The sequence below is a fragment of the Zingiber officinale genome, chromosome 5B (assembly GCF_018446385.1).
Source record: "Zingiber officinale cultivar Zhangliang chromosome 5B, Zo_v1.1, whole genome shotgun sequence".
In the NCBI taxonomy this organism is placed as follows: Eukaryota; Viridiplantae; Streptophyta; class Magnoliopsida; order Zingiberales; family Zingiberaceae; genus Zingiber; species Zingiber officinale.
In genome coordinates, this window is record NC_055995.1 from 125,408,592 (window position 1) to 125,480,036 (window position 71,445).

At 38.7% G+C, this 71,445-nt stretch overlaps 6 protein-coding genes across 14 annotated transcripts in view; 2 read left to right on the forward strand and 4 right to left on the reverse strand.

The window, feature by feature from the left end:
- Window positions 1–25,754: 25,754 nt before the first annotated feature.
- Window positions 25,755–32,643, reverse strand: LOC121985815. Its single transcript, XM_042539475.1, has 5 exons — window positions 32,474–32,643; window positions 27,559–27,774; window positions 27,390–27,482; window positions 27,247–27,320; window positions 25,755–26,295 (listed from the first exon to the last, which is right to left on the reverse strand). The coding sequence occupies exons 2-5, from the start codon at window positions 27,715–27,717 to the stop codon at window positions 26,283–26,285; spliced, it is 339 nt and encodes a 112-aa protein (XP_042395409.1). The 5' UTR covers window positions 27,718–27,774; window positions 32,474–32,643; the 3' UTR covers window positions 25,755–26,282.
- LOC121985814 lies at window positions 29,188–30,953 on the reverse strand. Its single transcript, XM_042539474.1, has 2 exons — window positions 29,361–30,953; window positions 29,188–29,276 (listed from the first exon to the last, which is right to left on the reverse strand). Exon 1 carries the CDS (start codon window positions 30,905–30,907, stop codon window positions 29,690–29,692), a length of 1,218 nt encoding a protein of 405 aa, XP_042395408.1. The 5' UTR covers window positions 30,908–30,953; the 3' UTR covers window positions 29,188–29,276; window positions 29,361–29,689.
- Window positions 32,644–35,762: 3,119 nt separating the features above from the next.
- Window positions 35,763–36,372, reverse strand: LOC121985817 (putative glutaredoxin-C14). Its single transcript, XM_042539484.1, has one exon. It carries the CDS (start codon window positions 36,298–36,300, stop codon window positions 35,989–35,991), a length of 312 nt encoding a protein of 103 aa, XP_042395418.1. The 5' UTR covers window positions 36,301–36,372; the 3' UTR covers window positions 35,763–35,988.
- A 4,989-nt stretch (window positions 36,373–41,361) lies between these two features.
- LOC121985816 (probable serine/threonine-protein kinase At1g01540) lies at window positions 41,362–46,929 on the forward strand. Of its 7 annotated transcripts, none has more exons than XM_042539476.1 (8): window positions 41,362–42,130; window positions 42,688–42,837; window positions 42,949–43,181; window positions 45,555–45,681; window positions 45,771–45,842; window positions 45,970–46,147; window positions 46,249–46,381; window positions 46,460–46,929. In XM_042539476.1, the coding sequence occupies exons 1-8, from the start codon at window positions 41,377–41,379 to the stop codon at window positions 46,703–46,705; spliced, it is 1,893 nt and encodes a 630-aa protein (XP_042395410.1). In that variant the 5' UTR covers window positions 41,362–41,376; the 3' UTR covers window positions 46,706–46,929. The 7 variants fall into 7 exon arrangements, with proteins under 7 accessions (XP_042395410.1, XP_042395411.1, XP_042395412.1 ...); XM_042539477.1 differs by having other exon boundaries at window positions 41,362–41,790; window positions 42,681–42,837; XM_042539479.1 differs by having other exon boundaries at window positions 41,557–41,777.
- A 1,387-nt stretch (window positions 46,930–48,316) lies between these two features.
- Window positions 48,317–51,601, forward strand: LOC121985819. 3 transcript variants are annotated; one of them, XM_042539487.1, is made up of 3 exons: window positions 48,317–48,633; window positions 50,663–50,755; window positions 51,139–51,601. In XM_042539487.1, exons 2-3 carry the CDS (start codon window positions 50,700–50,702, stop codon window positions 51,344–51,346), a joined length of 264 nt encoding a protein of 87 aa, XP_042395421.1. In that variant the 5' UTR covers window positions 48,317–48,633; window positions 50,663–50,699; the 3' UTR covers window positions 51,347–51,601. The 3 variants fall into 3 exon arrangements, with proteins under 3 accessions (XP_042395421.1, XP_042395420.1, XP_042395422.1); XM_042539486.1 differs by having other exon boundaries at window positions 48,317–48,536; XM_042539488.1 differs by having other exon boundaries at window positions 48,317–48,466.
- Window positions 51,602–52,582: 981 nt separating this feature from the next.
- The window catches only part of LOC121985818 (sucrose nonfermenting 4-like protein), a 24,440-nt gene continuing 5,577 nt past the window's right edge, over window positions 52,583–71,445 (reverse strand). The window contains exons 7-14 of the mRNA XM_042539485.1: window positions 70,778–70,867; window positions 67,753–67,884; window positions 64,145–64,289; window positions 63,880–64,053; window positions 56,844–56,907; window positions 56,633–56,702; window positions 53,099–53,216; window positions 52,583–53,021 (exon numbers count right to left, since the gene is read on the reverse strand). Of these exons, the coding sequence (XP_042395419.1) occupies window positions 52,894–53,021; window positions 53,099–53,216; window positions 56,633–56,702; window positions 56,844–56,907; window positions 63,880–64,053; window positions 64,145–64,289; window positions 67,753–67,884; window positions 70,778–70,867 (921 nt within the window). The 3' untranslated portion in view covers window positions 52,583–52,893. The remainder of the gene's footprint in view (window positions 53,022–53,098; window positions 53,217–56,632; window positions 56,703–56,843; window positions 56,908–63,879; window positions 64,054–64,144; window positions 64,290–67,752; window positions 67,885–70,777; window positions 70,868–71,445) is intronic.

Below are 71,445 nucleotides of genomic sequence, written 5' to 3' on the forward strand. Positions count from 1 at the left end.
CAGGCATCCAATATACTCGTCGGTCTGAAGCTCGACATCAACAAGCTTCTTCCTGAAGGCGTGATGTATATGTTTGGCCTAAGTCCGAGCCGGACCCCCCTCCCGAGTAGCTTTGGTAAGAAATTTACTTATGCATTTGCCTTGAGTTCTAACTGATTTTCTTCTCCTTTCCTTGCAGCAAACATCGTAATGGAGTCTGTGCTGTTAGGAATCTTGAAGAGAAAAGCGGTCGCGCTCGAGGCGGCAACGACCAAGGAAATGGAGCAGTTGGGCATTGCTCCGGTCGGCTCTCACGAGGGTGAGAGTGAGACAAATGCAGGGGAGTCGGCCGCTCGAGCATCACCTGCGGAAGCGACTGGTGGTGCAACTTCCAACAATGGCCCTTCCGTTCTGGAGGATGACTCTGAGCCGAACGACGAGCTCCCACTCAACTAGAAGAGACGGCGTGTTGAGATGTCACTCCGTTCGGCCACCTCCGCAGTGCAAGCGTCCGAGCGGACGGGCACCGCATCTCCCCGTGGCAAAGCGCCATCGGTCGAGGCGCTCTCCTCCGACCGGACCCCCCCCCCCGAACTGGATCCACCTGCGGACCCCATCAAAGCGGTGCCGGTCAGCTCTCTTCCTCCTGTACCCCGCCGAGTCCGCCGCTCGGGCATTCTGTCCTCGATGTCCAGCCCGACCTCCGATCCCTCGGCGTCCGCTCACATGACTCCGGGCCGGCGCCGCACTATTAAGGCCACCCTGCACCTCCCCACTAAGGTGTTTATGGCCGAGTCAGATCAGCCGACGGCTCCTGAACACATGATCACTATCAAGGGGCCCCTTGCTGTGATGTGGGCGGACGCCCGGGCCCGTGTTGCCATGATACAGCTCGACAAACTGGCTGACAGCCACATGCAGCAGTCCACAGGGGTAAGCCTCATTTCTGCTCTTTTATGTAGTCTTCCCGGTCGGCATTTTAACACTCCTGCGTGCATCAGAGATGGGTGGAAGAAATCGTTGTCGCCAACCGCTTGGCCATGGTGGAGGAGGAGCTGAAGAGACTGAAGAGTCCGGGCGACCCGTCTTCTTCTCAAAGCCCGTCATATGCCGAGTTGCAGAAGGAGCTTAAGAAGACCAAGGACCTGCTGGAGACTGAGCGGAAGAAGACGACTGACCAGGCATACATGCTGACCCAGCTCGAACAGCAGGTCAAAACTTATGACCGCAAGATTGAACTCGCAACCACTCAGAAAAATACTGCTATCGTCGATCTGAAGAGTTGGCGAATCTGCTGGACCGCGAGAAGAAGGGTCGTTCGGTCAAGGCAGCGGCTCTCAAGGACGATTTGAAGGCCGTGCAAGAGGCTCTCGACGCTTCTCGTGCTGCCTTTACGGAGTATCAGGGGGCCGAGCCAAGCCGCTTTGCTGTGATGAGGTAGTCCTACATCTGCTCGGTCGACTTCGTCCAAAAGATGTGCGATCGGCTCGTACTTGCATTCGAGTTGGCTATCACGGCTACTGCGGACCACCTGAAGGCCCAAAGTCACTTGCCGGAGTCTTTCGTCATTCCCATTCGGGAACATGCAGCTCTTCTTTCCACCATACTGAAGAGCGTTTTTGACTATCTTGAATGAAGTATCCTTGGCATTTTTGTATTTCTGCCGCTCAGTCGGCCAACTTTTGTTTTAACTACTACTTTTGAATACAACTTTTGTTCTGTTAGCTTGTTTTCCCCTGTTTGTCATTGGTAACCTTATGGCCCGAGCGGAATCTATGCCAAAAATACTTCTATTCGTTGGTCCCTTCTGGGATTTAGGATAGTCGTTCGCCTGCCCTTAAGTGTCGGGCTTTGATGCGGCCGTACGACGGCCTTCCGAGTGGAGTGTTCATGGTCGCCACTTCGACCCTAGAGTTTAACGTCGCCGCTCGACGGTCTTCAAGCCGGGGGGTTTATAATCACCGGTCCGACTCTAGAGTTTAACGCCACCGCTCGACGGTCTTCGAGCCGGGGGGTTTATAGTCGTCGGTCCGACTCTAGAGTTTAACGTCGCCGCTCGACGGTTTTTCGACCGGGGGGTCTATAGTCGCCGGTCCAACTCTAGAGTTTAACGTCGCCGCTCAACGGTCTTCTGACCGGGGGGTTTATAGTCGCCGGTCCGACTCTAGAGTTTAACGTCGCCACTCGACGATCTTCGAGCCGGGAACGGTCTTCGAGCCGGGAGGTTTATAGTCGCCGGTCCGACTCTAGAGTTTAACGTCGCCGCTCGATGGTCTTCCTACCGGGGGGTTTATAGTAGCCGGTCCGACTCTAGAGTTTAACGTCGCCGCTCGACGGTCTTCCGACCGGGGGTTTTAAGTCGCTGGCCCGAATCTAGAGTTTAATGTCGCCGCTCGACGGTCTTCATGTAGTTTGTCGTTCGGCGAATAACGCTCAGACCCTTCGCAATTTTTCTTATCTTCACTCCTGCAGCCAAAGGATATAGACGAACGGAACATACATGAAATGAATTACACTAGCGCACCTTTCATCCAGCACGGTATGGCTGGAGATGGTTTGTGCTCCATGGTCGATCTAACCACCGTCCGTCCTCATCTTCCAGGTAGTATGCACCCGATCGGAGCTTCTCGACGACTCTGAAGGGCCTCGCCCAGGAAGCTGTCATCTTACTCACATCGCCGATCGGCTTCACCTTCTTCCATGCTAGGTCGCCGACCTGGAATGCTCTAGGAATTTCACGCCTATTGTAATTCTGCTTCATTCTTTACCGGTACGCCATCAGCCGGACGATTGCTTTAGCTCGTGCTTCGTCAACTAGGTCAAACTCCAGCTGTCTCTGTTCGGCGTTGTCCCCATCGTAGTTCTGGATTCGATCAGGCTCGACTCTGATCTCGACTGGGACGACCGCTTCGCCCCCATATACCAAGTGGAACGGTGTCACCCCAGTTCCTTTCTTTGGGGTTGTTCGAATGACCCATAGCACGCCGGGCAGCTCGTCCACCAAGCTTCCTCCCATGTGATCTAGCCGAACCCGAAGCATTCACAGGATCTCCCGATTGGCTACTTCGGCTTGACCATTGCTCTGAGGGTACAACACGGAAGTGAAGTGTTGTTCGATGCCGTATCCCTTGCACCATTCTCAGAGCTGCTGACCGACGACCTGCCGCCCATTATCCTAAATGAGCCGACGGGGAATGCCAAACCGACAGATTATATGCTGTTAGATGAATTTCTTGACCATCTGATCGGTTATCTTGGCCAGTGGTTCGGCTTCGACCCACTTGGAGAAATAGTCGACCGCCACCAGTAAAAACCTCCGCTGCCCGGTCGCCATAGGGAAAGTCCCACTATATCCATACCCCACTGGTCGAACGGGCAGGACACAGTAGACACTTTCATCTTCTCCATTGGCCTATGGGAGAAGCTGTGGAACTTCTGACAGGAAAGGCAGGCAGCGACGGTCCGAGAGGCATCTTCCTGTAGGGTTGGCCCTTGATGTACTTCCTGGAGAATATATTCTGCGTCTTCCGAGCTGACACACTTCAGCAGCGGGCGGGAGAACGCCTTCTTGTAAAGCTGGTCCCCAATGAGCGTGAACCGGCCGGCTCTCCTTCTCAGTAGCTGGGCTTCCTCCCGATCGGACGGCGTGGCCTCCGAACGTAATGTTGGAACTCCAAGGTTGTTTTGGTGTGATCAACAAGTTAAGTTAGGTCATATGTTGTATTTAACCTTGTGTCTAAGTGTGCAGGAGCTTAGGAGCACATGTACTCGAGCGGAAGACGCGGCTAGCGAGAAGGACGGCACGCGGTGCGTCCGAGGGACGAGGTGCTGCGGAAGAGTACCCCGGCGGACGAAAAGGAAGCGCGCGGTGGTTCCGAGGGACGAAAGTCGGAGCGGAAGATTGCTCGGGGAGCAAGAGACGCAGCTAGCGAGAAGGTCGACGACCGAGGGACGAAGACTGCGGATGAGTACGCTGGCGGACGAGAGAAGCATCCGAGGGACGAGAAGCCGAGAGGAAGGCCGAGGAGAAGACAGAGTTGGGTTCGGTGAGCCCTATTCCGAATGATCGGAGCATCACCCAAGTAAGCGGATCGAAGAATGGTCAACTCATGATGTTGATCATTCAAGGCACCCGAGGCGTTCTGAAGACTCGAGGTGCCTTGGATGACCAGAGGCAGAGTCGTCGTTACGGATGACTGCTGTTGGACTTGAGGCACATTTATTCACTCGAGGCCCTCTGTGAAGAACCCTTCCAGGCGTCCCGACCAAGGCTATAAATATAGCCTTGGTCCAGAAGCTTTTCAATGAACTCAGTATTGTAATTCCAAACACTTGTGCGCTTCTGTTCTAGTTTAGCTTCTATTTTCTGCGCTACATTGCTGTACGAGGCTTCTCCGCCTGAAGGAGATTGATAGTGCACTTTATCTTCCTTGGATTAACAACCACATCGGTTGTGACCAAGTAAACCTTTTGTGCCTCGCTTTTTCTTTATGCTTTTAATTTATCAGCTTACTTTATATATGCAAGTGTTAGTTTAAAGAGTTTGAGGAGGGTTTGTCTTTTTGTGTTTGCAGGATATCCAATCCCCTCCTAGCCGGCCGCAACGGTCCAACAAGTGGTATTAGAGCCGAGACACCTCAGAAGGACTAACCGCCGTCTGAAGCAACAAAACGATGGTCGGAGCTAGCGAATATCCACCAGCATTCGAGGGAGAGTTTTCTTCATGGAAGAAACAAATGGAGGTATACCTTAACTCAGACCTTGGTATTTCTTTAATTTGAAAATCTGGTTATGAAGAACCGAAAGAACACGAACGGAGAAAAACTCGATCTACATCTCTGGAACAAAAAGCAACGTAACAAATCGATTGCAAACGGACGGGCAGAATTTCATCTCCTAACCGTGATACCAAATGAAGATCTCAAAAGAATCGGCGAATACAACAGCTCAAAAGAACTTTGGAAAAAGTTCTTAAAACTCTACGAAGAACCGATTGAAGCCGTCCCCTCAATAGACATCGAGCCGTCATCAGAATCTGAGACGGAAGAAATTATCGAGACAACCCCAACATCCGAAGTACATCCCGAGATCAATGAAGGGGGAGAATCTTCGGAAGAAAGTAATTCAACAGGGGGAGAACCAACGACCGACGAGGTAAGTAAGGTATGGACTCAAACCTCTGAACAACTGGTTCAATTAATCAAATTACCTGAAGATGTTTGCGAATCAAAAATTGAATCATCGAAAGAATTTTTCGAATCGCAAAATGATTTGACAAAAGAATCTTACAAATTATGAAATATTTTTTCGAACAAAGTTTGCAAATTAGAGATATTATCGAAAGAGTTTTTCGGAGTAGTAAATCTATTATCCACAGATTGTTGCAAATTTATGTTGTCAAAATACTTTTGTAAATTACAAAATATTTTGTCGATCGAAGTTTGCAAATCAGAAGTATTGTCGAAAAACTTTATCAAGTTTATATTATCGAAATATCTTTGCGAATTAGGAATTCAAAATACAATAGAAAATGACATGTTACAATTTGCACAAATTTCTACATGCTCAAAGTTTTTTACTTCAAAGTTAAGAAATTATGATAAATTAAAATGGAAATTTAAAATTTTCTGATAAAAGCATTAGAATATATAAATAAATAAATGCATAGAAAATTTCTTTTAATGTTATCAATTCTTTTAAATTTTCTTGCATAAATTTTTTCGGCTTAGAAAGTTTTAAATTATTGATGACCAATACTTAGAAGTTTTTTTTCAAAAGTTATTTCTTGACTTAGAAATTTTCCTTGACTTGGAAATATTTTCCTTGAAAATCATTGATATATATTTTCATTATATTAACCTTTAGATCTTGCTTTGAACCCCATTTTTTTGTGATCAAGGGGGAGAAGGAAAGTATAAGTCTAGGGGGAGGTAGAAAATTGAAATTTAAAATTTGGAATGTTTGAAATTTAATTTTTTCTATCATGTTGCATGTTATTGCAATAAATTGTGTAATTTCATATCTATTTTTGACCCTAGCTTAACTTAGGTTGATCACACCAAAAAGGGGGAGATTGTTGGAACCCCATGGTTGTTTTGGTGTGATCAATAAGTTAAGTTAGGTCCTGTGTTGTATTTAACCTTGTGTCTAAGTGTGCAGGAGCTTAGGAGCACAGGTACTCGAGCGGAAGACGCAGCTAGCGAGAAGGACGACACGCGGTGCGTCCGAGGGACGAGGTGCTGCGGAAGAGTACCCCGGCGGACGAGAAGGAAGCGCACGGTGGTTCCGAGGGACGAAAGCTGGAGCGGAAGATTGCTCAGGGAGCAAGAGACGCAGCTAGCGAGGGCGGACGAGAAGGAAACACGCGGTAATTCCGAGGGACGAGAAGCCGGAGGGAAGCACGCTCGAGAAGACCGGAAGTTGGGTTCGGGTGAGCCCTATTCCGGATGGCAGAGATCACCCAAGTAAGCGGATTCGGAGCGGAAGACCCGGACCGAGACGGGACTGAAACGGAGCAGAGGTCCCGGACGAAAAAGTCAACTTTGTTGACTTTCGGGTCCGGGGCGCCCGGAACCCTTCCGGGCGCCCGGACCAGTAAAGTTGACCAGATCGAGATTTATCTCGATCTGAACGTTAGGGGATAAGTTTTATCCCCCCCCCCCCAGGGCGCCTGAAACCCTTCCAGGCGCCCCGACCAATGCTATAAATATAGTCTTGGTCCAGAAGCTTTTCAATGAACTCAGTATTGTAATTCCAAATACTTGTGCGCTTCTGTTCTAGTTTAGCTTCTATTTTCTGTGCTACATTGCTGTACGAGGCTTCTCCGCCTGAAGGAGATTGATAGTGGACTTTATCTTCCTTGGATTAACAACCACATCGGTTGTAACCAAGTAAACCTTTTGTGCCTCGCTTTTTCTTTATGCTTTTAATTTATCAGCTTACTTTATATATGCAAGTGTTAGTTTAAAGAGTTCGAGGAGGGTTTATCTTTTTGTGCTTGCAGGATATCCAACCCCCTCCTAGCCGGCCGCAACGGTCCAACACATAAAAATTCTATTATGGTTGTTCTCCAATCGCTCGGGAATGTGAGGCCTTCCATCCGGTCGATGTGCGCCACCAAAGACACCTGCTCAATTGGCTGTTGGATGACAATCGGCGATATTGAGCTAGCGAGCTTGGCTAATTCATCTGCTGACTGGTTCTCGGCTCAGGGGATCTTCTGTATGACAACCTCGATAAAGTTATTTCTGAGCTTTTCAAAGGCCTACACGTAGAGCCGGAGCCTTGCGCTGTTTATCTTGAAGGATTCCGAGAGTTGTTGAGCGGCCAATTGGGAGTCAGAGTACAGTATCACCCGGTGGGCTCACACATGCCGAGCGGCCTGTAGGTCGGCTATAAGGACCTCATATTCCGCCTCGTTATTTGTTGCCCGGTAATCCAGCCGGACGAACAGAAACATCCATTCTTCTTTAGGAGAGAGCAGCAAGATGCCGATCCCACTCCCGAGTCGAGTGGACGACCCATCCACAAATACCTTCCACAAAGCTTCGGGTTCAGGATTTTGTACCTCTGTTATGAAATTCGCCAAGAATTGCGCCTTGATCGCCGAGCGGGGTTGATACTGGATGTCGAATTCACTGAGCTCCGTTGTCCACTTAATGAGCCGCCCGGACGCCTCAGGGTTTAGGAGTACTCTTCCCAGCGGGTTGTTTGTCATAACGATGATAGTATGCGCCAAGAAATAGGGACGGAGCCTCCGTGCGAGTAGGACTAGGGCGAACGCAAGCTTCTCGAGACCAGTATAGCGGGACTCAACATCTTTTAAGATGTGGCTCAAGAAATACACAAGCTGCTCTTCTCCGCCTCCTCTCATTAGCACCGAGCCAACAGCATGCTCGGTTGATGACAGGTATATACGGAGCGGCTCGCCTACATTCGGTTTAGCCAGTACGAATAATGAATTCAGGTAGGCTTTCAGCTCCTCGAACGCCGGTCACACTCCTGATCCCATTGGAATTTGGTTGCTCGGCGTAAGATCTTGAAAAATGGCAAGCTCCGGTCGGCTGTCTTAGAGATGAATCTCGACAATGACGTTATCCGGCCGGTGAGGTGTTGCACTTCCCTCAGATTCCTGGGAGGCGGCATGTCTTGCAGTGCTTTCACCTTGCTAGGGTTCGCCTCTATGCCCTGCTCGGTCACGATATATCCCAAGAAGCACCCACCTTTTGCTCCGAACAGACATTTTTGGGGGTTCAGCTTGACTCCATACCTCCTTAGTGTTCGGAAGGTTTCCTCTATGTCTGTACAAAGATCCGCCGCTCGGAGTGACTTGATTAGTATATCATCCACGTAGACTTCCAGGTTGCGCTCGATCTGCTCCTGCCTCCTGGAACACTTTGTTTATTAGCGGCTAGTATGTGGCTTCGGCGTTTTTTAGTCCGAACAACATCACGTTGTAACAGTAAGTGTCGTCCGCAGTAACGAAGCTCACTTTATCTTGATCTTCCCGGGCGAGTGGCACTTGGTGGTAGCCCTGATATGCATCCAGCATGCATATCAGCTCGCATCCAGCAGTAGAGTCTACCAATTGGTCGATCCGAGGTAGAGGCTAAAAATCCTTCGGGCATGCCTTATTTAGATCCCGGAAATCGATGCAGACTCTCCATTTGTTGCCTGGCTTGGAGACCAGCACTATATTGGCGAGCCAGCTTGGGAATTGTACCTCCCGTATGTGGTCGGCCTCCAGAAGTTTCTCAACTTCAGCTCGGATGATGACATTCTGTTCGGTGCTGAAGTCCCTCTTCCTCTGCTTCACCGGCCGAGCGTCCGGCCGGACGTGGAGTTCTTGTTGTGCTACGCTCGGCGAGACCCCTGGCAGCTCGTGGGTCGACCAGGCGAAGACGTCGCAGTTTTGCTAGAGACATCTGATCAGCTTCTCCTTCCGGCTTGGCTCCAGGTCGGATGTGATGAACGTAGTGGCATCCGGTCATACAGGGTGGATCTTTACTTCCTCCTTTTCTTCGTAAACTAAAGAAGGTGATTTTTCGATTATAGCATTTACCTCGACGCGTGGTGCCTTCCTGGCGGCCTTGGCTTCGGATCGGACCATCTCTACATAACAACGTCGAGCTGCTAGCTGATCACCTCGGACTTCTCCCACCTGATCTTCCATGGAGAATTTTACCTTTTGTCAAAAGGTGGAGACGACCGCTCGGAACTCGTTGAGAGCCGGTCGCCCTAAGATCACATTGTACGTGGAGGGAGCGTCGACTACAATGAAGTTAGCAGTCCGCGTTCTTCTGAGCGACTCCTTTCCCAGCGAGATAGCCAGTCGGACCTGTCCGACCGGCAAAACTTCATTACCGGTGAATGTTAGGATCTTCGGATGGCTAGAGAGGGGGGGGTGTGAATAGCCTCCTCTAAAAGCTTAAAAAATTTCTTCCTACAAGTCGTTAGCGCAGCGGAAATATGCAAACGAAAATATAATACAAGAAAAAGAGACAAACACCACTAACACCAGTATGTACGAGGTTCGGGGATAACTTGCCCCTACTCCTCGGCGTGTTTGTAAGGTGGACGATCCCTTGATCTTTCGGTAGATCACACCCCGGATAGATTCCGGCTAAAGATTTCCTCCTTCTCGGTGGAGTAACCTCTCCACAACGTCTCAGAAGATATGTAAATAAAGCACAAGACTTACAATGATCAGTGGCTAAATAGAATGAAGAATATGCTCACAGCCACGCGAAGACGACAGTGAAAGCAGAGCGCAAGAAGGAAGCAGCTTCTCAGCCAAGAGCTCAAAGCTTAGCACACTCGGTTGATCGACAGAGAGTTTTTCTTTTTCTTTTTTTCTTGAACATCTCTTCATCCTTCTTCTTATGCCTCTGCTTTTCCACTGCGTTCAGCCTGTACCGAATCGCTGTCAACCTGCACCGAATCGTTGCTGCAAGCTAAGGCGTCGCCAATCACTCTTCCTCCTCATCTGGTTCTCTGAACTCACACCAATAGAACCCATGGTCTTCACAGGTGTCTCTGAGCTCGAACCAATAAGCAGGAGTCAAGCTGATTGCCAGCTGATCGCAGTCAGATCGCAGCCAGTCAACATTGATGCTCCAATTGCACCATTTGCAGCGAAACACAGTAGAAAGAACACTTTGTCTTATTCTTCTGATGGAGCTTGATTTGAATTTAAGCATTGGCATGATATCTACAACCTGCTGATTTAAAAAGCTCACAGCAGATGGTTAAATCAGACGAATCAGAAGTTGCAGAAAAACAGCAGAAACTACAGACATTATTGTGGATCGGTCAGCAGACCGATCCACAACCTTTTTGACCGATCAGGAGGGCTCTGATCGGTATGTGGACCGATCAGGCTATAGGTGGATTGGTCCACAGACCGATCCCCCTATCCTTTCTCCCGAACTCCGTTGCCTCCTGATCGATCTACAGACCGATCAGTAATTCTCGGTGAGTTCACAGAGAGTTACTGATTGGTTACTGATCGGTGGTGACCGATCGGATAAACATAACTTTGGATCGGTCAGCAGACCGATCCAATACCTATGTAGGTTTAGAGCTTCGGCCCTAAACCTAAAGCCTTCTGGTCTGAAGAGCGAGCTACAAGCCCTCTCGACCTAGTGGGAAACGAGCTACAGGCCCTCTCGGGCTTCGTCGGTCGAGCGAGCTACCAAGCCCTCTCGACCTAGTCCGGAGAACGAGCTCCGAGCCCTCTCCGATTTCGTCCGGTCCGAGCAGCTACCAAGCCCTCTCGACCTAGTCCGGAGAGCGAGCTACCGAGCCCTCTCTGACCTAGTCCGGAGAACGAGCTACCGAGCCCTCTTCGACTTCGCGTACCAAGTTTCCATACTTGGACTTTTCCCTTCCACCTGATCAACATTGATCAGTAATCAATCTGAGTTTAATTAATATCTGATACAAACTTAAATCAGTGTCAACATCAAAACAACAGCCAGGTCAGACCGTATCAACAATCTCCCCCTTTTTGTTGTTTGACAACACGATTTAAGTTTAGATCAGAAATGCTCATATTTCCCTAATTTTAGGGGAATCAAAATCCTCCCCCTAGGACGAATACAACACTAAGGAAGTCAATAATCCTCAAGGTTATCCTCTCCCCTAAAATCAAAACTTCATTCATCTCTAAACTTAGTCATCTTCTCCCCCTTTGTCAAACACCGAAAAGGTGCGAATTAGGTAATAAGACTCAAAAGACTCCCCCTTAACCCATACTGTCTCTTTCTTAATCCACACAGAATCCCCTCTAAGTGTAATATCGGACAGTAAATAAGAGACAATCAAGATATGACATATGAAAATCATATAAATAGTCAATAAGAACTGAAAAATAAGGAGAAGCAAGTAATAGAAAAACGAGTAGTATAAATATATGAAAACAGCTAATATCCAGGTTAGACACATGCATCTATCAAACAGTATCCGAAACATAGGCAATCAAAATGACCAACATAAAACAAGGTGTATCAATCAACATCCTCAATATGAGGAGCATCATCATCATCAGCTGGAGGAATGAGTCCCCGAGGGCATCTTCGCTGAGGTGGATAGCACGAGTATCTGCGGAGGTGGGTAGCGGCCATCCATCCCGAAGCACATTGCGTGGCCAAATCTTGTTGCGTAGATCATCATGTTGGTCAATCCGAGCAGCGACCCATGAAGCTCGTGACCGGCTCATCCTGGCGATCGATCGGCTCTCGGCTCGGCGATGCCGGTAGATCAGGATCTGCCTCTCCATACTCAGCAGGAGGAGGAGCAGCAACAGGAGCAGCATCAACCTGTCGTGGAGGTGCCCGTGGTAACTCACCCAGTGCTCTCCCGTCCTTCCAACAAACCGCCTCATACTGTCCTATGATGTCAGACTTGGAAAATGCACATTTTCCAAATCTGCAGTCCTGCCTCACCATCTTTACTATCCTTCCCTTGGAGACATCAATCTGTAGGGTCTCGAGCCAATCCGTAATTATATGCCCATAAGGCATATAAACGGTGAAGCTGTTAGGCTCACTATAGGAGATGATAGACGAATAAATGCTCGACATGATGCCAAAATCAAGACGCCGACGCAATCAATAAAGCATCAGGCAGTGATATGGTCGGATCTCTGACAAGGGTTTAGATGTGATTGGCAGAAGGTAATTTGTGACAATCTTAAAGAGAATGTAATCTGGGGCAGATAGTCTCAGGGCTGCAAAGGTAGGAAAATCAACATCTAACTCATCTTGTCCACCCGGTCTAGGATGTCCGAAGAAATACTCATAAATGGAGTTAGATGAGACATCAAAGGGAGAAGGTAAGGGGTCTGGTAAATCAGGATATATGGAAAAGATATTTCCTGAACACCTCCGGCAAGCTAGATAATCAAAGAAGGCCGAGAAAGGGAAATCAATAGTTTGCTTAGCAACTCTAGTTCTATAATTAACATCATTAGTTTGACGAAGATTATTATAAAACTCAGATACTAAATCGTAATTGATGTCCCGTTCTAAATAGACTAGAGAATCAAGTTTGTAATAGGCAAGTATTTCTGACACAGATGGACAAAATTCATCCATGAATTTTTGATCCACAGACCTACAAGGAAGCAGTTTGAAGGTTCTTTATTGAAAAGCTTGTTCAAAGTGATGATTTGGAAATCTTCCAGAAACGGATGGTTGAGGTCGGGAGAGAGCCTTAGATTTAGATTTCTCGGTTGACGACTTAGAGGTTCCCTCACTAACTTGTTTCTTCCTAAAGGTTAAAAATGTGACACGAACGGGGCAAATAGGTGAGCACGGAAGCCACCAACAACCGAGAACCAAGCCAAATTACAAAGATACGGTGAGAAATGAAAATGAAGTGCCAAAATGAGTAGAGCTCGGGGAGAATGAAGTTACCTTGGTGCCATTTATGTATCTTTCGGATAAAGGAGAGAAGAGTTGAGGCGTAGGAGGGTGTCAGCTAGGGCTTCGGCGTGCAATGGGGAAGAGAAAGGATCGAGAAGAGTTAAGAGGGATGGGTGATCGATCCAGGTGTTGATATGATCGGACGGCTGTCCGATCAGGAGAGATCCTGACCGATCAGGGAACCTCCTGATCGGTCAGGGAATACCCTGATCGGTCGGTGGACCGATCAGGGAACCTCCTGATCGGTCCCTGGACCGATCAGTAAACAAACAGAGAGTTCTGGATCAGTCGACAGACCGATCCAGCCTCTCCTGATCGGGCCATAGACCGCTCAGTGTCTGACAAATTGAAGATTCTCCATTCAGTAAATGAAATTCGTAGAAGTTTTCTATCGAAAATTCTGAAGATTCAGAACTCAAGAAGTTCAAAAACTTCCAAATTCAGAACCTAGAACCTGAAGAATCTACAAACATAAATATTTCCGAAAGATGAGCTCTTACGGTCTGAAATTGTTCAGAACCGGAAGGTTCCAAACATTAAAAAAACTCAGACCAACTCCAAACGCATAGAGCTCAGACGTTTTGAACTTTAAGGTTTCAAAACCAGAAAAACTTCTGAAATTACGATCTATAGTGAACCAAGGTATTAATCAAGACTCAGGCTATTTATTACCTGGTTCAAAACACATCCTTGCTATGATCAGTTTCGAGTTTGTTAAAATATATCCAAATTGCTATCATTACTTCAACAACTTGTCCTATTTTCAATCAAAATCATGAAAGGTATCGATCAAAGGTATCAATCAACACATCAACCAAAGTTAGATAATTTCTAGGTAAAGGTCCAACCAAGTTTCCTTAGTTGGAATATATGAGTAAGATCTAGAAACCAAATACACATGAATTATGTAATGGTCTTCCCCATACTCGATTTATGTCTCTTCAACCTAATTATTCAAGGGATGCATGTTACATTTTGAATAATTTGGCTGATCCTAGCATCTCACCCCATTTCTAGCAAACAAAAATAATTTGTTAAACCTTATAGTTTGTGTGAGATGTCCCCAAGTTGTCCAAATTAATTTCTCAATTTCTCTTGTCGTTTTAATTGTCCTTATTGATCATGATGAAGTCCTAATGGCCTATTGAGCCAAACACATTCCCAATTCTTTCCTTAAATGACTAAATTCATTTTTCGGAAGGGGTTTGGTGAAAATATCGGTTAGGTTTGATTTTGACTCAATATATGTGAGCGCAATGTCTCCCCTAGCTACGTGATCTCTAATGAAGTGATGACGCACTTCAATGTGTTTGGTCCTTGAATGATGGACTGGATTTTTCGTTAGGTTTATTGTGCTGATGTTGTCACACAACACTTGCACTGCCTTATACGAAAGCCCATAATCTTCTAGGGTGTGGATCATCCACAACAATTGTGATACACTCTCTCCCATGACAATGTATTCAGCCTCGGTCGTGGAGAGAGCAACGCAATGTTGCTTCCGACTTGACCAACTAACCAATGATGAACCTAAAAATTGGCAACCCCCACTAGTGCTTTTCCGATCCAATTTGCACCCAGCATAATCGGAGTCGGTATAACCTATCAAATCAAAAGACTCAGTACGAGGGTACCAGAGACCTACTCTAATTGTGCCCTTAAGGTATCTCAGGATTCTCTTAACTGCAATTAAATGAGATTCCTTGGCACATACTTGATATCTAGCGCACATGCCCACAGCGAAAAGTATGTCCGGTCGACTAGCTGTGAGATATAGAAGACTACCGATCATGCTTCTATATTGCGTTAGATCAACTGGTTTTCCATTCTCATCATTGTCAAGGCGAGTGTTTGTCGTCATTGGAGTTGATACTTCCTTAGAGTCACTCATTTTGAATTTCTTGAGCATCTCTTGAATATATTTTGTCTGATGGACATAAATGTCATCTCGAGTTTGTTTGATTTCAAGTCCAAGGAAGAATGTCAATTCTCCCACCAGACTCATCTCAAACTCACTTTCCATGTGAGTGATAAATTCATTCAAATAGCCCTTGTTATTTGAGCCACAAATTATGTCATCGACATACACCTGGGCTACAAATATGTTTTCACCATCTCTACGCAAAAATAGTGTTGGATCTATTTGACCTCTTACAAAACCCTTTTCTAGTAAGTAAGTTGACAACCTTTCGTACCAAGCTCGAGGTGCTTGTTTAAGCCCATAAAGAGCTTTCTTGAGCTTGTACACGTGGTTTGGAGCTTCGGTATTCACAAACCCCGGTGGTTGTTCAACAAAGACCTCTTCTTTAATGAAACCATTTAAGAAGACCGATTTAACGTCCATTTGATAGAGCTTGAAGCCTCTATGTGCAGCAAAAGCTAGCATTAAACGAATGGACTCTAATCGGGCCACGAGAGCATAAGTCTCATCATAATCGAGGCCTTCGACTTGACTATAGCCCTTGGCTACAAGTCTTGCCTTGTTTCTTACGACTTCTCCCTTTTGGTTTAACTTATTTTTGAAGACTCATTTGGTTCCAATAATGGTGGTCTTCTTAGGTCTAGGAACTAAGTCTCACACTTGGCTCCTTTCAAATTGACCTAACTCATCTTGCATAGCTATGATCCAGTCAGGATCGTGCAATGCCTCACCAACTAATTTTGGTTCGATTTCTGAGATCAAGGCGACCTCATTAGACTCATTTCTAAAGAATGATCTAGTCCTAACCCCTTATTGGATGTCTCCAACAATCTGGTCTTGGGGATGACTAGAGGCTATCCTAGATTGCCTTGGTGTTGGCGGTGTCTCATGAGTAGTGGTCTCACTAGGCACATGCAAGGACTCAGTATCAGGCAAAGGATCATCCTGAGCCCTTTGTTGCCTTTGCTCATCATCATCGGAGTCAACTTCGACTCTTTCTATGTTTTGATCATTCAAACTTAGACTTCTAAGTTCAAATTGAATTTCTCCTACTTCCCTCGATTGATCATTTGATTTAGGGATTTCTTCAAATGCTATATCCGAGGACTCTTCAATCAATTTAGTCCTATTGTTGTAGACTCGATAGACTTTGCTGATGAGAGAGTACCCGACCAGTATCCCTTTATCAGCCTTAGCCGTGAACTTTCCAAGATGATCCTTGGTGTTCAAGATAAACACCTTACAACCAAACACCCTAAGATGTTTAATTGTAGGGGGTTTCCCAAACCAAAGTTCATGGGGAGTCTTTCCTAAAAACCTATGTATCAAGACTCGGTTTTGCACATAGCAAGCTGTATTTACAGCTTCAGCCCATAGGTAGCTCGGTAGTGAGTACTCATTGAGCATGCTTCGTGCAGCCTCTTGCAAGACTCGGTTCTTTATCTCCACAACCCCATTTTGTTGTGGGGTCCTTGGAGTAGAGAATTCATGCCTATATCCTTTTTTTGACAAAATTCTAAAAATCTATGGTTTTGAAATTCTCCACCATGATCACTTCTAATTGTTTTAATTGTTGTTGATTTTTCATTTTCAGTTCTTCTACAAAAAGAAACAAAAATATCTATGGTTTGATCCTTATTTTTTAAAAAGAAAGTCCATGTATATCTAGTAAAATCATCAATGATCACTAAGCAGTATCTACTTCCATTCAATGAAATGACATTACTGCAATCAAATAAATCCATATGCAATAAATCTAAAGCAGTAGATGTACTTACAGCGCTTTTACCTTTATGAGACGCTTTTGTTTGCTTACCCTTTTGACATGCATCACATAATTTTGTCTTTTGGTACTTGATACTTAGTAGGCCTCGCACTAATCCTTTGTTGGCCAGCTTTCGAATATTCTTCATGTTCACATGGGCCAACCTCCTATGCCAAAGCCATGATTCTTCTTCTTTTGACATGAAACACTTAGCAGAGGCATTAGTAGTACTTTTAAAAGATACTTGATAAATGTTATCTACCCTTGTGCCTACTAGTACCGTGTCAAGTGTGTCAATGTGTTTGACCAGACATTGACTTGAATGAAACTCAATTGTGTAACCCGTATCACACAATTGGCTAACGCTTAGGAGATTAAAGGTCATCCCCTTGACTAGAAGGGCATTCTTGATTTGGAGACATTCGGATATATGAATGTCTCCAACTCCTATAACCTTAAGGCTATCATTATTACCAAACGACACATTACCTCTATTTTTGTTTTGAAGGGTAGTAAAGAGTGACTTATCCCCGGTCATGTGCTTGGAGCATCCACTATCAACAAACCAAGTTGATAGATGCTCCCCCTTGACCAATGCCTACAAGACACGAAAGATAGACGTTTTAGGTACCCAAATCTTGGGACCTAATGCATCTACAATGAACGACCTAGGAACCCATGCCTTGGTCACAACCTTCCTAGTCTCATGAACCCTAGAGGCATGTGATCTATGAAATTGGGTTCTAGACACTAGCGAAATGAAACTAGACTCCTTAGGTTGATATCCTAACCCAGCCTTGTTGTAGACCGCCCTTTGGGCATTTAGAATCATATCTAAGGTCTTAGAGCTAGTTGAGAATTTTTCAAGCATTTTCTTGAGTTTCTCAACTTCCCCCTTTAAGGCTTTGTTTTCATCCTCAAGGGTCTCTTGATGTAGGTCATCAACCTCATCTTCCCTAAGGGCCCTCAAGTGCTCTACTTCATCTTTTAATGATTTAATTTGAGTTTTTGATTTCTTAAGCAAAGTAGATAAATGTGTAATGGTTTTATAACATTTTTCTAAATGAGGAGAAGTTACCTCTTCATCATCCGAAGATGATGAACTCGCGGCTGAGGTATCACTCGTGTCACCATCACTCCCGGAATCCGATTCCTCCCTTGCCATGAATGCTAATTGACGTGTGCTTTTCTCCTTCTTCTCTTCCTCCGATGAGCTTGAGGAGGATTCATCCCAAGTAGCTTTGAGAGCTTTCTTCTTCTTGGCCCTTTCCTCTTTCTTTTTGAGTTTTGGACACTCGCTCCGATAGTGTCCTTTCTTGCTACACTCAAAATAAGTGACATTAGTTTTATCAACATTTTGATCGATAGATTTACCTTTCCCTTTGTATCTCCGGCTCCTTCTCATGTTTCTCCTTACAAAGTTGGCCATCTCGCTTGATGATGATCCACCTTCATCATCGGACTCGGAGGAGGATGAGGATGAAGGAATCTCTTTTTCCTTCTTCTTTTCTTTCTTCCTTCTTCCATCTTTGCTCTTTTCTCCTGCAACTAAGGCAATACCTTTCTCTTTTTGACACTTGTTAGCAAATTCATGGAGCTCCATTTCACAAAAAAATTCATCTAATTTAACAATTGAAAGGTCCTTGGAGACCTTGTAGGCATCTACCATAGATGACCACAAGGCATTCCTCGGAAAGGCTTTGAGAACATACCTTACAAGATCGCGATTCTCTACGCGTTCATCTACGGAATGAAGACCATTGATAATTTCTTTGAACCTTCCATGTAGTTCACTTACCGTCTCGTTCTCCTTCATGGTGAGGTTTTGTAATTGATTTAAGAATAAATCTCTCTTGGCGATCCGAGAGTCTCGAGTTCCTTCTTGGAGCTCGATGAGCTTGTTCCACAAGTCTTTTGCGCTCATGAATGGACCTACCTTGACGAGTTGGTCCTTGGCTATCCCACATTGTAGAGTGACCACTGCCTTGGCATCGGCTTGTCCTTTGCGAGTTTGCTCGGCGGACCACCTTGATGAGTCTAGTTCCTTACCTTCTTCGTCCTTCGGAGGTGTAAACCCTTCCTTGACGGAGAACCACATTGAGATGTCGATCTTGAGATAATATTCCATGCGGCTCTTCCAATATTGAAAGTCCACTCCGTCAAAGAAGGGTGGACGATTGGTGCTAAACCCTTCCTTCATAGCCATCTTCTTGCTCTTTAGGGTGTTAATCCGGATGAAGAGAACCTTGCTCTGATACCACTTGTTAGGATCTTCGGATGGCTAGAGAGGGGGGTGTGAATAGCCTCCTCTAAAAGCTTAAAGAATTTCTTCCTACAAGTCGTTAGCGCAGCGGAAATATTCAAACGAAAATATAATACAAGAAAAAGAGACAAACACCACTAACACCAGTATGTACGAGGTTCGGGGATAACTTGCCCCTACTCCTCGGCGTGTCCGTAAGGTGGACGATCCCTTGATCTTTCGGTAGATCACACCCCGGATAGATTCCGACTAAAGATTTCCTCCTTCTCGGTGGAGTAACCTCTCCACAACGTCTCAGAAGATATGTAAATAAAGCACAAGACTTACAATGATCAGTGGCTAAATAGAATGAAGAATATGCTCACAGCCACGCGAAGACGACAGTGAAAGCAGAGCGCAAGAAGGAAGCAGCTTCTCAGCCAAGAGCTCAAAGCTTAGCACACTCGGTTGATCGACAGAGAGTTTTTCTTTTTCTTTTTTTTTTTTGAACATCTCTTCATCCTTCTTCTTATGCCTCTGCTTTTCCACTGCATTCAGCCTGTACCGAATTGTTGTCAACCTGCACCGAATCGTTGCTACAAGCTAAGGCGTCGCCAATCACTCTTCCTCCTCATCTGGTTCTCTGAACTCACACCAATAGAACCCATGGTCTTCACAGGTGTCTCTGAGCTCGAACCAATAAGCAGGAGTTAAGCTGATTGCCAGCTGATCGTAGCTAGATCGCAGCCAGTCAACGTTGATGCTCCAAATGCACCATTTGCAACGAAACACAGTAGAAAGAACACTTTGTCTTATTCTTCTGATGGAGCTTGATTTGAATTTAAGCATTGGCATGATACCTGCAACCTGCTGATTTAAAAAGCTCACAGCAGATGGTTAAATCAGACGAATCAGAAGTTGCAGAGAAACAGCAGAAACTACAGACATTATTGTGGATCGGTCAGCAGACCGATCCACAGCCTTTTTGACCTATCAGGATACAGCCTGATCGGTCCAGGAGGGCTCTGATCGGTCTGTGGACCGATCAGGCTATAGGTGGATCGGTCCACAGACCGATCTGTAGGTCCCTTTGGAGGCCAGCAAGGGGGGAGGGGTGAATTGCCCTACAAAATAAAACCAAAAACCCTTCTCGGATATTCAACTAACTTAAAAGAACTTGTAATTAAAAAGGCAGAGACTAATTAAAACAGAAAATAGACACAGAGGAATTACTTGGTTTGCAATCAGAGGATTGCTAATCCAAGGCAAAGACGGCGCACTAATTGATTCTCCTCTGGGCGGAGTAGCCTCTTATAGCGTTGAAAGCACAGAAATAAATAACACAAATGAAAGCACTGGATTACAAGTAGTTTTTTTTGATTGATTATTGCTTCTGGACCAAGGCTATATTTATAGTCTTGGTCCGGGCGCTGGAAGGGTTCCGGGATAAACTTTATCCCCCAACGGTTGGAATCGCGATCTGGTCAAAATCATGCTCCGGGCGCCATGCTCCGGGCGCCGGAATGGTTCCGGGCGCCGAGCAAAAAGTCAACTGCGGTTGACTTTTGTCCGGGATCACTTTTCCGTCAAGTCCAGTCTCGGTCCGGGTCTGTTCTCCGGCTCCGCTAGCTTGGGTGATCTCGGCCTTGGAATAGGGCTCACCCGAACCCATGTTCCGCCCCTTCCCGGTTTCTCGTCCCTCGAGCGCCGCGCACGCTCTTTTCGTCCACCGGTGTACTCTTCCGCGGACACCTCGTCCCTCAGACGCACCGAGCCCGTCGGCTCTCTCCCGTGTCGTCCTTCTCGCTAGCCGCGTCTTCCGCTCGACTTCCTGTGTTCCTAAGCTCCTGCACACTTAGACACAAGGGTTAAATAAACGCAGAACCTAACTTAGCTTGTTTGATCACATCAAAACACCTTGGGGTTCCAACAATCTCCCCCTTTTTGATGTGAGCAACCCAAGTTAAGTTAGGGTAACCATATGCAATAAAAACAATTTATATTAAAATAAGTCCAAATATTTTTCAATTGAAAAATTATATAGTACCTCCCCCTAGACTTAACATACTTCTCCCCCTTTGATCACATAAAAATTGGGGTTATAAAAAAGTCTAAGGTAAATTCAAACAAGAACTTTTAAGTGTAAAATATTTAGTAAAGACACTCTTCAGAATTTTTCGTTTGAAAATTTTTTTTTTAGATAAGAACAGTCATAAGTGTTAAAAATTTAAGTTTAAAACTTATCTCAGCATTCCCAAAAAAAATTTCTAATTTTTTTTTTAAAAAAATTCTAAGTGAATATTCATAAGAAACAATTCTAAGTTAATTTTTTTTTAAAAAAAATGATAAGGCAAATTTTAAAAAAATAAGTTAACTTTTAAAAAAAATTCTAAGTCAATATTCATGAAAATTTCTAAGATAATAAAAAATTTCTAAGTTAAGTTAGAAAGTTTTTAACTATTTTCTAACACAAATTGAATAACTCTTTTAAAGCATTAAGTAATTTAAATTAATGCTTTTTCAGTTAGTCAATTAAACTTTTCATTTCGATAGTTGGTTTCCAGGTCGTGGCGAGGCACTAGGCCTTCTTGGTTATTGGAGTAACAACCACTTCCTTAGACAAAGCCTCATAAAGAAATTAGTTGTTTAATTTCCTTGCTGAAAATGCTAAGTCTGACTTTAATTTTAAGTTAAACAGGTTTTTGGAATCCGGTAAAGGTTCCTACCTACAGGATTAACCAAGTATTTCCTAGGTATATAGATTTTTGATATATTTCTAATTTGACTTTGATGAAATCTATAATACCAATTTAAATTTCTAAAAGTAGGAATATTTGAACCATTAGATTTTTTCAATCTTTCTATTTCTTCTTTTAGTTTTTCATTTTCAATTTTCAATTTTTCAAAATCCTCTATAAGACATAATTTTGCCAAAATTCTATTTGTTTCTAAAATTTTATTTTCTAATTTGGCATTTTTATTTTCTAATTTATACATGGATTTAGTCATAGCTTTGATACCAGAGTAAAGCTGATCAGGGGGTAAGAGGCATACTTCACTTACCATGTCGGATTTGAAGCCTGAATCTCCCCCTGCTTCACTGCTTTCATCCGAGGTCGCTCCCCCTTCATCGATGCTAGGTTCTGATATACTTTGTCTATCGTAGCTTGCCATTAGTGCTATTCCGGCATATTCTTGAGCTTCTGATTCGGATGAAGAAGTGTCGTCCCAAGTTGCTTTTAGGTTGTGTTTCTTGGGAGACTTCCTTTTGGCCTTTTTGAGTTCTGGGCAGTCTTCTCTTAGGTGCCCCTCCTTTCTTCCACCTTTTGATGCCTTTTATTCTGCATTTTAAATTTATTAGATCTAAAAAACTTTTTAAAATTTCTTACCATGTATGCTTCTTGATCGTCTTCGGAGTCTGACTCGAGTTCATCCTTCTGGGTTACGTTCAGCGCCATAGTCTGGGTTGTATCCTTTGTCGTTCCTGCATACCTGGTTTCATGTAATTCAAGAGTAGAAAACAACTCTTCTAAAGTGCTTACCTCCAGGTCTTTTGAGATGTAGTAGGCGTCGACGATTGATGTCCATTCCGGAGTTCTTGGAAACGCGTTGAGCGCGTAGCGTATAGTGTCCCGGTTTGTTATCGTTTCACCGAGGTTCTCGAGACCAGGAACTAGTTCTTTTACCTTTGCGTGTAAACCGGCTACTTTCTCACCTTTCTCCAGACGGATGTTCATCAGTTTGTTGCGGAGGATGTCCCTTCTAGCGAGCTTTGCTTCGGACGTGCCTTCGTGGAGTTCCAAGAACTTCTCCCAAAGTTCTTTAGCAGATAAATAGTTTCCGATGCGGTTGACCTCTTGAGGCGGTAACATGTTCCGCACGGCTGTTTGCTACCGACTCATTCTGCTCCTTCTTTGTCCAATCGCTCTCTTCTTTTTCTTTTCCATCTTTATCTATTGGAGCTACAAAACCATATTTCATAATAAATCGAATTTCAAAATCTGTTTTTAGGAATACCTCCATACGACGCTTCCAGTCTGCGAAGTTCCCCTCGAATTTTGGTGGGACGATGCTTGGTCCGGCCATCTTATTGCTTCGATCGGCGGTTAGTCCTCCTGAAGCGTCCTCGCTTTGATACCACTTGTAGGTCCCTTTGGAGGCCGGCAAGAGGGGAGGGGTGAATTGCCCTACAAAATAAAACCAAAAACCCTTCTCGGATATTCAACTAACTTAAAAGAACTTGTAATTAAAAAGGCAGAGACTAATTAAAACAGAAAATAGACACAGAGGAATTACTTGGTTTGCAATCAGAGGATTGCTAATCCAAGGCAAAGACGACGCACTAATTGATTCTCCTCTGGGCGGAGTAGCCTCTTACAGCGTTGAAAGCACAGAAATAAATAACACAAATGAAAGCACTGGATTACAAGTAGTTTTTCTTGATTGATTATTGCTTCTGGACCAAGGCTATATTTATAGTCTTGGTCCGGGCGCCTGGAAGGGTTCCGGGCGCCCCCGGGGGGATAAACTTTATCCCCCAACGGTCAGATTGCGAAAATCGCGATCCTGGTCAAAATCATGCTCCGGACGCCCGGAAGCATTCCGGGCGCCCCGGAGCAAAAAGTCAACTGCGGTTGACTTTTTGTCCGGGATCACTTCTCCGTCAAGTCCCAGTCTCGGTCCGGGTCTGTTCGCTCCGGCTCCGCTAGCTTGGGTGATCTCGGCCTTCCGGAATAGGGCTCACCCAAACCAATGTTCCGGCCTTCTCCTCGAGCAGCCTTCCTTCCCGGTTTCTCGTCCCTCGAGCGCCACGCACGCTCTTCTCGTCCACCGGTGTACTCTTCCGCGGACACCTTGTCCCTCAGATGCACCGAGCCCGTCGGCTCTCTCCCGTGCCATCCTTCTCGCTAGCCGCGTCTTCCGCTCGACTTCCTATGTTCCTAAGCTCCTGCACACTTAGACACAAGGGTTAAACAAACGCAGGACCTAACTTAGCTTGTTTGATCACATCAAAACACCTTGGGGTTCCAACACGATCCCCCTATCCTTTCTCCCGAACTCCGTTGCCTCCTGATCGATCTACAGACCGATCAGTAATTCTCGGTGAGTTCACAGAGAGTTACTGATTGGTTACTGATCGGTCTGGTGACCGATCAGATAACCATAGTATCACTGGATCGGTCAACAGACTGATCCAATGCCTATGTAGGTTTAGAGCTTCCCAGCCCTAAACCCTAAAGCCTTCCTGGTCTAGAGAACGAGCTACCGAGCCCTCTCCGACTTCGTCCGGTCCAGAGAACGAGCTATCGAGCCCTCTCTGACCTAGTCCGAAGAATGAGCTACCGAGCCCTCTCCGACTTCGTCCGGTCTAGAGAACGAGCTACCGAGCCCTCTCCGACTTCGCGTGCCAAGTTTCCATACTTGGACTTTTCCCTTCCACCTGATCAACCTTGATCAGTAATCAATCTGAGTTTAATTAATATCTGATACAAACTTAAATCAGTGTCAACATCAAAACAACAGCCAGGTCAGACTGTATCAATAGTGAACCCGTAGAGGGGGGTTGTCATCGGCAGCAACTCGGCTCTGTCGATTTACAATTGGTCGAATGCCTTCCGGAAGATTATATTGACCGAGCTGCCTGTATCAATAAAGATACGGTGAATAGTGTAGTTAGCTATTACCGCTCGGATGATGAGGGCGTCATCATGCGGGACTTCGACTCCCTCGAGGTCTCTAGGCCCAAAGTTGATCTCGGGCCCGTTCGCCCGCTCCTGACTGCAGCCCACCGTATGGATCGTAAGCTGCCTTGCATGCACCTTCCTTGCCCTGTTGGAGTCGCCTCCGGTCGGCCCTCCGACGATGATGTTGATTTCACCTCTCGACGCATTGCCTTTATTCTCCTCCTCCCGAGCGGATGGTCGGGGTCGTTCATGCGATGCCCGAGGAATGACCCTGTGATACTGGTTATGTTGCCGCTCAGGAGATCTCCTTTTTGTACACCGGCCAGGACTTTAGTGTTGATGTCGTCGATTCGGCGAAGGTGATCGACGGCGATAGCTCCTTGGCGTAGGATGAGTGATTGGGGGGAGGCTCCGACAGTCGCGGGTGTTGTGAGTTGCTGACTGATGGAGCGAACAAAACATGGGAGTCCATAACTTCCCTTTCGGTTTAAGCTGATCGGCTGCTACTTGTTGGACGGCGTGCAACCTCTGATGAGGACGGGCTACCTCTGCGCGGGGTCCTCTCGGTGGTTGATAATTGGAAGGCGGCTTTCGCTCGACATGAGCTGGTGGCTTGGATGGTGCTTTCTTTTTCCTCGCCATCTGAGCTTCCTCCACATTGATGTACTCGTTGGCCTTGTTCAACATATGGTCGTAGCTGCGAGGCGGCTTTCTGATGAGCGAACGGAAGAAATCACCGTCCACAAGCCCCTGTGTGAACGCATTCATCATAGTTTCTGAAGTGACCGTCGGGATATAACTACAAGAATTCGGACTTTTAACTACGCATTTTAGCGTCGCCATATGTACGTAAAATGCGTCGCAGAACATTTTACGACGCAAACATGCGTCGCCAGCATGCGTCGCAATTGGTTCGTATGCAAATGTCAATATGATCTTTGGCGACGCATTAAGGCACACGTCGCCAAAGGTTACAACATTTCGCGACGCAAGTATTGGCGACACCTTCTTTTATTACGTCGCCAAATGACGTCGCCAAAGGTGATGTCATTTCGCAACGCTAATATTGGCGACACCTTCTTTTATGTGTCGCGAATAGGTTCTAACATGTCACGACACATGAAATGCGTCGCGAAATATATTTTTGCTATATTTTTTTCTTTTATTATTTGTGACGCAATCTATGCATTACAAAATATATTGCTCATTCAGTCACAACATTATAATCTGTCTAAAATACATTATAAAAGTGCAATTTACTATTAATTAGTCAAATATTTTTAAAACATAAACACTGCAACTTGCTGTCAAATATTATCCAAAAGAACATATAAGTAGTGAAATGTGCATTACATAATGTTGCAAAATAAAAAACTACATAGTCGATGATGGAGGCGGGGGAGGTGGTGGAGGAGGTCGAATTGAAGAGCATGTTGGTGGAAGCTGGAATGAGAAGCCAGGAATGACCTGCTGAAGTTGGTGCAATAATGCTTCAAATTTTTGATGTTGTTCACGTATAGTCAGATTCTGTTCATCAATTGTTTTCTGCATAGTTGTAAATTTTCCATTTTGAACTGATGTTTTGAACTGATGTTTGTAGCTCTAGAACCACCCACTACAGATAGTTTAGGTAATGGACCTAAACCCTTCACGTAACGAGACCGTGAGCCTAAGACTTGCGTCATGATATTGACATCCTTTGGCTGGTGTACATTATCAACCGTAGAGGTGAACTCTTCACTTTCTGATTGAGTCAATCGAAGATCTACCATTTCAGCCTAAAAAAAAAAATATTAGTATGAAAAATAATGGATTAATGAATTTAAATTTTATGAACAAATACATCAACAATATGTAAAAAAATTATAAACAAATTAATCATCGAATATACAGATAAATAACCAAATGCTATTTCATTTTACATTAATTCAATGAAGCAGAAGGAATTATGTGAAGTACGTATCAACTATATATGCAGACAACACAATCAAAATACAATTGGATCAAGTAGCAAATATTATATATAAATATTCATTAAACAGAATTCTTAAAACAAAATATTAAGAAACATGCAAGCACTGTTAACGTAATTAATTAGTTAACAGTCAAATAAACCTATTTTCTATGAGTGACTTTAAAATGGGTGAGTATATGATATTGAAAATTTGTGCTTTACAGTGAGTATATGAGATACTGGATTTCTCTTTTTTTTTTCTTTCTATCCTTTCTTTCAAATGAAACACAATGAAAGTGATATTCCATCTTTGATTCTTGTATCAATGATGCTTGAGCTATGTAAGTTTATATGTCCAAGATACGATAATTACATTAAAAATTACCAAAATTACTTGCAGGTGAAGCATGCACATTACCTGTAATTTTTGTAAAATACTTCAGTGAACAAATTAGTTAATCAAGCTCGAAGGAAGATAAAACAAAGCCAACATTTGATGGAAAATGTCTTTTGAACGTTCATCTTCATACATATCTACAGCTAGTTAAAGTTAGGCAAGTTTCCAAAACTATTCCATAGCCATTAAATTAGAGAATTCAACAACAGGCATTATATATAGTACAGTAGCTTAGTGGAGTATACATTTTTCAGTAAATCATGTTATGGCCTTTTCTGATTGAAATTATGTCTCATTTACTTGAGTTGCACAAAGTAATAATAATAATCAGAGAGGATATCTAAATATAGCTTCAACTTGAATGTATTAAATACTTACATGTTTTTGTGCAGCCCAATCATTCTTCCATTGTCCTCCTTTGTATTAAATTTCTCTCCCGTCACAGGATCAGCCTTAAAAAATGAAACAATTTATTATCATATAAATTATGATAAGAAATTTTATTTTCAAATAGAACTTACAGCTGTGTGATAATGTTGAACCAAAGTTTTCGATCCATGTGCACCTTCAAGTGGCCTATTAAACCGATTATTAGTATTCTTTTCAGATATTTCCTATAAAAAAAAAAGATAATATTAGTGCAAGTAACAATAAAAAAATATTTATCAACTAAATTTAACTATTACTAACCATTTGTTTTTTTGTGCCAAAATAATTACAAAGAAAATCCCAATCATCTTGGCTTACTCCCTTGTACGGCTTCCTTTTTGGTGAATCTTTATTTCCAAGTCCCCCGAGTTGTTTCCAATGCCTCCTCATCTTACACCTTCCTTCTCGAATAGCTCTCATGGCAAGCCGCTCTACCTCCGCAATCACCAAGTTTGTCTTTTCATATTCAAATTTGTTCTGCCAAAAAAAATTCATAAATGCATAAATTATTATAATAATAAGAACATAATACATTAAAGAACATAATGTAATTTCCCAATCTTACATCAAGACGGTCAAATATGAGTTGTTTTTCGGCCAAAGAGACATCCTCCCAACTCGTAATACGAGGAGATATTGTGTCTCGAACTATTTGAGCTATCAAGTTATTAAACCATTTTCCATTTTCTCCAAGACTACCTCCGGTATGCTCTTCAAATTCAACCTTCATTTTATCTTTTTTTTTGCTTTTTTAATGCCTTCTCGAGAACTCTACTACAAGATTGTTGTCTCCATGTCGTTTGTTTACCTCTTCCATCACCTCCTGATCCACCCTCATTAGCACCTGAACTACTACCATCCAAACTAGACATCCTGTAAAAAAATAATAATAACATGAATAAATGAATGCATTGATAAATCATGAATAAATGGACTATATATACAACATGAATAGAATAAACAAATATTAATTCATATAAATATATTTCTTACTTCTTCTTCTGAAGTTGTGCCATTAGTTTCAATGTCAATATTATCATCATCGTCAATTTCAACAGTACTGTCATCTTCTTCATCATATTCTTCTAATGTGTCATCTTCAAAATCATCGTCATCAACTACAAAATCACCTATATTTTGCTGCAACTGATCGATATTGATAACCTCGGTTGGTTCGATATCATCACGATAGAAGCTGACGTTCTCTAACTCTGGTAATTCTACCACTAGTTGCAATGGTTGTGAATTAAGTTCTTGCACTATGTGAGCATCAGTAGTAGTTTTGTCAACATCATTTTCAACTTCAATATTTGGATAGTCCCACACATTATGTGGGGCATAAGCTTGCACCAATTTCCACATTGGACCATTCTTGATATCATTCAAGTAATACACTGATTTTGCTTGCTATGCAAGTATAAATGGATCATTCTTGTACCATTCTGCCCCAGTATAGATGCTCGTGAATCTATTGTCTTCTTGAATTCTTCTTCTCCTAGGATCAGTGTCAAACCATTTGCACTTGAATATCAATACTTTACAATCTTTTAAATAACACAACTCTATCACGTCTTGAAGAACACCATAATAGTTCTGCCCTCCTATGCCAGGTACAAGAATACCACTATTTTGTGTGGTTCGTCTAACATCTCGTTGTTCCACAAGAAACTTAACACCATTGATAATAGCACCAGAGTATGAATACACAGTAAAATTAGATCTATTAGCTAATGCATATAATTCATCTGTGGCCTCAGATGATCCAACTGCTCGCATTTCATTAACCTACAGAATTTTTGGAGAAGTATTACATATAAATTTAATTTGATTTCTAAGATTATTTAGAATTGAACCATTTATCCTACTAATGTAAATAGGTCTTTTTACTTGCCTTATCTTTAAACCACAACGGAAATTCAACTTCTTGTTGTTGCTCCAAATTACGCACTCCCCTTGCCAGTAGACCATTTCGATGCTCTCTACATGATATTTAAAATAATATTATCAGCTAAAAATATGCATTTAGGTAAAGGCAATAATTGAAAGAGTTACATATGACTTACTCAAGGTATTTTTCAACTTCTTGGCAATTATTTAGCACATACCACTCTGCCTTAATCCGTAACGAAGGTTCAAGAACCATGACGTCTTTCTTGCCCAAAGGTCGACCAACATGCTTGAATACAGAAATAATTCGAGACGAACAAGTGTTCACCCTATCATCATTTCTTTCAGGGCGATTATATCGGGTTTCGATATCTCGAAAATACATTGAGCAAAAGGTTAGAGCCTCATTAACAATGTAAGCTTCGGCAATTGACCCCTCTGGACGTGCTCGATTGTTAACATATTGTTTGTAGATACCCATAGATCGTTCAATGGAATACATCCATCAAAAATACACAGGACCACCCATCATTGCCTCTTGTGGTAAATGAAGAATCAAGTGAACCATAATATCAAAAAATGCCGGAGGGAATATTCTTTCCAACTTGCACAAAATAAGAACAACATTTGTCTCCAACAATTTAAGATCACTCACGTTCAATGTCTTGGCACATATTTGTTGAAAGAAATTACACAACTCAATAATAGTTTCACGAACTTCTTTGTTCAAGTATGACCTAATTCCTGCTGGCAATAAACGCTGGAGCAAAACATGATAGTCATGAGACTTAAGTCCCAAAATTTTACCAGTGACCTCATTGACATTTTTTGCTAAGTTGGCGGCAAAACCATCTGGAAACTTCACTGATTTGATAAATTGACAAAATAATCTTCTCTCTTGAGAACTTAATGTATATGTTGCTGGTGGCTTCTTCCATTTATTTCCATCTTTGTAGAGATGCAACTCTTTCCGAATCCCCATGTCTTGAAGATCTAGTCTTGCCTTTTCCGTGTCTTTTGATTTTCCTTCTATATTCAACAGCGTACTGAGAACATTATCACTTACATTCTTCTCGATGTGCATTACATCTAAGTTATGCCGAAGTGGTAAGTGTTGCCAATATTCAAGCTGAAAAAATATGCTCTTTTTCGACCAATTAAGCTCGATGGGAGAACGCTTGCGCTTTATACCTCCATATTGCTTATGTTTTCCCGGAATACCAACATGCACATGTTCTAACTGAGCTAATATTTCTTTAGCAGTTATTTCACTAGGAGGAGATCTCCTTTCCGTCTGACCATCAAACTGTTTGCTTCGTCTCATTGGATCATTTAGAGGAAGAAAACGTCTATGTCCAATATAAGCTATCTTACTCCTTATGCCTTTTGAAGGAGTTTCTTCATTACAAGTTGGGCATGCTTTATACCCTTTTGTACTCCATCCAGACATTAAAGCATACGCAGGGAAATCATTGATGGTCCACAAAACTGCTGCACGCATTAAGAAAGTATCACTAGTTACTGCATCTCGAGTATTCACACCTTCCCACAATTTTTTTAACTCCTCTATAAGTGGCTGAAGGAACACATCCATGTCTTTTCCAGGAGATGTCGGTCCAGGTATTAATAAAGACAACATCATGTTTTCAGACTTCATACACTTCCAAGGTGGCATGTTATATGGGACAACTATAACAGGCCACATACTGTAAGTAGTGTTCATGTTGCCAAATGGATTAAAACCGTCAGTTGCCAAACCAAGACGCACATTTCTAGGATCCATGCCAAATAATGGAAATTTATTATCAAACATCTTCCAAGCAGAACCATCTGCAGGGTGTCTTAAAACACCATTCTCTTTTGGTCGCTCAACATCATGCCATCTCATATCTTTTGCGGTATGCCTAGAACTATACAAACGCTTTAATCTAGGAGTTAGGGGAAAATATCGCATCACCTTTTTTGGTACCTTTTTCCCTTTTGCATTTTTGTCAACCCATCTACTCGAGCCACATATAGGACAATTCTCAAACCCAACATTTTCTTTCCAGAAAAGAGCACAATCATGTTCACAGACATGGATTGACTCGTACCCTAGTCCCAATTCACGGAGCTTTCTCTTTGCCTCATAGTGTGAGTCGGGTAATATTGCTTGAGGAAATGCTTGTTTCATTAACTTAAGTAACATATCAAAAGACTTGTTACTCCACTTGTTGAGTACTTTCACATGCATTAATTTTACCAAGAAATTAAGTGCCGAGAAATTTACACATCCAGGATATAGTTCTTTTTCAATTTCCTCCAACATATCATCGAAATTCTCAGTTTGGAATCCTTCTTGTTGAATAGGCTCACTGGATTCTCCAATCTCTACTGGTCCTGTCAAATCAGCTAGAACATTTGTCATTTCATCTGGGGCATCAGTATCAGATAAATCTTCATGCTCTATTGGTGGATGTTCATATTGCTCACCATGATAATCCCACACTTTGTATGACTGTTGTATGCCATATCGTACTAGGTGTATCTCTACTAAGCCCGGTGGATGTAACCGATGATTCAAACAATTATTACATGGACATCTTATTTTCCCCTCTTCATTGATGTACTCAACTGCATGTGCTACAAACATCTTAACACCATTTTTATATTCACGAGAGATTCGATTCGTCAAACTCATCCAACTTTTGTCAATCGTCATTTTGTAAAACTGGAGTCAATTCAAAATATATAAAACAATTGAAAAATATTAAGATGCGGGTAACATCTAATCTGTACACAAGCATGTTCATTAAAGGATAAAATAAAATGAAATTTATTAAAGAGAAAATCCTATAAAAGAAAATTACTTTCTATGAACAATTTTTGATAAAATAATATCAAACATAATGAAAAGCTTAAAGGATCTGTTGACTTAGCTTCTAGATAGGTTGACAAATTAACCATTTAAGTTAAATCTATAAAAGCTTAAAGGATCTGAACAAACCATTATTCTTTTCTAGTTGAAAACAACAATAGATTAGAATTTAGACAATTCTCTTAGTTTTTCTTTGTCATCGTTCCTCAGTTCATTGAAGAACAGAACAATTGTTCAGACATCGATTAAAAGCAAAAGAAAAGAAAGAACAAGAATAAATAGAGCATAGGTCTGAGCTTGCTTTATGATGACATGGATGTCTTAGAATTGCAGAGAAGCTAGGGACGCCATGGAGTATCATGAACATGGGAGAAGAAATCGCGACAATAGTGAGAAGCAATAACAAAGAAATTGGCAGGCGAGAAGGCTTACCTGTTGAGAGGGCTCGGAGCAGGAGATCCTCGGCGACTCGGCGACTCGGCGAGCAAGATGCACAGGAGAGAAAAATCGGCAATGGTGAGAAGCACGAACGAAGAAATCGGCAGAAATCAGTAGAAATCGGCGCGAAGAAATCGGCAGAAATCGGTAGAAATCGGCAGGTTTAGCGTAAGTGAATGAAAAGGGTAGGGTTTTAAAGCATTAAATAAAATAAAATAAGAATTAGTTTGATTTATTTTAAAATGATATTTAATTTGATTGATAACTTTGTTAAAAGAGAATACGTTAATTTAGTAAAATAAATTAACATATTAATTATTTAATAATTTGTTTGATTTATTTTAAAATGATATTTAATTTGATTGATAACTTTGTTAAAAGTGAATCCGTTAATTTATTAAAATATTAATTATTTAATAATTTATTTGATTTATTTTTAAATAATATTTATTTTGATTTATAATTTTGTTAAAAGAGAATAGTTAATTTATTAAAACAAAACAAAATATTAATTATTTAATAAATTTCTTTCTAATGTGTTTTCAAATAATATTTATTTTTATTTATAATTTGTAAAAATTTTAAAAAAAATTTAATCTCGAATTTTATTTTAGCGACGGCTAATGTATCTACGTCGCCAAATAACCACAATTTGAGGTGGGAAAATTTTCCACTACTATTAGTGACGTTGAGTGCAAAATGCGTCGCCATAGTGTCACATTTGGCGACGTGCTTTCTATGTCGTGTCGCCAAATGATCCAAGTAAAATTTGTACTATCTTTTAACGACGTGGAGTGATATGCGTGTCGCCAAAGGCCTTCATTTGACGACGCATATTGTTTAATGCGTCGCTAAATGATACAAAATAAATGTGGGAAAATTCCCTCCTAATGTTCTATCTTTTAACGACGCGAAACATTTCACGCATCGCTAAAAGATCATATTTTGCGACGTTAACCGTGCTCTGCTTCGCTAAAAGTCCGTATTCTTGTAGTATCCATGACCACCTGGTTGAAACGCTGGATGTAGGCTCGGAGCGACTCCTTCGAGCCTTGTTTGATGGCGAACAGACTGACGCTGGTCTTCTGGTAGCGCCTGCTGCTCGCGAAGTGATGGAGGAAGGCCGTGCGGAACTCTTTGAAGCTCGTGATGGATCCGTTCGGTAGCCTCCGGAACCATCGTTGCGCCGATCCAGAAAGGGTGGTGAGGAACACCTGATACTTCACACCATCTGTATATTGATGCAAAGTGGCTGTGTTGTTGAACTTACCCAGATGGTCGTCCGGGTCGGTGGTCCCGTTGTATTCCCCGATCGACGGGGGCGCGTAATGCCTTGGTAGTGGGTCACGCAGGATGGCCGGAGAACTGCCTATTGATCCGCTCGAGGGACGAGTCTGTCCGTGGCGCCTTGCCCTTCCTTGCGTCGTGGAGGGGCGCCTCATCGGACGAAGAGCCCCGATCGAGGTTGGCTTGCGTGACTTCCGAGGGCGTTTGGAATAGAGCCCTATGGAAAGGTATAGGGGCGGGCGGTGCTTCCATCTGAGTGCCAATCGGACCTTTGTTTTGCCCCCATATCGAGAGCTATTCCGGTCGGTCCTCTGGGGCTGCCTTGCCGCCCGACGCGGAAGTCGCCTACTGTGCCATTCGCTCGGCTTGAACTTTCTGTTGTTGCTCCACAATCTTCGCTGCTCGCACTTGGATGAGTGCGTCGAGCTCTTCGGGGGAGAGTGTCACCATGAGTTGGCGTCCAGCTTCTTCTATCTTCTCTGCTCGCATTCAGGCGCGTTCCCACATACGATGCCAATTTGATCCTGTCTGAGCGCTAAGTCGATGGACGCTGGGGACGTAGCGCTCTCGGCTATCCTCTGATGATGGTGTAGACCTCCGGCGAACCTGCAAAGAAGCCGAACCGGGAGGGGTTTCCCGGCGATGACCCTTTGACGCTCAAGTCAGGCAGTGAAGAAGAAGAAGAGCAAAGTAACGCTACTGTGGCTACAGTGATGAGAATCACCTACCTCCGTCGAAGTCTGGGGGTCCTTATATAGGACCCCGGGGAGACGTGTGCACGCTTCTCGATACGTGCATGCTTCCCCAAACATACCTCATTAGGGTCGTGTCAAAAAAACATATCTGACGTCATTCCGCAATCGTCCGAGCATATCCCTGACGTGACGGTGGAAACTTCCACCGTATGATACTTTGTCCGCTCCGGCCGCCGACCACGCTGTTTGTCGGCGACAGGTGTCTCGAGGATGATGTTACCAGCTGCCCCTTTTGTCCCTTTGCGCCTCTTGCCTGTTCCCGGGCCGAGCGGACCGACCGCTCGGCGCTCATGGCCTCCGGGAATGCATATATCTCGGACCGGGCGGGGAAGCCCTGCTCATGTGCTCGGATGGGATTGCGCCTTATTGTCCTGTGGCTCGGCCAAGCGGCCTGTCCGCTCGGCCCAGAGACTCTTTCACCTTGAGCATCGGAAACGCGACCCCTAGTCGGGCTGTCTTTCGTCCGGCCTGGGAGATCCCTGGTCGGATGTTCGGTCAGCCGGATGCTCGGTCGGCATGACCTCTGTCCGCTCGGCACGACCTTGGGGTTGACTCTCTTAACCATTGACCTCCACGTGTCGTTGACCTCCCGCCAACGAGGGTCCCCCGTATTTACCACCGGATCATTAAGTAAAATGTAAATTTTAAGATAAATTATGTTTTAGGAAAGTTTATATGAATGTTTTAATAATGCTATTTTTTTAAAAAATATATTTTTAAAATAAAAAATCAAATAAATATATAAGTTTATCTCTTTTGTTTAATACATTTAAATTTAAAAAAAAAAACAATTACCAAAAGTCTTAAAATTCTCATTTTGCAGGCAGATGATTTACTAAATAAAAACTAGAGATTCACTGGCCAACCAAGATTTGGATATGGTGGAATATATACACAACTTACAGAAAAAGAAAAAGGAAAAGCGGAATTCCTTGTGTTTCCCTCTTCAAGCTTACGGTTTAGTCAGGGAATAATGTGGGCAAATTAAATAGTTTTAAATCCGTAATAAGGCATTCCAGAATATTGTTTTTTATTCTCCTTTCACAGCTGTAGTGAATATTCTTGCTTCGTTTAATATCTTCAAAATACACAGCTCAGAAAATTAATTTTGTTAACTTCGTATAAATCAATTAATCAATATGTTCAGATGTGGGAAAGAGATTAGAGAACCAATGCCATGAACAACACTAATGTACAAATCTACGACTAGCTAACTAGAAGTGAAGACACACAAAGCAAGATGGTAGAGCATTATTCGTTTGAGTAGTGTTTCGTTGCAAATGCAGTAATTGAGCGGTACATCGATCGATAATGTACACTTCGAGCGGTGTCTTAAAGGCCAAAAACAAGAACTGAGAGATCCTTATCGCCATGTTAACTAGCGTATTAATACTGTAATCTATCGGCAGCGTCAAAATTCAAACTCGGGCCTTAATTATTTTCGTTTTGGTCGTTCTCCGGGCGCCGTCAGAGCCAGAGCGCGCCGGCGTCGCGCAGTAGCGGCACGAGTTTGCCGCCGAGGTGGAGGGACATGACCTTGTCCGTGGACCCGACGAGGTTGCCGCCGATGAAGACGGCCGGCACCGTCGGGGTGCGGTCGAGCATCTTGGCGAGTGCGCGCTCCATGTCCCTGCCCTTGGGGTCCTGGTCCAGCTCGTGGACCGCCGCGTCCACCCCCAGCTCCATGAACAGCCGCTTCACCGTGTGGCACATGCAGCAGGAGCTGACGCTGAAGATCACCACCGCCTTCTGCGATGACAGTCGCAGCACTCTGTCCATCGCCAAGCCGACGATCGAAGAAGATCGATCGAAAATGGTAATTAATTATTAGTTTCGACTCGAGTGTTTGCTGGTGGTTTGAGCTCTGCAAAAGTGAGGTGCTTATATAGCTGCTGGGAAGAGACAGTACTGGCGGATTAATGCGATTGCTATGGAATATGGATGATGATAAGATCAGGAAAGGAATGTTCATGATATTTTTTTTTGTTTTTGTTTAATGTTTTTTTTTTTGTCGAATGACCAAAATGCTTTGTTCCCCTCATTATTGCTATGAAATAGACCGTACGTAGAACAGTTTGTTTTGCTGTATGCATGAAAATTCGCTTGAGAGTTAAAAAAAACTAGAAATAGAAAGTCAATTACATAGGATTTTAAATTATTGAATTAGAATGCTTTATATAATTAAATTATGTGTAAATTCACTTTTAAGACTGATCCTGTCCTACAATGAGAAGGTTGCTCATTGGAAAAGTAACTCTATATTAACTGAATTAATGAAATTTTCACGTTACTTGGCACAAAACGTCAAAAAGAAATATGAATTCGTTAAGTTGAAGAGCCAATGCTTAGTTGGACTGAGTCCCCTTTATAGCACGATCAACTGTTGCTTGGAAAAGCGGTTAGGTCGGATTTGAGAGATGTTGTCGGGGATTTGTTTATTTCTCAACTTCTCCATTTGGCTCTTGAGTTCGGTCGAACCAAGTGCCTAGTTTATCCGATCGGACCACGGGTCCGATCGGCTAGTTTATTCAACCGAAATAGTTTAACCGTACTAATCCCGAGTAATGAAGAAGACCTGACTGTACTCTGGATGGTACCGACCCAACTTAGAGTTTCATCAGTGCCAGAGGGGCTCGGGTTCGATCGACCCTATGGTCCGGACGAATGACCTCTCAATCGGGACAATCTTCTATGTTGACCGTGAGTACTAATTCTTCCTTGACTTTGATTGTCATGTCAACCAATCTTTTTGACTTTGATCCGACTCGGAGACCCTATCTTATTCGCCATATCAAAGGCAAATGTGTTGGATATTCTTTAGGTAATTGGTGGGCTAATGCGTATTTTATAACACGCGGATTCATTTGGTTAAGTAACAAACTCTGATCTAATTAATTGTAATTACGAGATTGTATTAATTATTAGATGTGAATTGTACATGTGTAAAATTCGATAATTAACTCTTTTCGTTCATTGTCATATATAGGTCATGGTTATCGTAGGATTAAGTAATTCAAAATGCTTTCTGTTAGTGAAGAGATCAAGAGAATATGGTGTCTAAATCCCTACGGAAGATCAAGGGCCCACCGGACTAAAAAACCAATGACAATTCCGCTGTAGCCTGCAGGTAGATTCAATTCATTAACTTTAATATATGCCATTTACTTTCCGTAATGTTTCCGGTTTATTGAGTCCATAAGGTTTATAATTCATGATTTACAAAAACATCCATCAAAATGTGGATAATGAGAGTTTACATTGGAGGTGTCGCCCCAATCCACTTTTATATGCAAAGATTCTGATGGCAGCTGGATTAAGCCGATGCTTTCTGTTCGTGATAAGTTTTGAATCAAGCTTTTCTTGAGTGGCTGATGGCAACGATATATATGCATACACGCATATATATACTGATGTTATATATATATATATACTATGCAAATTGATACATGGGGAGTCAGTAGTGTGAGTGCCCAGTGTATCATCAAAATTTTTAATTTATTTTTATTTTTTTAAACTTTCGATTAAATCAATTAAATTTTGTTTATAGAATTTAGAGATTGAATTATAGTATTAAGTAAATCAAAAAAAATCAAAATGTATAAAATTTTTAAGGTACTCAGGTGTGCAACTTGCATATCTTACCCTACATTGTGAGCATCTAATTTTTTTTCCATTTAAAATTAAAGTTAATATTATGATTTAATCTTTAAATTCTAAAAATAAATTTTATAGACGTCACTCACCTACTGCTGCCCCTATATATATATATATACATATAATAATGTTGCTTGATGCCTTCAGCAAAATCTTCTTTAAGTGACTTCCAGTGGGAGAACAAATCGCGCACGATAATGATAGTGAATGAACACTAGATATTCTGAACGCATGCACGCTTAATTAATTATTTTGCGCTCCACGGTGTTTTAGTTTATGATTAATTGATTAATATAATTGGGGATGTCTAATCTCCTCGATTTGCTAGGTAAAATATTTTTGTATTTTGCCATAGAATTAATGATACTAGGTAATTGGGGTTGAGCCTCCTTAAATTTTTAATATAAAAGGTGCATGGGTCGATAGAAGATGACTATGCTCATCTCCGTAATTTCAGCTAATCCATCTCAGAATAATAGAAGAGATAAATCATAAATAACTATTAACTCTATAATAGTAATTAGTTCTTGAAATATAAAAAGTGCAGATATAATAATAGAAGTGAAAGAGAGATGATTGAAAGGTAATGACATGAACACTTCCTAATTGAAATTCCTTCTCTGTCTTTTATTTTAAGTTTCAATAAATATTTAAAAATTTTAAAAATATTTTAAATAATTTTCTATTAGTTGACTTCTGATGAGTTGACGTCCGATTGACCCTGACCACTTACATGGATGTTTGTGCTAGATTCAATGTTCTCTTCTGACTAAAATAAAAATGAAATGAAATTAAAGAAAAGATGCACCTTTAATCGAAAGAATTGATTTATACGATGATTGATGGACATTTCAATTTATTCCCTTTGGGCATGAAGAAAGAATTCTAGATCATCTCTGTTGATATTTCATTTCGCGTGTATATATATATATAAATATTTTTTTTTAATAATCAAATTGCATTAAAAATTTGCAATGTTAATAAACTAAACTTAATTTGGCAATTAATAAAACCTAAAACCATGAGCCGATTAACTAAACTACTCCCTAAACCCGTGGGCAAACAACAACAGCAAACAACAACAGCGCGTGGAGATTATAAGAAGTCTCCAAAAAGAAAGGGGCATTTTTTTTAAAGGACACATTCTATTTTAGATTTTATGAAAGGGTGCATCTAATTCTTAGAATATCTTTTTCATTTATTTCAATCTTAAATTAAAATAAAAAGTTAATTTTTTTATTTGAATCAAATCAAATGCAATCGGACCGAATTAGATAAAAAAATAATAATTTAATAATTTTGTTAAGAAGTTTCATATAGAAATCATTAATGACATTAAAAAATTTATAACATTAAACTTGACCATTTAAATTTATTTTTATTTGAAAATTTTAATAAATTAAAAGTAATAATAATAATAATAATTAATAAACTCATAATCATCTTCTAATTTTATTTCAGTTTTACTTATTTTTTAATTAGGTATTAAATAATAATAATAAATCATAAAAATTATTATTATTTTTTAAATGTATTAAAACTTAAAAATAAAAATATGGAAATATTTAAGAGATTATTATGAATTGAATGACGTTTTTTTTTTTAAAAAAAAAAACTTTGTAGTATCATTAATAACTTTTGTATGAAACTCTTTATTAAAATATTTTTTTATTTGATTCGAATTCATGTTTGGTTAGATTTAAATAAGAAAAATTACTATTTTAATTTTTATTTAAAATTGAAATGAATGGAAAATATATTAAAAAATATGATACACCATTGTATAAAAAAAAAATCCAAAGAATTAAGTGCGCCCCCTTCTAGAAAATGCCCGACAAGAACGCCGAGCAAGCCCCGCAGGCATCTCTGCTCAATCGGCCTTTGGGACAGAATAAGTATAACCGAGCTAGAATGAATTCGTTAACTCGTATGACACTAAAGAATCTCTTTTCCTCAAATGGTAAACCAGAAAGAGAGAGAAATCCATGTCACTCCGTGTATGTATAAGATATATATGAATTATGGCGATAATGATAAGAAATTGAATGAAAAAAAAAGTTTGGCAAATTAGCTACCCTTTTCAATCAGGCTGTCCGCATATGATCTTTGTGCGTAGAATTTAAAATACATTGGAAGGCCAAATCAGTGCGTCAGTGATTAGGCATCGCTACTCGATCCTGCAATTCCAAAGGATGTCAGAGGCGGAACAAAAATCCTCACGGACTTTTAGGGCCCAACCAAATTTTCTCTGAAAACATTGCTTAGGGAATTCCAGAGCAGCAGCAAATGGAAACAAAAAGAGGGGGCCGGGTGCCAGCCACCTTGACTTGTTTGTTTACTGTCCGGTCCAGTTCTGTTTCGATGAAGTTATTGCGCCATGGCCCAAGCCACTGCTCCTCCTTTTGTTAATCAAAATTCTAGTTGGAGCTCAATCTAGAAGGAATTAAATTGTTAAAATGGTTATTTAAGTTTTATTTTTTATAAGCTTGAGTTTAGAGGTCGGCTTCTTGGTTAACCCTGAAATCGAGAGATTAGTCAACTTCTACGGGATCGTCCTTTGTTGACTTCGACTGCATCAGTTCGGCTCTTAGCGGATTGGCGTCGAGCAAACAAAATCATGATAGAGCAGCTTCTCTTTCCCGGTTAAAAAGACCAATAAAAGGTCAGGTCACGACGTACTTTGGTATGGTCCTCGGATACTTAAATCAGACGTACCTTGCTAGCTGAAATGAAGGAAGAAAGAGTGTGTTTTGCTCCTGTAGTAGTTGCGTCCCTTCTCTTTCTTTATTCGGTGTCTTTATTTCAGTTGGCTACATAATTTTAACATATGCAACCCAACGTAATCTCCCTACATGTGTAATTGACGCCTTCTTTCCTGTGTGTAACTGAACGGATGCGCTTTTACTTTAAGTTGATTTAACCTGGTTAAGCATAAGTTTTGTGTAGAGCTTCTCGTAAGTAGTGTAGTTCTGAGGTAATGGTCAATTGATTCTCAGGAATATATCTATGGCTTATGTATCAGTATTAAGGGGCTGCTAAGATAGTAAATTTATTTATTTTATAATCTAGGTAGCGAATCTACTCCTACATCGAGGTTGTAGTGAGGAAGGATTCCTCGAGTGTTCCAATTCATGCCATGACAAATCCCACCAGGTTTTACTAGGCTTTCCAGGCTGTGCCGCAGACCATGCGGTATGGTAGATGGCTAGCTGGAAGGCGTTGTCATGCCCCACCGCTCTCCCTTCCGGTCTCAGCTATGAGCTGGGTAGGCCACATAGAGCCAGGCGAGCGAGATGCATGCCACGCACACAGGCCCCGCAGAGGGTTGTCGTGTCATGGACACCGGCAGACCTTCACGTCCAGTCATTTGAACAAGGCGTCCGAGTTTTGCCCACGACCAGGTTTCTCCGGGAGCAGGGCGGGGCCTCGTACCGTATGAGTGTCAATCACGAGGGGCTGCTCCATTTGGAACCTCGAGGGCCTCGTCCTCCAACAAGCCACCATGGGCCATGGCAGGGTGGAATCTTGGCGGTGGCGAAAAGAAATCCTGATGTCGGAAGACCTTGTACCCCTCTCCATCCCCTCGTGTCTGATAATCGCAGGTACCGCCTGCTGGTAAAACCCGACTGGAGATCTCGTACATTTTTTGTAACGCTCATACCTGCCTCAAATCACCTACCCTGGCCATGCATTTCCCTCCTTCCTCCTCGTAGACAAATACAATATGTACTTGCTCCTCTCGGATTGAGATGGATTCTGAAGTACTGCTTTAAACAATACTACAAACACATGGCGAGCAGATCTGTGCTGCTCACCCAACTATCTTTGATTAAGACCCCATTCACCCATTCGTCATGTGGTTTATTAGCCTCCCCCCTCCTGCATCTTGTTCACCAATCCTTTGGTCGTATTCATCCCTTCTTCTTTTCGCTCTCTTGTGGATACTGCACGTCAGGTGAGTCTAATTTAGCCGTGCCAAATCAGTTCAATAGGAGTCCCATGGCATCTCGACAAAGTGTGGTTTATGTCGTCTCGAGTTTTTGTAGTTCGAGGTTTCATTTAGCTTGTACGTGATGTTGCTTTTAGGAAAAAGGTTGTAGTATGTTGCTGCAAATGGTAGGGTGAATCGAATGGCCACACTGCTGGTGTGCTGTAAGACGGTTGAAATTGGTTGTTTGGCTTTTGTAGCCTGTATTCTAATTCAATTTTTGTCAGCTACCTGTGTGGATTTTGAATGCCTTCCAGTTAGGGTTCATCGGTAGTAAATTGCTGCTATCGATCAATCGAGCCAATTTGGAAGCATGACTCAGCGACATTCGGTTGATTGCTGTCAAGCAAATTGTAACCCTGGTTGGACAGAGCTAAAGCAGCATGGCTATTGAATTTCTTTCCTTTTGGGTTTCATTGGGTCATGCATTGCTGTTAATTTGTTGTTTCCTCTGTCGTGTCGCTGTTCGTCTTCTAAGAATCGATGTTTGGGATAATTGGAGTGAAGTCTCTATCAGATGCCAGGTTCAGTTGCAGAAATAGTTGGAGCTGCTGCAGGTGGCTGTGCATTGTTGGTTATTGTTGTTGGGCTTTTGTTCTTCTGCATATTTTACTGGGGGAGGACCGAGGCGAATAGAAGTTCTGAGACTGGTTCTTCAGACCCATCTAATCTTGGTAACTAAGGTTACTCTATATGATTGAGAGGGCTTTTGTCTTCACTATTTTGCCTGCTTTCCTTATTTTAATCTTTATATATATTTGGTTTTGGTATTTGTGTTTGTGCAGTGGAATGTAGGAGAGATAGGAGATCATTTGTCGATTACAGTCTTGCAAATGAGCATCATGTTGCTAGGCGATTCACACTAGAAGAGTTGGAAGAAGCTACTAAGAACTTTAGTCAAAGCAATCTTGTTGGCACTGGTAGCTTCGGTTTAGTATACAAGGGTCTGCTTCTTGATGGTACAATTGTAGCAATTAAGAGGCATGCACATGTTCCAAGGCTGGCATTTGTTGAAGAGGTAAATTGGTTTCCCTGGACTAACAAAGTATAAGAAGTTTTTTCTAATGCAATTCTCATTAGTCCTCCATATTTGCTAACATAAATGCAAAAAAGACTTGCTTACTATCTATGTGAATGTGTGATGGCCTCTAGGATGTTCAATATGAGTGCATGCATCATCATTGGATAGTTAATCAAAAACCATATTTATGTTTATCTAAAACACTAAGATTGTGCAATCCTTGTTCGAAATAAACACCATTTTTTGTGCTTGTTAAATGCTTAAAGATTAAGGTTGGTGGATGACATTATTTGAAGGTGGTTTCAATTGGCATTTTGCAAGATTCTTGTTTTGGTTTTTGATTATTCCTTATAAGATATTGGTAGATAGATTGGGTTTAGAGGTGCTAAAATGGGTCAATTAAGCTATAGGCCCAATGGGCTCGTTGAGTTCTTGCGTTGGGCTCGACTGCCACGGGCTATGTTGGGCATGACCTGTGATGTCACCGACAGTCACCCAACACAAGTTTGGGCTCCGTCGGGTTGGCTCGACATTTTTTTTAAAATAAAAAATAATTTTTAATTAATTTTTTAAAAATAGAAAATATTAATATATTAAGGGATACCACAAGGTTTGACATGAATGGGCAATTTGATTTGGCAACAATCTTGAAGTCTATGTTATTGAAAATTCAACTGCAATAAAAGATTTGCACTTTGTTAGGGATCGATACAATCAAAGTCCCACATTGAAAATATATGGAAAAGATCATGAGTTTAAAAGGATGTAAGATATCTCCATTGGCATAAAGTCTTTTGGGTAGAGCCCAAAAATAAAGTCATTAGGGCTTAGGTCCAAAGTGGACAATATCATGCTATTATGAAGAAGAAGGCTATGGTTAAGCTATACTTGCTTCTATCATCTTGTAGCATGCTTCTGTCTTTGGTAGTCATAGATCTTTGACAAAGATGAGATCTTCTACTATGATGAAGTGATGTTCCACTCCAAAATCAGACAAGTTACTTGGTAAACAAAAGGGCATTGGTGATGAGTCTTATGGTTCAAAGACACCAAGGGACACTCTTGGTCACAACTGGAGTAGAAGATATCATGTGTTGGAACTAGAAAGCAAATCAAAATGTGAGATCAAAATGTCTGAAGAGACTTATAAAACATTGCAAAACCACTGTGGTAGAAAGTGTCTTTAATGTTGATGAGAAGAAAAAATAATCTTAGATAGATTTTTCTCAATTGATCATGGACTAGTGATTCTCAAATCATGTGACTTCTTTGAGTAGTGACTTCATGATCTATAAACTAAGTAGAAAACTTGTGTAGCTTGGAGAAGACAAGACATATCATGTAGTTGGGGTGGAAACTAAATGGGAAATCATGCTAACTTCTGTTGGGACCCAACATGTTCTGGATTGAGGGCATCCTTGGTATTTTTAGTCACACTTGATGTCAAGGATACTTATGTTATTCTTATAGAAGAGGTTTTGAGATTTGAAAAGAAAAAAAAATATTGATGATAGCTATGAGATCTCCATCTAATGTATTTGTTTTGGAGATTTTGATGTGTGTTGTACGTTCAAGATGTGTTGTGTAGACAGTAAGAAGGCACATGGCGCTATTTGATCTTCAACGAAGGAGAAGAAGATGATATTTGTAGTGGTATAAGGGCTAAAGACCAAGAATCTGATGGTTGTGTCAACTTGGTTCGTCCAATCTGATCTAACATGTATAAATATTAAAGAAGGCATATTGTGCAATTTGATCTTCATCAATGGATAAAGAAGGTACATGATTCAATTCAATCTTTATCAACGGAGAGATATATGATATTTGTAGTGATATAAGGGCTAAAGACCAAGACTCTATTGGTTGTGTCTATTCAGGTCATCTGATCAAATCTTACATGCAGGTGGCTGGATTAGGCCATGGAAGTGGAACAGATACCATGAGTTCGAGGATGAGATTATTGTGCTGTGGCCCTTATGCCACAAGTTCAACACATATGTATGCAACATCCTTAGCTAGAGATGCACAATCATTTTTTGGCCTAAACACAGACATTATCAAATCGTTGTTTGAATAAGTGCAACCATTATTTAGATATTCACATTCATTTTTGTGTTTGGCATGGATAAGCTCATATTAGTTGGTTGATAGCATTATTTCAAGGTGTTATTTCAGAATATATATCATTTAATTAGCTCAGATACAGATGCATAGATGCTTCTTGAGGATGTGCTATTTTCATTATATGAATTATGCTCACAATTGTTTTCCTTCAAGGAATTTTGGTCGTGAACACCACTTGATTTTCCATGATTTTGTTATGCTCGTGTGGTGGCAAGGCATACTAAACTGTTTCTTATTTTTAAACAGGTTAAAAATTTATCAAAAATCAGACACCGCAATCTAGTTACTCTTATCGGTTATTGCCAGGAAGGTGGTTTGCAAATGTTAGTTTATGAGTATTTGCCAAATGGAAGCATCACTCAGCACTTATATTGTAGGGTTACCTGATCTTAACACTGACTCATGGCTCTGATATTATTTTTCTGTTTTGCCTACTTAAACATAGTATACTTTTTTTGGCAGATAATGAACACCATTCACTAACAAATCTTGAATTTAAACAAAGGCTCACAGTGGCTATTGGAGCTGCCAAAGGTAAGCTCAATCCTTTATATCAACTGAATGAGGAAATAAGTTAATGAGTGATACATCATACAGTTTGAGCAGAAATTATCCTCTCCACAATCTGAAATTAGAGCTGTTTCATAACTTTGGATCACAGGATTAACCCATCTGCACAGTCTTGCACCTCCTTTGGTACATAAAAACTTCAAAACAAGCAACATCTTGGTTGACGAGAATTTCATTGCGAAGGTAGCTGATGCAGGCATTCTCAAATTACTACAAGGAAGTCAGGAAGTTCAACATCAGGGAAGTAAAAATGCCTTCCAAGATCCTGTGTATGTCAAAATTTCACAATTTGTGTTACTTGTGTTGTACCTGTTATTGGATATCATAATTGACTTATTTGGGTATTGTATTAAGGTAATGTGTTTTCCAGTGCCAGAGAGTTGGGAAGATTTTCTGAAGCCAGTGATGTTTATAGCTTTGGAGTATTCCTTCTAGAGCTCATAAGCGGAATTGACATTGAACGGTGCATCTCTCCAGATTCATACAATATTTTAGCTCATTGGGTAATTCATCGTGCTCAAGTATTTCCTTTAACTGATGATCTTTAGTTCAGCTAGACACTTACAAGTTCACTGCATTAGGTGGAAGCTCATGTTAGTTCAAATGATCTCATCGATCGTCGGCTCGGTAATGGTTTTACCTCCCAAGGTATGAAAGAGCTAATTGCACTAACTCTTCAGTGTTTGAATCCATCCGGTCAAAGCCGCCCGTGGATGAGCTCAATTGTCACCGTGCTCGATAGGATTCTAGAGACTGAGATGACATTGACAACAATCATGGGCGATGGCACTGCCATTGTTACCCTCGGTAGCCAGTTATTTACATGAGCTTGAAGAACAAACAATCAGTTATTTGATCAAGCTGCCGGGAATCAATCTCTTCAGCGAAATGCAATGCACAAAAGATCTGTCCCAAGCAGTAGTTCTTGCTGTCTGTGTATCCGAACTGTGTTTGTCTCTCTGACAGCCATGGCAACATTGATGTGTCTCAAAACTCAAAAATTCACCATTCTTGTATGGATTTATTTATTGTTCAAAAATATTATGATTCATTCATCTGTAAAATAATCCAGCCTCTTAAGGTGCCTGCTATTGTAGAATTTTGACTTCCTTTTGCAATTTTTTGTTAGTTTATTATTATTATTATTATTTATTTATTTATTTATCGTTTAAAAACCATCTCTTGTAAAATGTAATATCAGATTGCCGACAATATATTCAATAATTAATATGGTTTGATTTTATATTGACAGGAGTTTCTGATACTATCATAATAATAATAATAATAATAATAATAATAATAATATTATTATTATTATTATTAATTTTTACTAGATTATTATTCTAAAATGATAATATCTAAGCTCCCTAGATTATAAGGTGATGGTAAACAATGTGACATACATTACAATCGAATCGAGGAGTTCAAATTACTTGTGAGGTTGACGGTTAATAGAAAATTTTGGTTGGAACCAAGTTTACCTTCAAAATTAGTCAGATAATAAAAGTTGAATATCTAGATTATAAAAATAAATAAATAAAATGATAATGTCTAAGGGGGCGTTTGGTTCTTTCCTAGTAATAGGAATCGGAATGAGAATCATTATATTGTGGAATGAGAATGGGTATGAGCATGAATATCACTCTTAAAAGCAATGTTTGGTTAGTTGTATATCTTCTATCGGAATAAATCAAAGTTTCCTTTTTTACCCTTAAAGGAAAATAAGAGAAAAAAATTAGATGTGAGAGAAAGATTAATGTGAGAGAAAAATATGATGAAAGAGAATAATGAGAGAGAAAGTATTATGAGAGAGAATGTGTGATGAAAATAGGGTAATGACTCATTGAAGGGGAGGTACATGAGAATGAGTTATTACCCAATTTCAACGATTCATTCCCTTATTTATATTCTCATTCCCCACTCCTATTACCCTAAACCAAACGCCTCCTTTTAGTGTAAAAGTACATGTTAAAATGATAAAATTTAAAATAAAAGGAATATTTTGATTATATTACTATTTTATTAAAAATCTTCCTCGTTTACTAACTAATTTTGGTGAACCCTAAAATAAATTTACGTTAATATCCTTTTTTTCTATTCACACTAAAAATAATTCCAAAGTTTATTAGTAATTTCATAAGCGAAACAATTAGTGATCTATAGTTCGAGATACAGCTGCGGCATATTATTATGAATTTTTCTCATTATTAATTTTCTCTGATTATTTTATATAAAATAATATAGTTCTCTTTAATTCCACATCTTAGAATTGATAACACTATGATCAAAAAACTTTTATAAATATTTTAGATCGATAATGTTAAAAATAAGTATAATATTAAATTAAATTATTTTTTTTTTCATAAGGAAGTTAAGGAAGATACGTGATGCGTGCATCACTAGTATTTAATAAAAATGTAAAAATGTGATAGGAGCAAATAAGTCCAATCTGACGCCTGGTCGAACCTCTGCTCCGATCCCTAGCATTCGCATCTTCGATTACGCCCGCAGCCCCTTCTCGATCGGTAACAGCCATCGCGCCTCTCCCTCCTCCTCCAGCAACTCCGTAGTCTCCGTTCCGTCGCAAGGTCATGACCTTCTACCCCTTCGGCCTATCTACGATCGTCTCCTCGTAGTTCCGGCTCCAAGTTCATCGAGGTTTCTCCTATTCACGCTGACCTTGGATCGAAGCGGCATTCACATCTTTTGTTGGGTTGAAATCATAGTTTTAATGTAGAAGAGAGGCACATGTGTGGTAATTCTGGAGTTAACTGTTTTTGAGAATGGATTTTGATTTCGGACCAATTTACAGTAGTGTTGTTGATCCCTTCTGTTATGAGAAGACTCTTAAAAATTGATTATTTCTTGTCTTTCCTTGAAAATGCACCTTGTGTAGCTTCTTTTTTTTAGACAATTGATGAAAAGAGATTGATTACTCATGCTTTCTTTGTCGCTGTGATGTTTATTTCTGCAGATCATTAATGACAGTGGATATTTGTAAATCGATGAGAGCATTTAATTGATTTAACTGTACAATATTCATTGCTGTTTATTCTGTCGATCAACTTATATATATCCACAATTAAACATTGTAAACATGTATGCTAAATTATTATCAAACCCGAGCAATAGAGGTTTGAAATAATATGACTCTGTTTTGTTGAATCAGTTTGGTGTCCTCCCTTCAGAGAATCTTGGTCATGCCATTGACTGTCAATCTCACTAGTATGTGTGTCATTCTATATTCCTCTCATTTGTAACCTTCACGCTTCTTTTTTTCCCCATCTAGACCATAGCCCGTCTCCATCTCTCTTATGTTTGTCTACCTCATATTTGGTTCTAATGAGGATTTTTCCCTCCTAGAATCCATACACAATCAGAAAAAGAATATCAGTAAAACAAGGCAACAGAGTTCTTGCTAGGACCATGAGCTCCATCTGTGATTTTAAGAAATCATTTGATTGTGTCTTGATCATGGAGGAATTTCATGACGTTTGCTCTCATTTTGTGGCCTCTAGGTTTTGGTGTGGTTACCTGATTCCTTGGAATTGGTTACTTTATTCATTTAAAAAATGTTTACCTACAAACAAAATTACGCACATTAGTATAACTTCCTAGTGTCTTAGGGAAGCACTATAAACCATATTATTGGGCATGATATTATTCAATTTGCCATTTAATCTATTTGGACAAGAACTTTGTCAGACCAAAAAAGTACTCATTTCAGTTGGTGCAATTGTACATGTATATTACATAATGTTTGAATGTGACCTTGATGGGATGGAAACCATCTGAACAAAAATACCATCATTCCTTGAGGCGTTCTACATTCAATTACTATTGAACAACTGAAGTAGATGTCTAACTATTCTTTCTCTAGGCTTTCCACCATTGTGAAAGCTATTCTCGTGCCACCATTTCTTGTGGCAACACAAAAATTGTGTCACAAACCATTCTATGCTGTCATATAATTTCTGTTTGAAAGAGGCACAGAACAATCTCAATATTGCTCCAATGAGTTTGTACTCTGGCTATTATTGCCCCAGATGAGGGATATATCAACCCTTCATATCCCTTTGATGTGAAACTATCCAAGTTCTTACCTGTCATTCAATCTGCTGTTCTGATATTGCAACTGGACCCACATTGGTTTCTGGTATCTTGTTGCTAGTGTTCTTGAGTTGTTTTGAACTGATTCTTCATTGATCCTATTTCTACTATGATTGGTACAGTCTACACAGTCATTGTTTGAATTTTTTAGTTCAAGTATATGCCTTTATTAAGATATATGCACAGTAAAGACGAGATCCAGCATATCTGTTTTTCCTCTCTTTCTGCTTTGGTTGATCACTTGTGAGTTGCTACACTAATGTAAAGTTGCTGAAGCATCATACAAGATTGCAAAAGTTATTTTTTAAATCTAAATCATGGATTGTCATCATCATGCAGATGAATAAGAATTTGATGAAAAATGAGATGATTTTGCTTTCAACTATTTGTAGTGGCCATGAAATCTCTGATATTTAGTAGTCCTTCAGGATACAGGGAATGTTCTAATGTCGATTTCATTGTACCCTTAAAACAGGAGCTATGCCATCTAATTTTCTCCCTGCTTTTTTTTTTTTTATCTAAAACTTAGATTGAATTCTTCTGTAAAATTGGGGCCTGCTATATCCTTCTAGAACATCTAATGTATCCTAATATATTGGTCTAGTATTCCTTCTTCCTCTTGTCAGGTTACGTCTATGTTTTGGCATTTGATAGAAATTTGCATTTTCTTCCAGGTTTCCTTCTCGAGTGAAGATTACCAGGAAGAAGTACATGACTATGTCTTTTCTCAGGTCCTTCCCGGGCGTACAGTTGCCGCAAGTTCTCAGGTATAGTTGATAGCTATAGCATTTACACTATTGATGCAATCAGTTTAAAAGCTTTGACTAGCTCTGGCTCTTGACTGTACTGGATCTATGTATTCATTTATTTTATTGTTAAATTAGAATTATTATGTATGCTATACATGGAAGACTTGGACTATTTCAATTGAGTTGTGAAAGCATATACCCTTACTGAATTTTGCATTTAAAACTGCACTCATATACCATATATTGCTTGTTATTGCGAATTCAACTTTTCACAACTCAATTCCTGTGTTTATTCTCGTTTTATAACTCCGATGGCCCTATGGGCTGGACCTAATTTATGAGTTATGTCAATTCTCTCTTCTCGGTTCAAAGTTTAATCTAAAGGATACATTATATTACAGGCTATTGGAGCAAGATGTGGAGACTGTCCTCAACGTACTGCAGCCAGGACCTTTAGGAATCCTTGAGCACAAGTTCTCGGTGGCAGAGGTGCAAGAAGCGAAGGCCACTGTTAGAAGAGCAATTGAGAACTGGCGAAGGAATTCGTCCCTCGTAAAAGTTGCTTCTACTCAGCATAGCTCAGAAGGTACACCTTCACACAGCGGATAAATCTCCTGCTCCTATGGTTGCAAGAATTCAACAACATCAAGTTCTGGGATCACAATTAGATGCGATTCACTATTCTCTTGGCATCATCAGCATGCTCCGATCACTCTCTCTAGTTTCCTTTCATCGTCTTATGGAACCATGTAAATCTTCTGAGAAAGCGAGAAATTGAAGCTAATAAGGACTTGATAGAATTTTTCTTCATCTGAATCGGAATTGTCATGACTATTTCTACTAAAGCCTAATATGTTCCTTTCATGAGTGGCCTAAAACCAAATTAGCACAACATATTTCATAGTTGCCGAGAAGAAATTTGGACTGGCATGATCTTGTCACTTCCCTAACGACCCTCTGTATATTTTTGATCAGGAATTTGAGTGCCTGATGTCTCCTGGTATCCCTCTTTAGTTGTAATACATTTTTGTTAATTTTGAATATAAATAGAATAATAAATTATTATTATTATTATTATTCATTTATAATAAATTTTCTGTACCTGTTTGATTTTTTAATCAACTTCATGATTAAAAAAACCAACGTAAGGATATTTTAAAAGGAAATGGCAAGATTTTGACAATAATAAAAGTTGAAGGTGCGCACATTGAATGGCATTTCAAAGATTTTCCTTGGTTTTAATCTTTGTGCTAAGCTTGACTACTTGACTTCCATGTAGCTGAGCTGTTGATTTGCCAAGTCGCATGGTGAGCTGCATCGCCCCGATCATGGTCCACCAATCATCCTTCAAGATCCCCATGCAGAAAATCCTCTCCACAGCTGCCCTCAGCTGGTCGTACGCCGCTGGATGAGCCGGAGGCCGAACCCAAATGGTGGAGGGTGCGGCGGCGGTAGCCACTACAAGGCGATGGGTGGCAGCTTAAATAGTAATGTATAGGAAGAGTGGATCTGGTATGGGATGAACTGAGACGCTGTATAAAACTTCAATAACCTCTAGATTTTGGAATTTGGAAGTATCAATAATAATCAACCTAGAGTTTAAGGACAGCCATCAGCCTCAAAACTTCTGTCAATACAGAAATTCTCTAAGCTTCTGTCAATACGAGCTTCTGTCAATACGGAAATTCAAAGATGGATCGGATTACATTAGATCTATTGTATATAATTTTATCCCGTTTTACAAAAGATTATTTCTGCGACTTAAAGATCACACGATAACAACTTTAATATTACACCAAGACTCCCCTTCACTTATAGAGCTTAAACAGATTTAAAAAAAGGGAATAAGATAATGAATATAATGCTGTTTGACAATAACATTAATGGTTTTCCATTGTCTCATTCATGTGCTCAAGATATATATGTACGGTGAACCATTAGCATTGCACAATTGGAATGGAAAATAATTTTCAAGAGCGAGATCAAAACTAGTTCCTCTCATCTACAGATCTCGGTGCGGCCAATGAATAGGGGCCAGACTAAACAATGAGGCCTATTGAATCAAGAAACAATCAAGAGGAAAAGATAAACATCTGCGTGTAAATAATTTCATTAGTCTTTTCTAAATGCTGTGGGCTAAACAACTTTTGGCAGAGTTAAATGATCCGATGGATGGCTTCGTTCGCTTGTCGCATTCTGAACAAGAACCTGAATACATCACTCAGCGAAATTATGCCTTCCACATGGTTAGTTGCATCTTCTACAATAATCACACGCCGTACCCCTAGATCAATTGACAGGAATATTTCAAGCACAGTTCATAGGTTAGAATGAAGAATTCAGATTTTAGTGATTAAATACCAGGATTTGCCAATTGCTCCATTACTTTCTGCAGGGAATCTGAGCGGAGACACGTATGGAAATGCTGCCCAGTTAAAGATACATGAGATGAACTTGCGTTGTTTTTGAGCTGCAATGCCTGAAATTTGTGAAAAATGATTGTAAAATTTATTTGTCTAAGTGAGCTTAGTGACAGTTGAGAGCTAGACAATGATGTAACTTTACACTTGTTCAACAACCTAGTCCACACTGGCTGTGCCATGTGACAATTAAGATTTATATATTCACCACCTTTTGTACCAAGAGGCAAACTTAGACTATCAAGAACAATATAATTTGATATTCACAGAAGAGCTAAGTAGATAATGCAGAAACAGAAGAATAAACGGGGTTAACTTGAGGATACCAATGATACTAGTTCAAAGTGGACCGGTAATGGCGACCATGAATAGACTTGAGTGATAGATTGAATTATAATATGCTTAAGGTGCATCTTGGGGTCAAACAAGTGTTAAGGTAGAGTTCTTCAATTGAGGCAAGTATTCTTACATGTTTCTCTATGTCATTTACCTTGTTTATGATTTAAATTGAGCTTGTGAAATGACTTTTGAGATAGATTGTGTAAGTTTTCAAAAGGGGAAACTTAAATATCCTCAAATGATGAGTTTGGGGATACAAATAATGCTATTTGAGGCTATAGACGGGAATACAGTTGATTTCCTATTTTTGTTATATATAATCTTAAACTTGTAGATCCAATGTGGCTCAACTCTTCTTCAAGACCCCACATTAGCAGGAGTTTCTTGCACCCCATTATAATCTTAAACTTATCATGCTCTGGGAGATTTATACATGTAGGTGAAACACAGGCAGAGGGAGTTGTTTTCTCCATAACTCTTGTTTAGTGATAACTATTTTTAATTTACTTGTTCTATGTGATATTCTCATTCAATTGTCTCTTCAAAATTATGCCTTAGATAACTATTCCATAACAAACTAACCAACAATTGAAACTTTTAAAAGAGATAAAAACTTACGGTAGTCCCTCAAGAGAATATAAATCAGTCTAAGAAACACCTAGAATAAAATAATGTGTAATTACTTGTATCAAAATAGAGAAAGTGATAAGGCATGAAATCTGGCTTGGACCCCATGCTCCCAAGGGATTATGGTACATTAGTGCAATATGGGCATATTGGAGCAAATATCCTGACACAGCTGAGTGCAAGGGCTTTAAACCCATGCGTTATGTGAATCTTTTGACTATTTTTGTTGTCTATCACAAATAGAGTACTGATCCTTTCAAGTGAGATTATTTATGTGAGAGATTTATAGAAGTGGGTATTGTGTTTCACCAAAATCACAAGTTATAATAGTGAAACGGGAGAGCAAGTGATCAGATGCAAAATAATACAATGTGTTTTATTGTCATAGAGAATTTGGAGAATATAAATATCATGCATTTGTAAGTAGATGATAATGATGAATAAAGTGTTGTAGATAATGAGAATCTAAAAAGGAATATTTCTAAGTGCAAACACAATACCTCAACAGACATGCCTCCTGATTTTAAAAGATAAGCCAGTATGTGTATAACCAACAACAATCTTGACTTGAATACAAGATCCCTGGTATCAAGGATTGCTCTCGGCATAGCACTCTTAAGTTGGTTGTATCATATAAAGTACCAGCAATGTGCTACAGATTTCTCCATGTGGATAATATTATCATCATTGGTTCACAAATTCACCCGAGGTTTAACAAAGAACTATTATACACAGCATACAAATCTAGTTTTATAATGTTGAGGACCCTAGATGATTATACTTGAAAAAAGAAGTCAAATACTACCATATGACCACAAGTTATAAATTCCATTGGGCGGAAATCCATCAACGGCAATCCAAATGATGATATGGCTTCCCATGGTCAAAGGTGAAAAATACTATTCCATATTAAGTATTGTATTGCCAATAATGAGTGACAAATCCCATAAAAGGATATTGTAATTTAAAATAATGCTATAAATACAGCTAAATGCAACGCTTGATACCCGTATCACATATGCAATTTTGATACCATTGATTCATATAGTAACTTGATCCCAGTATCAAACTACAGGTCCAGTGTCATATGCTTCTTACGTTAACTGAAAAAGTTTAAGATTATGATGCAACCAATCAAACTTTGTAATAAAAAATGCTAGGTAATTAGAAACAATCATCATCAAAACCGTAAATGTATTAATTATTTGGGATCAAATATAGAAATTGCATTCCAACGTTGAGCTCCATGCAATCCTATAATAGTAATGATCAATTTTTTTAATAACAATGACTAATGTTCCATGCACCTTCTAATCTTCCACTCTATTATATTCTGATATCTCTATGTTTTTTTGTTTTACCTATCTAGCAACTCCACACATTTTAGCATTCTCCTCTACTACAATAACTTTTTTATACATGTTGCTTCCTAATAGCGAATACTATAGTGGGTCATACTACAATCTTATAACCATTTGATCACTCATTCTTTACCCTATTAACGAACAATGGTATCTTCATCAGCATCCCATTGTCGAATAAGATAGTTAATAACAATATGTGCAAAAATTGAATGTAGCAAAGACAAGAACTTCAACAAAAGATAAAATAGCAACAATATTAATATTTATAACTAGCAATTTGTGTCATATCATGTTAATCATATCATTCATGTATAATAAACCTACATATATATATATCATGTTAATTTACTAACAAGTTATGGGGCATCAAAAGCAGTGAATATTTTCCAAATTAATTCACTGAATAATTAGGTCAAGTTATTTGACTTGTTTACTTCTTTGAGTTATCCTGTATAATTTTCGGTTCTCGATGGAAAAAAAAACATCTCCATGGAGAAAATTTCAAATAGCCAACCCTAAATAGTTGGGACTGACCTAGCTTGATGAGGATGACATTAGCAACCTATAGGGCAGTAAGGTGGTGAGTTACAAAATCATATACAAATTCATCTGCATGATGTCATTGGACAAAATAATTAACACATAGAGTACAAAGGCAGAATAGGATCAATTTTAGCCAACCTAAATAGTTAGAACTCATGACTGTAGTCGCGAGTATAAACTAGTCTGATCAGAATTTAAACCATGCACCTAACAATATGAGAAAAGTTGAGTAAGTGTTCATAATTCAAAATAATAATAGGTGAACAGATGGCAAGCCTCATACAAACTATCCAGCAGCAGGCTGTTTAGAACTGTGATCAATGTAACCTTAAACCTTAAGGATTAAAATTATATTATCACAACATAACCACATCTGTTCCAAAAATGAGATAAGATGTTCACTGTTCATGTGGGCAAATACAATAAGAAGATTATGGATGAAAAATAGATCTGACTACAAACCCAAGTAATGATTTGCCAAGTTCCAAAGCAAGGAGTGAAAATTCACATTGCAAGAGAAGTCTGAATTCATCTCAGATTAATATAATAATTCAGGCATTCCAAGGATAGAAGGAATTAATATAAGAAAGTTTCCACTTTACCTGGTAAATACTTGTTTCATCCAGGTGAATTCGTGCATAAACCTTGTCTTTAGCCAAAGATATGATGTCGCTGAAGTTGCAATATAGGACAAAACTTTTAATAGAGAAATTGGAAGATTGCAGGTGTATGAGATGTAATAAACTTGTATGTTAAGTATAAATTTTGGAATAAATTGAAAGAGTACAGCTGTATTGAGTTTGAATAGAATACCTTCTAGAGTATGTGTCCAACAAGCAGTCATTGTCATCAACTATTGGAATTGAACTAACTTGAGCTGCATATTGATTGGTGATGTAATATAAGCTAACTTGGTGATAATGAAGTTGAGAGAGAACTATTTAAGTGAGATAAATAAAGTAAAAGAGAAGAATTTGTGGATAAATAAATACATAAATTTCCTGAAATAAATACATTAAATATGAAAAAGAAGATGAATGAGATTTATTTGTGAATGAAGGCTTATAACAAAGCCTACTTATGATTTTTTTTTAATGATATTCATAAATATGTGCCAATTATTTAACATTGGCAAAACAATCAAGTAAGATTTTAAAAAATAAACTAAAAATAACAAACCAATTGAAAGAATCGGACCACAAAAATTAAAAGACAAACTTAAATGAAGTTGATGCATAGTTTTAATTCTTTAATATATAATTGTTAGGAAATTTCAGCAAGGTCAACTGACACCATCTTAGCTACCGTCCCTGCATGGTGATGAGAGGATATGTGAATTAATTCAAAAGAGTCAAGAATTTAGACTTTACAAACATGGCAGGAACAGGAGTGCAGCTTGAAAATAGAAAATTGATCTGATTATATTAAAATGATTATCACATTATGAAGGTTAAAATAACAGCTACATAAGATCATCAAAGCATATAAAAAGAGGAACAATAAAAAGAACAGAATTTGAAATATATTATTTTATTTTTTCAATTTGATTGAAGAACTTCAGCGTACATCCTAGTCAATCCTTTTGACAAATTATATGATGTTAAACCAAATTAGGAACATGACAAAGCTGGGTTTCAACGCAATAGCATAAAGAATATACAACAATAATAACCAAGTTTTATCCCACTAGGTGGAGTCGACTATATAGATCTTTTTACGACATTGAGTTCTATCTCCTACAATATCATCATGTATACTTAAATAAATTTTATCTTGTTTTATTGTTACTAATCAAATCTTTTATGATCTTTCTTTTCCTTGTTAGATGTGTGTGTTTATCATAGTTTCACATCGCCTGAAGCATTTATTGGTCCTCTAAGTACAATGCTCGTATCATCTTAAACGTCTCTCTCAGAATTTTCCCTCAATAGATGCAACTCCGACTTTATCTCTAATGCTCTCATTTTTTTATTCTGTCTATCCTCGTATGTCCACACGTCCAGTTTAACATTCTCATCTCTGCAACTCTCATCTTCTACTCATATGCTCGAGTCATAGCCCAACATTCAGCTTCATATAACATAGCAGGTCTAACTACAGTTTTATATAACTTTCCTTTAAGTTTTAGATGTACTTTAAGATCACATAAAACATCCAACACTCTTCTCCATTTCAACTATTTTGCTTGTATTTTATACAAGACATTTCTCTTAATCTCTCAATCGTTTTGCCAAAATGATCATAAATATTTAAAGCTCTTAGTTTTAAGTAACGCGTCATCTCCTATCTTAACAACTGTCTCATTACATCTAATATTATTAAACTTAAATTTCATATATTTTGTTTTTATTCTACTAATCCTAAAACTTTTCTCTTATAGTGTTTTCCACCCAGATTCTAATTTAGCATTTACTCCTTCACTTATTTCATCTACCAAAATAATATTATCTGCAAACAACATACACCACGATACTGTGCCTTGAATGGGTACAATGAGTTCATCCATAATTAGTGTAAAAAGATAGGAACTTAGAACTTATCCTTAATGTAACTTTAATTTTATTGGAAATAATTAAAAGTTTTTATTTTTAGTTTGGTCGTTATATCCTAATACATAACTTTAATTAGTTCAATATATGTTACACTAACATTTTTCTTTTCTAGAATTCTCCATATAATTTCTTCTAGTACTCTATCATAAGCTTTTTCTTAGTAATACCATATGCAGATCTTATTTTTATTGCCAAAATTTTCCAATTAGTTGTTCAAAAAGATGTATAACTTCTATTGTCTGTTGGTGTAATCAGGATTTTAATGTTTGACAATGTACCTAAGTCTGGTCAGTTTGACTAAGCGTTGATCCAAATAGGACTTAATATTTAGAAGAGATAACTCTAGTCAGGATGACTAACAAGGGAACCTCCTAATTGGAGGTTAGGCAAGGCAAAATCCAGGCAGGTTTGTAGGACCAGATGTTTGCAAGGGCAAATCCTAACGGGAGGTTAGGCAAGGCAAAGTTCAAACAGCTTTATAGGACCAGATGTCTAGCAAGGATAAGTCTTAACCAGAGGTTAGACAAGGCAAAGTCTAGGCAACTTTGTAGAACAGGATGTTTGGCAAGCGTAAGTCCAAGCAGGTCAAAGGTGACCGGATGCTTGGCAAAGGAAAATCCTGAGGAGTGAAGTCTGGGTGGTGGGATCCTAAGGAGTAAGCTTTAGGTGATAAAGCCTTGGATGCAGTTCAAGCATGAAGCCTAGTAGGTTGGGTAGACTTACAGGAGTGCGGCTTGATCCTAATGGATTAACCCTTAGGTGGTAGACTTGAAGGGACCTTCAAACAAAAGATAAGCCTAGTAGATCATGTAGACTTTCGGGAGTGCGGCTTGATCCTAAGGGATTGACCCTTAGGTGGTAGACTTAGAGGAGGGACCTCTAAGCAAAAAGTAAGCCTAATAGGTCGGTAGACTTACATATATGTGCTAGGTTGTTGTTTGTGTTTTGTAAGGTTGTTTTGCAGAAACTTGGAGCTCGAAGCAAAATAGAAAAAGGACAAATGCAAACGGATGAATCGGACTTGACTCAAGTTGAACTGGACCGAGGTCCAGTAGACCGAAACAGGGTTCGGTAGATCGACTGGGTTTGGTTCTAGATTGTTGAGTTATTTTAAATGTTGACATAGAAGTTGATGTGGAAAAAGATTAGGTTCAACTTAATGATTTGGATGAGGATAAGGATAAGTTAGATGATGTGGATAAAGATAAGACTTGATCCAAATATGACTTCATCCAGATAAGGACCTGATCCAACTTTATAAAAGAAGACGAAGGCTCTACATTCATGAACATCAATTCTCTACTCTACGGTATTCGACTTTGCACTCAAAAGACGACAAGGCTATGCTCATGCGACCGAGGAAGTGCTAGGAAGAGTGCGTGCACTCAAGAATTCCGGACGGATCAACAACACTATTTGTAATTTTCATTATAAGTTGTACTTTGTTTTATATCTCTTGTGCCTGTGCTTAAAGTGTAAGACGAGTTTCTCTGCCTCCGGAAACTTCCAAAAAGGAGACCACTAGTGGACGAGTGTCTCTCGTGATTAGGCCTTGGACGTACTAACAGTGGGGGATTAGGAACCAAGTAAATCCGCGAATCTTTTTTCCTGTTTTGTTTATTATTATTCCACTGCATACTAACTCTGATAGAAAGACGAATGAACGAAGAAATCAAAAAGAAAGACGATCGATATTCACTGCCTCTAACGACGTGCATCGATCCTATATTGTCGACCTTCCAAGTATGAACCCAAATTGATTTTCGGTGACCGTGATCTCCTTCCTTAATTTTTTTATTAGACTTTTATAAAATTTCAAGGTATGACTCATTAGTTTAACATCCCTATAATTTGCACAATTTTATATATCTCCCTTGTTTTTATATAAGAGAACTAGGGTATTTACCCTCTATTGATCAGACATTTTTTTAGTTTTTAATATCATGTCAAATAATTTCGTAAATCATTTAATACCTTGTTTCCCTAGGCACTTTCATACCTCTATCGGAATATCATCAGCCCAATGACTTTTCCAATATGCATCCCATTTAAAGCTTGTTCTACTTCTAAAGTTTTTAAAATTCTACAATAAGATTTTTAATTTTTATACTCATTTGATGTACTTTAATTACCTAAGCTAAATTGATCACCTAAATCTTCATTAAAAAGTTGATAAAAATATCACTTCCATCGCTCTTTTATTTCTCTATCGTTTAGTATTATTCTATTGCATTCATCTTTGATACATCTTATTTGGATAAGATCTCTTGTCTTCCTTTCTCTCACTTTAACTATTCTATAAATGTCTCTTTCCTCCTTTTTTATCCAATTTTTGATATAATCGTTCAAAAGTTTAATTCTTTGCTTCATTCATTACTTTCTTAGTCTCTTGCTTGGCTATTGGTATATTTTCTTAAATTTTTCTCGTTCTTACAAATATATAATTCTTTATAAGTTGTTTGTTTTCTATTTATTTTCTTTTATACTTTCTCATTCCACCATCAAAATTTCTTGCATAGTGGTGAATGTGCCTTTGACTCACTAAGTAAACTCTTAACTACTATTTTCAACTTTGATATCATCTTATCCCATGTCATATTAGGGTCCCTATATAATTCAGCTAATACTTCTACTCACACCTTCTCCTTAAATATATTTTGCTTCCCATCCTTTAATTTCCACCACTTAATTTTAGGAGTAGTATATATTTTCTTTCTATTGAAACTATGCTTGAGGCGTATATTCAATACTACTAACCTATGTTGGGTAGTTAAGCTTTCTCTTATAATCTTTACAAATTTTTCTATCCCTCTTCCTAACCATAAAAAAGTCAATTTGTGATTTATTATTCCCACTTTTGAACATGACCAAGTGTTCTCTTTTTTTTTTAAAAAAAAGTGTATTAACTAATATAAAGTTATATATTATCGCAAAATCCAATATAGTTTTCCCTTCTTCATTTCTCGTTCTAAACCCATAACCCTGATGTACCCTCTCATATTCTTCATTTTTTACTCCAGCAAGTTCATTTAGATCATCTTCTATTAAAATAATTTTATTTGACGGAATGTTTTGTAATATTTCATCTAGGACGTCCCAAAACCTTGATTTGGTAGTTTCATTTAATTCTACTTGCGTGCATATACATACTAATTACATTCATAATTTCTTTGATCACTATTATCTTAAAGGCTATAATTCTATCTTTTTTTCTAATTACTCCTACAACTTAATCTTTTAACGAACTATTTACAACAATACTCACTCAATTTCTTATTTTACTCTTTTCTATGTACCATAACTTAAAATTCAAGTTCTTTATTATCTTTGCCTTCTCGCCTACTCATTTTGTCTCTTGTACACACAAAATACTAATTCGTCTCCTGATCATCGCATATACTACCTCACTTGATTTACCAGTAAGAATTCCTATATTTCATGTTCCAAATCTTAGACCATTAGTTTTTCTATAATATTTGTTCTTATCCAACCTATGATATGAGAACTCTTTCCTATTTAACACTAGACTTGAGTTTTTATGGAGATGTAACGGTCCTTGTCGATACGTTATAGTTGGACCTTGCAACACGAACTCTTGCATATTTAGCACTACATCCGAGTTCTGGAGATGTAGCGATCCTTGCTGAGACGTTATAGTCGGACCCTGCAACATGTTCCTTCTAGTGGAAGGACCTAACATTAACATAATAGTTTAATGGATCTATTTATTAAACATATGTCATAGTTTAACGTCGATTGACAACTTAACGCAACCCTCCTTTATCTGGGCTTAGGACCGACGTTCGTCATGGGCGGAGTTTAGCATAAAGAATATATTTTCTTGAATTCAAGTGAACTAGAAAAAGTTCTCAAAACAACAACAAAGTTGAAAATTCTAGTTGCAGAACTTTATCTAATCACATGATAACAACAAACAATTTAACTTTAAACTTAATTTGCCCTTCCCAAAAATGACCACTAAAACTTCCAGTGGATACTATAGGCTGATGTAGGCAACCCTACATAGTATCAATTAGTACGATTAAGACAAAGGTCAATTCTTGGTAGCGAAATACTTGTCAGGTTCCTGCCCTCTCCCATGCAATGGTCACTATTTAAAAAAACAAAAAAATCACTCGTGATTTAACTTTCTACAAATGATTGTCACCCTAGTCGTGTGGGAAGCCCGGGGTCAGCATATGACCTTTTGCCATCAATCAATACAATTAAGACCGTTAAAACTTTTTATGAGGAATTATTCTGAATGGATTAACATAGTTTTGTTGATTAATACGATCAATTTGGAGTTCTCCTGCACTGATAAAGGAAGCTCCTAAAATTAGAAAATTTCAACAAGTGCACCTAATTTCAGAAATTCTGACAGACCACACCTTTCTCTTGCATTTTTTTTTCTTTTAGATACCCATAATACCCTTCTTAATCCAATTATCTGCTCATTCATAAGAGTCATCAAGGTGATATGGTCAAATCACCTTGATGGCCCTAAAGATGTCAAAATGCAACTAACATCATATCTAGAATAAATATCGCCTAAAATATGCTTTCATTTTACTTTTGTATTTAATGCAAAGAAAGAATGTCAAATAATTTAGTCAAATCACCTTAATGAACCTAACCATGTCAAAATGTAGAAATAAAACTATATTTGAAATCAACATCATCCTAGAATCACACCCATGCTCAGGTTTTTGTATTTTGTGCATGAGAAGGCAATAAAGGTGATTAGCTAAATCAGGTTGATGATTTGAAACAACTCATATAAAAATTTAAATATAACTCACTCTCACAAATCTAATGGTACCCTTATTTGTCCAGTGAAAACATTTAGACCCTCAAAAATATCTAAAAAGAAAAACATTAGCATTTACAACATCAATGCGATTTTGGGTATCTAAAAGGAAAAAAAACAAGAGAAAATGTGCCCTTTGGCATATTTAAAACCATGTCAAAATGCAGCATTTATTGTACCCACACATTAGAAACAAACATACTGAAATAGAACATCATTTTGTATGTGTGGAGGCGGTGAGAAAGGAGATTAAGACTTTGTTCATCCTCATGATCAATTACTATAATTTCTTATTAAAGACTAAGAGGAGTAACAAACTGGGAACATATGATATATATTCTTCAACTTGAGAGGGAGGATAAAATGGTACTTGTGTAGTATATAAAAGTTGAGATAGTTCTTTGGCTATCAACTTGACCTAACTTAATCCAACACTAAAAAATTTACCTTGCACCATTAACAAACTTAATCAAAGACTTGAGTTTACCTTGCACCAACAATGTTAAAGCACGACTTAGTGATTCATTCGGTTTCAACTTTACCAGCTCATTCCCATTTGATTCACCAACTCTTGAAACCCATGTGCCCAAAGGAATAGTACATATTGCTTGTTGCAAAATGGGCACTGAATTAGAAAATTGCCTAAAATGCCTGCAGATACCTGAAATTTTAAGACAAATTTTGATGAGAAAGCATCAGTTACTTGTCATTAAGGAAAACTATCCTGGTAGTTAATAAATTTTAAAACTTACATCTTAATATTCCTGAAAGGGATGCAAGATGAAGCAAATGTGGGAAGGAATCCTCTTGCAACAATGAATGAACTATTGGAATTGTAGCGATGCGATTTTGCAATATTTTCAGTGCTACTTCTTTCAATGAATCATAAGGCCCAGCCTAATACCAGAGAAGACATTCACTGATGGTGATCTCAAAATTTGAATGGTGAAAACCAGTTGTACTTACATTGATAACATATCTAAATTAATGATAAATACATTTATATATGAATTGAAACAAGCAAGACACAAAGAACAACTTGGAGGACTAAAATTCAGAGTAGAAAAAAGTCAAATGTGTAATGATAAAATGAACAACTCTGACAAGCAACCAAGACATCTAAATAGATTGGTGAAACAAAAATCAGGCATAATCATGAAAGGAAGGGTGATGCAAACAAGGAAAAGAAGCATTGGTTTGAATTTTGATTTGGTTGACAATTGTTTTATTTAAGATAACATGTAGTTTGGTTTGTCTAAGTTTGGCTGGAGTATTTTTAAGTTGGTACTAGTTTAATGTGCATTCTTAGCTCAGTAGGAGTTTTTTTTTACTTGATAAGAATTTATTAGAACCATTATACTTCTCAATTAGTGGTATCTCTTTCCTTATGTAATTGATATCGAGTATATAAAAAACTATTATGTCTATATGTATTTTTAAAATTTTTTATAAATATGATTTCCTCTTCAACTTGGTATTTGAGATTTTTTCTTTGTGTGAGATAGTTATCCCATTCTTCATAAATTTCATCCCAATTCTCTGTCATTTGAGGATTTGATTTGGTGTGACATCAATTTAGTATCAGAACATTTTTGCACCATATCAATGAGCGACAGAAAATAAAGTCTAGAAAAAATTATGCCATAAACATGATTGTCATAAGTTTCCTAAAAACGAAGAAAAAACTACCGATGGGCAATATATCTTGTTTGCATATGGATGATGTTAGTGTTAGGTTTTGAATGAAAAAAAATCAAAGCATATTCAGGTAGGCTAACTTGATGGAACATCTTTTACAAACATCAGATTCCTATAGAATAAATACTGATATAGTTTTTCACTTAACACAATAAGGCAAGAAACTGAAAAACAGAAAGCCAGAAAGAATAACAATGAGAATTTGGCACTAGATTATAGCAGAGAATTACACAATCCTTCAACAAAAGTACACTATCGTATATATCTGATTAAATAATCAGAAAAAACAAATTCAAGGAACCTATTTCAGTTGTGCATACAATTAGCCAAGATGGATGCACATGAAATTTAAAATAAATAAAAGTTTTAAATATCTTAAACAAGGTTTAAAATATTAAACCATCTATCTTCAACCGTTCCAGATTTCAATAACGTATCATGTCATGCTGACACGGTTTTGATACTTAGTTAATTAAATTATTAATAACATAATTAATTTTACTTAATTTAAATTATAATTTTAAATTAATTTTTATTGCAATTAATTATTTAGTTAATAATTAATTAGATTGCTATATGTTTATTTTTGTTGATTAATTTGGTTACCTTAGTTTTTAAATTAAAAATGTTTGTAACCATTTAGTTTTAATTTTTATCTATAATTACTCAAATGCATACTTCTATTAATTTATACTTATAATCTATTCAACTTTTTGCCAAAACACAGAAATGAGCAACACTTATAAATTTAACATGGTTTACTTTCAAATTTTGTAACATTGAAGCAATTTTAGATTGGTCCGTCAATCTTCATTATTGATGTAATTTTGTTAGAAATAAATAAAATTATGTGAAATTATTTATGAGCATCTGATAAAAACTTTTGAGCATTAAATATCAAATTATTTTATATTTGGTATAATGAAACCCTAAATAAAAACTATTGGTTGTGGTGAAATGATTTTAAATCCTATCACTTAATTTTAATTTGATTTTGTTTGTTGTACATAGTTATTATGATTGCTTCAGTTAAGCGATATGAAACTACAATAAATATGAACATGAAACGAGGAAGACCAAAAAAGACTTAATTAACAACTATAAATTAAATAAAATTTATTTAAATATAAATGATGATATAGCAGAGAATAGAGCCCAATGAAATAGGAGGATCCATGTAGCCAACCGCACCTAGTTGGATAAACTTGGTGGCTGTTGAACATAGTTACAATTATTAGAGTGAACAAAAAATAAAGTTATTCAAAGTTTTTCAAATTTCAAGACCTAACATATTATATGTCAAATTGAAACAAAAATTTTAATTTTGTAATTAAATTTAATAAATTTTATCATAATGATTTTTTTTTTAAAAATAATATATAAAACTTAATTACTGAATTAAATTTAAAATTTTCAGATTTAATTTTTTTTTGATAAAATCACATTTTAATTTGAAAATAGAGTTTTTTTTCAAAAAATAACATGCAGGTCTACTACAATCATAATGTAATATTCCAATAAAACAGATTTTAAAAAATGAAATATATATATATATATATATATATACACATATATATATTATTTATTTAAATAAATTTTTATTTATTTGAAACTATTGTTTTTTTTGCTTGTTTAGTCTTTTCCACTTTACAAAAGTTAGTACATGAAAAATTCTTCACCCATGTTAAATACCAATTATTATCTTATTTAGATTTTTATATTTTAAATTATCTTTAAAATCTTTTAGATAACTAATTAAGCTAAATGAAATTAATATTTTGAAATCTGTATTGGAGTGTAAGTTGATTTAAGGTTAAATAGAACTTATTAAACAGGAAGATTTATTTTGGTTTATTCAAAAAATAAACCAAGTTTATATATAGGATAATCTGATTCCATCATATTTAATTAGGCTAGTCATATTTTTATGAGGCTAGGAATTCTTTAATTATTAAATTAGCTATATTTTTTTCTCCCGTTCCTACATATAGGCATCCCACCTGTAGCTGTCTGCTGCTCACGGCCACCCACAACCGCCTTCAGGTGGGCACCAAAGAAATAATAGAGGTGTGCCAAAAAAAACAGATAAATAGAAGCAACAAAGTGAGATTTTAGATAGGGAAGAACGGTAACAAATGAAATAAAAAGAGTGATAAAAATAATCAAATTTCTCAAAGCATTCAGCGACCACAATCTCTCCTATTTCTGTTGCAATCTCAAACTGTATAGATCAGTGTTATATTTATGTTCATGAAGGCTCCCATGTGCTAAGGCCTAAGCACTAGCCATATAATGATTATGATTATATAAAATGTGATCTAATGGAATTTTTAAGAAATTGTAAAGATGTTAGGTTTTCAGCCTTCAGATATAAAAATTAAGTTAGAAACTAAAAGTACTTTCATCTTTTTCTCCACATAAGTTCATGAAAAGAAGATACTTATGAATAGGAATAAAATAGTCTCACTGTGCTTGTAGAATAGTCAGAAACTTCATTTAAAAATTGAAAATAAAATGTCTCTCGGTAATGAACTAACTATTTCAGGTTAGTTTAAGAACACCTGTTGCAATCAGAGGAAGCTACATTTTAGAACTAAAAAAACAACTATCACACCAAGTCAGAAAGAACAAATAATAGAAAAAAAGCAGCCAGAAAAGTTACATGGATTAGCTGTCTCTGAGTAGGTCCATGCAAAACCATTTGGCTCGATAACTGTTGCTTTGCATCTTTCCAGGCAGAAATAGTATGTGTCTCGAGCTCTTCCTCTGTCAAATTTGAAGCATGACTACTTAACTGCGAAAAATTAAAAAAAAAATGAAGTAAAAGAAACATCAAAATGCAAATGTTAATTGGTACACTTTAAAATTCTGAAGCTATTGTCTGAGGATTAAATTTGCGAGAATGCCACGTGGGATATGTACATTGGTTTCATGATGCAGATCCTGTTTAAACATTGAATTTTTATCAAAAAAAAAAAAATCTGCGACAATAATAATAATAAATAATAAATCGAATCAATAAAATACTAAATTTATTTTTTAATAAAACTTTTAAATAAACAAAATAAATCAAACCAAATTGTCAAAATAAGATTTGGGCATTGAGTTGAAGTCAAATTGGGTTTGGATTGTGGTTTGAAATCTCGTTCCATGCTTAGCGAAATTATCAAAACGTATTGTTCTGGTAAATCACCAAAACTCAATATCATTCGGCACCAAGGTTTAAAATTCAAGGCGTGCAGTAATTTTGGTCTTTGATAGGAAAGATATTATTCTAGTATCACGACGCTTTAATGCATGGTGCCGATGACAGATTGGAAGTTGAAGGAGATGAAACAAAGGAAGGATACATTATTTGTGTTGAGTGGTGTTGAGTTTTGGTAATTTACCAGAATGATATGTTTCGACTGTTTCGCAATATAGTACAAATTTAAAACTTGCTCGATACAGATTGCTTTCTATGTTTCATCTCCTTCTTCAACTTCAATCCATTTACTACCGTCATGCATCAAAACATTGGCACGATACCGAAATAGTATCATTCCAACCACATATTGAAACTTCGACAAGGCTCAAGATTTTGAACCTCGGTTGGATTGACGCGTTAGGTAGGCATGGAAATTAGGGTTACATGGATTTAAAGTAGGGGTTAATTTGGACTTGTTTTGGCCAATTTTTGGCTGAACCAAAAATTTTTAAGTGGAGGCTTAGAATGATTAGTAAATTTTTTTGAGGAGTTGGAGATAATTTTGCCTCTCCTCTCTTTCTATATGGTGATTTCTCTCCCACACATCTTCTTCCTCCTCCACACACAACACGCTGGCCTTTCTCCTTGACACCTAACCCTCCTTCCTCCTCTTTCCCTCTTCTTCCAGCACCAGCAACCTGACCAGCCACTGCTCCCCTCCTCTATGCACCACGGGCAACATCCCTCTCTCTTCCTCTCCTCTCTCATTCTCATCCTCATCCTCACAGCCTCCGCTGCTGCTGCAACTGCTGTTGTTGTTTCCAACTATGAAACCATCCACCTTTGCAAGATTGTGTATTCTGCATCTCCACCTCTACTTTTTCAATTTTATATTTGGAAATATTTTTCTTACTTATCACAGATCTAGTTTCCTGTTTCCAACTAAATATCCTCATTATACAACCATGATCAGAATTCCTTTAAATGGCAAGATCCTACTTTTAGAGCCATTCATGATTGTCTATCTCTTGTTAACAAATTTACTGTAGCACAACTCTATGGTGCTCCATGGCAATACGAGCATCCCATATCCTAGCAGCTCAACTGGTGCACACGGTCATTATATCCCAAATAAATAAATATATAAAACAAATTCATTCTTTGATAAAAAATGCATGCATTGGATGGATTTAGAATTGTCATGTCAAAGTTCTCAAATATTTGTCTTTCCTTCACTTTTTTTTTTTGCATCTAACATATTAATATAAAAAAAAATATTTATCAATGAGCTGGAAAATATATGAATTGAGAAACTAGCAATACAAGAAATTACCAATATAAGTTCAACCCACTCCATAAATTTTGGTCAATGCAAAATAAAAAGTAATGACTACTAAATGTGTTCGAGTCTTTGAGGTGAAAAAGACTCAAAAAGTAAAACAATGTCTTAAAGACGAAATGACGGATAAAATATTTTAAAAGAAGATACCCTATGGAATGCTAAGTCTATGAATCCATCCATCCCAAAAAGATGTTACTTCTACACATCTAGTAGAGAATCGAAAAAAATCTCCCAGTGGAATCTAAGATTAAAATACAGATCCTATCCCACTGCAGGCCCTTAGCTCCTCTTCATCTTTTATTCACATATTGTTTCATCAGCATGGTGATAGCTTGTATACAAAAATGTGTGTCCTTAATTCATCATAATCCTGGGCAAGAGTTCTTCAGCATTGGATAACAGGAGTATCATTCAGGACTTCTGGTAACGACTATAACTTTTTAATTGTTGTTAAAACAAATAGAAAAATCACAAATGAAAGAGATACAGAAAACATTGTTCCCCTTTTTTTCCTTCTTTTGGAAGACTATTTAGATGCCACATCTTCTTTTATTTATTAAAATGCCTGACCTTTTCCTTCTACTATTTTCATTATTGATTCAGAGAAGTGTGTATTGGTAGAAAAATGTACTGACTAATTACGCACTGATACAAAGTCGAATCACATCTTTATGGTGTATCAAAAATCAGTGCATGAGGAAGTAATAGTGACAGAACAGAAGAAAAACTACATAGAAAGAGCATTTGAAAGAAAAAGGTGACAGATGATTTTATCATTCCAATATATATATATATATATAACAAATCAATTATAAGATATTTTGAACCTGAGGAACTCGGTTCTCAAGGAGCCAACAACAGATTACAAACTAGAATCTACATTTTGCCACAGCAATAGACAAATGTTCTATTAGTCAATCTAACAGCCAATACTAATCTACACAAAAATAGAAAATCAGATAGACCAATCCAACCAGAGAGATTTAATCAATATTCCAATATGAACTGATGTCATTTATGAACCCTAAACAAGTGAAAAAAGATGCTGCGAAGAAAAAAAATCCTACAAGTCTTGTACTTAATTTCAACAAGAAGCAGCTCCACTTAGATAAGAGAAAAAATTAAAATCCTGATTTGTCAATATTCAACTCTACCTACCTCTTTTAGAATTAATATAAAATCCAACGGACTGAGCACTCCCACAAATTCTCTACTGCAAGTATCCACTAAGGGAGCAACAGGAATACCCTGACAAACATACAGTTTGAAGGAAAAAATGCATCAGTAATTGAACATCCAATGAGTAATAAGCAAATCTATCACAGAAAAAATGTTCATAGTTCCACAAAAGAAGCTCTATACACATTGTGTCCATGATAAAAAAAAAGGGCAGCCCGGTGCACGAAGCTCCCGCCATGCAGGTCCCAGGGAAGGATCCATTGTACGCAGTCTTACCCTGCTTTTTGCAAGAGGTTGTTTCAAGGATTCGAACCCGTGACCGTCACATGGCAACAACTTTACCATTGCGTCAAGGCTCCCCTTCTAATTTGATCACATGCCTTACATTGTGTCCATGATATAAAAGCAAATTCTAGTAATTTGAACTCCAAAGCGTGAAACCAAATGGTTGTCCCTGTTTTTCTGTTAAACTGATTAGTTATATACATGAATCCAGTTTACTTATCTTCTGAGTGAGGTGGAATATACACACTCCTATGAATTATATCTCTAAATTAAATTTCTCTCAAACCTTTGTGATGGATTCAGGCAACAATAAACCATTGACTTACTGGAGATAATGTTTCCTCATTAATTAATTGATTTCT

Excerpts from the sequence above, each read along its gene's own strand:
- LOC121985815 (XM_042539475.1), bottom strand. The coding sequence starts at position 27,717 with ATGAGAGCTATTCGAGAAGGAAGGTGTAAGATGAGGAGGCATTGGAAA. Across the intron at positions 27,483-27,558 it reads TTGGCACAAAAAAACAAATG|GAAATATCTGAAAAGAATAC; the intron begins GTTAGTAATAGT and ends TTTTTTTTATAG. Across the intron at positions 27,321-27,389 it reads TTCAACATTATCACACAGCT|GCTGATCCTGTGACGGGAGA; the intron begins GTAAGTTCTATT and ends TCATTTTTTAAG.
- LOC121985814 (XM_042539474.1), bottom strand. The coding sequence starts at position 30,907 with ATGAACACTACTTACAGTATGTGGCCTGTTATAGTTGTCCCATATAAC.
- LOC121985817 (XM_042539484.1), bottom strand. The coding sequence starts at position 36,300 with ATGGACAGAGTGCTGCGACTGTCATCGCAGAAGGCGGTGGTGATCTTC.
- LOC121985816 (XM_042539476.1), top strand. The coding sequence starts at position 41,377 with ATGGCTAGCTGGAAGGCGTTGTCATGCCCCACCGCTCTCCCTTCCGGT. Across the intron at positions 42,838-42,948 it reads TTCAGACCCATCTAATCTTG|TGGAATGTAGGAGAGATAGG; the intron begins GTAACTAAGGTT and ends GTGTTTGTGCAG. Across the intron at positions 43,182-45,554 it reads GGCTGGCATTTGTTGAAGAG|GTTAAAAATTTATCAAAAAT; the intron begins GTAAATTGGTTT and ends ATTTTTAAACAG.
- LOC121985819 (XM_042539487.1), top strand. The coding sequence starts at position 50,700 with ATGACTATGTCTTTTCTCAGGTCCTTCCCGGGCGTACAGTTGCCGCAA. Across the intron at positions 50,756-51,138 it reads CAGTTGCCGCAAGTTCTCAG|GCTATTGGAGCAAGATGTGG; the intron begins GTATAGTTGATA and ends ATTATATTACAG.